We start from the raw sequence: 72089 nt of genomic DNA on the forward strand, positions 1-72089 counted from the left end.
TCTCCCGCTGATGTTCCTCTCCTGTTGCTATGACTTTGTTTCTCACTCACAGCAACACAATTCTTTTCAATGTCTCTTTCATGGGATGCTGCCGCATGGGATGCAGGTGCAGCTCCGTGTACCCTCGTCTTCCGCAGGCCGCAGTCTGTAGCTGGCTGGAACCCACTCCAACCAGCCTTTGCCAAACTCAGTCGGGACTCACTGATTATTTCCTTCTCCCTCCAGTCAGCTTCTGTCCAACTTCCTAACCAACCCACCAGTTTTACTTAAGTGCGAGGAGTGCCCTAATAGATAGAAGCATGGCTCCCCCTGGCGGACTGGAGTGTGAAGTGTGCTTTGTGGTTGTGATACCTGGACAGAAGATCTCCTTCATTGCCTTCAGACGTAACATCACTCCCCCTGGTGGAAGAATAACATTACTGCAATAACTAGGACTCTGGGGCGCTGCAATAACATCACCCCAGCGGACTCCTAAGCAGCGTTGGTCACCCTGACCGAATACCACAGGTGGCGTCACGAACATATCCCTTTAAAGACCTTTCCCTCCTTTTACACGGACATCCCACGGGCCACAGACTGGGTCAGCCAGCGTGACATCCCTCCTGAGAACCGAAGGACCCGGTACCAAGTACCCCACTGCCCGCGGGGGCGCTCCAACAACTTTGGCGTCACGAAAAGGATCTACTTAAGCCTGAAAAATTGGGTCATGTGTGCCTATAGACTGTGCCAGAATCGTGCTTGAACTGTGATTTATTGAAGGACTGTGTATTGCAAAAGACCTCCAAAATTCCAGCCAAAACCGCCGCCATTACTGCGCCACGAGGAGCGTAGGAGAAGAAGGGCGTGCCAACGTGGGAGACTACCAAATTGGCACCAAAAGTGACGACCGCCCCCTTCGACAGCTGCTACGAGATGAAGATGTGCCCAACAGCCAAGGAGGCCCATCCCCTTATCTGCAATGGCGGGAACAAGGAGAAGAAGGAGCCCTGCCCCAGAAAATGGAGGAGCAGCGTGCATGTGCGGCCGCAGATCCAGGAGCAGAGATGGCGACCAGCGGGTACCTGAACAATGACGAAGTGACCCAGGACCATCCCAGGCGACCGGAGGCAAACCCGAACTCGCCGCTGTTGGAGGATCCAGACTTCGTGGATCTGCAGGTGAAGGAGCCGAGACACCAGCTCCCAGATGCAGAGCCGACAGCAGTGAAGAAATGGAAGTCGGATCTGTGCAGGAAGATTGCACAGGAAGAATTGTGGTCTGGGCAGCAGCAGACTCCAGCGTCTTCATCAGCGGAGCGGACCGGCATCGGTGGAACCACATCAGACGCAGGTACAAAAGACGCCCCTGCCCCAGTGACCGATCCTGCTCCAGCGACTGATCCTGCTCCAGCGACCGCTCTCCCCCTAGCTGCAGATCCCACTTCAGTGACCATTCCTCGCCCGGACTGTGACCAAACACCAGCCGTCACTCCAGTTCCAGCGACTCCCCGCGCCACCGACGAGGCATCGTTCCCACGCGTAGCGACCAAGGGAATACCACTGGACATGAGCCCTGACGGGGTGATCTTTCGCTGGGATGCTCCGAGAGATGGGTTGAACAGGTCCTAGATTGCCGTCCTCACCTGGGAGGAGTATAAGCAGTGCTTGCTCTCGCACTGGAAGGATCGAAAGGAGCAGGTCGCTCCAGGTAAAACGCCGACCTACAAGACCAATCGCCATAAACCGCGTCCAGCTATGCAGGGGACCGTAATAGCCTTTCACCCGAAAAGGGGTTGGGGCTTCATACAGGAGCTGGGACTGAAAACGGAAGTCTTTGTTACCAGCTGTAACGTGGAAACTCATTTGCAGGACGGTCACCCTAACTGAAACTTGTGTCGAGGGGATAATGTGACCTATACCCGCCACTGGAGTGAGCATGGTTGGTACGCTAAGAACGTTAAACGATGTGCACCTGCAGTAGCGCCACCTGCTGCCAAAAATAAGACTGCCAGCACTACCATCTAGTCTCTGAACCAGCAGATCCTCAAACCAACACTACTACTACTGTGTGTATAATAACCTGCCATTGAACCTGCCGCAGTGGCTAATGCTAAAGCTGACATCCGTACTCAGACAGCTAATGACTTGACCACACCTGAGAGACGAACCAATGACGTTGATACAGCATCAGATGAGAAATCGGATACAAACCTTCCCAAGCCAGAAAGTGCTCGTTACGGACTGATGCCTTGCCAACTACTATAAAGGGAACCACATAAATCTGAAAGTGACTGTAAATATTTAACTGTTCAATCTTTTTGCTGCTGTTTTCCAAGTTTAAAAACCCGTCTAGGGTTATATCTTAAAGGAGTCCTCAGTTCAAAGAGGATTCCAAGTTCTAACCAGGGTTATTTCTACAAGGGGTCCCCTGTTAAAAGGATCCTATGTTTTGTTTTGCTTTACACAAGTTTATCATTGCCTTAAAGACTGTAGGATCATGGACAGTGAATGATTCCTGAACTGCTTGTAAATAGTTTGCATCTTCTTAAAGGTGCTTCCTACTGGTTTTACAAGAAGAGCCTTTTGAAGAGACTTTTCCTGATGACATCGTGAAAGTTCTTGCTATTTTTAGAGTTGATAATTGCTGGTACTTTGCACTACTTCGCTGAGTTAGTTAAATCCTTAAAGGGGATGTGAATTGTTGCACTTTGCCAGAATCAGTTTTGAGTATAATGATGTTTACATAGCCGATAGTATATAGTTGAGAATATAGAGAATAATAATTAATTGAAGGAAAAGATGCAGTGAGCCCATGGAGGTTGATAGTCCTGCATGTGAAGAATATCAATAAAGAAAAATGTTGATATACACTTTAAAGGTTTTAAGAGATAGTATACCTATACGGGTAATTGTGTTCCATAGTTAGTTAGGATACTGTTTTTGCTAGATTGTTCTATTCCAAAATGTATATACTGTATGTTTATTGTGCAATGTTCAAGTGTTCTCACCTCCCATAAAGGGAAGCAACAGTTTACATTAACTTGTTTTATAGCATTTCAAAAATTTGTATGTCTTTTTACTAATACATTGTTGTTTTCTTTTTCCAGTCCGAGAGTACTGGATTTAACAGGGGGGGAGGGCAGTGCCCCAGCGTGCTGGTCATTGCAGTAATATCATTTTCCTCTAGGGGGAAGTGATGTTACGTTTGAAGGCAATAAAGGAGATTTCTTTACCAGGTAACACATACATACAACACATTTCATACTCCAGTCCACTAGGGGGAGCTATGCTCCTATTTATTGGGGCACTTCACAATTAGATAAAACTGGTGGTCTGGATAGGAAGTTAGTCAGTTCCTGTCAGGCAGACAGAGAGGAAGGAGGAACATCGAGTAGTTGCTGACAGGGTTGGTCCCTGACAGGGGTGGGAGCCTGTCAGAGGCCTAGACGGAAGGTCACGGAGCTGCGCCTGCCCCACGTGCGGCAGTTTCCTAAGTAAGGACACAAACAGAGAACTGTATTGTAGAGAGGGTGAAGAAGTCATAGCAAAGGAGTGGATACCAGAAGGAGTTCTGCCCGGCACAGGCTGCCTCCTTCTGAGGCGCAGGTTCCTGGTAGCCGGAGCACCGAGGGGGCAACAGTCCTTTATGCCTTGCTCCAGAGACCGGCAGGACAGCTAATTGCACATTACTGATCCGCCCCACACCCAGGAGGCAAGGTGGCACCCACGAGAGGCTGGGGCATGATAGATTTCCTGTAAAAAGCCTTAAGCCACTGGTCACACGGGTTGTCCTATCTATAGGGGGACAGAGAGAGAGAGATATAACATCGATAACATCTACAACAGTTGTGAGGACCTTATGAGAGGCTCAGCAATAAGGTACTACAACACCAAGGTGCTAGAGGAAGGCTACTGATTTCCACCTGGATAAGGGGACTCTGGATGTGCCTCCATACCAGCTGGACTCTGCCTGCCCTGTGATCAGTGCTCTGGACTGTGGATGCTGAAGACTTCAGTAAAAAGGTAAAAAGACTGCAACCTTGTGTCTTCGTTCTTCACTGCGCCTCACACCATCCATCATCCTACACTCTGGGAAACCCTGGGGACACACTTCACCTGTGGGAAGGTATACCATCTAGCTGCCATAACATCACCCCAGCAGACCCCTAAGCAGCGTCGGTAACCCTGACCGAATACCACAGGTGGTGTCACGAACATATCCCTTTAAAGACCTTTCCCTCCTTTTACACGGACGTCCCACGAGCCACGGACCGGGTCAGCCACCGTGACATCCCCCCTGAGAACTGGAGGACCCGGTACCGAGTACCCCACTGCCAGTGGGGGTGCTCCAACAACACGCATGCGGATCCTAGGAAAGGAGTACGCAGGCCTACGCTGCACACAGATACGCTAATGTGAACCCGGCCTTACTGAGTAATCGGTGAGTATGTGGTGCACAAGTGGAGTTTTTTGCAAGGGTGGATAGTTGAACTGTGGAAGGTTCGAGGGGTGGAGCCTGGATGGCGTCTTAAGGGGGCCCAATAATTTTGACAGTTTGGGGCCATGAAATTCCTGGCGGCAGCCCTGTCTGCATAAATGAATCTGTGGTTCATTTCAAAGGGAGGCTCAAATTCTGACATGTGTGGGAATTGCTGCATCCACTGTTGGATAAAGGTCTACATAGATAACTACATAGATAACTTTTACACCATCATCCCACTTTTCAAAACCCTCTGTCAAAGATACACTTACATGCAGCACCGTGCAAAAAAAAATCAGAGAGGCCTCCCTAAGCCACTAATTGGGCAAGTACTGAGAAAAGGCGAAAACAGAACCCAATGCAGTGACAATATGCTGGTAGGCAAGTATAAGGACAAGAGGGATGTCCTTACCTTGACCACCATACATCATGACAACAGCTCCCTTGTCACTGTCCGAAGTATTACAACACGAGTCCCAAAGCCAGATTGTATCTTGGATTATAATAGGTAGATAAGGGGAGGGTGGTGTAGTTCTTTCCGCGGGTCTACGAAGGGAAAAACACCCAGATTGACTCCCTGCCCTGGGGTGAGTGGGAATAGTAAAATCACAAAAAAAAACCTTAAGTTTGGGGTCTAACATCTAGAGCTAGAGCCAAATATAGGAATTAGTCCTACTGGTAATTGTATTTCCAGGAGTCCATCATGACAGTACGAAAGAAGGTAGTCTTAAGGTACCTTCACACTCAGCAATGCTGCAGCGATACCGACAACGATGTCGATCGCTGCAGCGTCGCTGTTTGGTCGCTGGAGAGCTGTCACACAGACAGCTCTCCAGCGACCAACGATGCCGGTAACCAGGGTAAACATCGGGTTACTAAGCGCAGGGCCGCGTCTAGTAACACGATGTTTACCCTGGTTACCAGCGTAAAAGTAAAAAAAACAACCACTACATACTTACCTTCGGCTGTCTGTCCCCCGGCGCTGTGCTTTCCTGCACTGTGTAAGCGCAGCGGCCGGAAAGCAGAGCGGTGACGTCACCTCTGTGCTCTGCTTTCCGGCTGGCTGGCGCTCACAGTGCAGAGAAGCACAGCGGGGGACAGACAGCGGAAGGTAAGTATGTAGTGGTTGTTTTTTTTTACTTTTACGCTGGTAACCAGGGTAAACATCGGGTTACTAAGCGCGGCCCTGCGCTTAGTAACTTGATGTTTACCCTGGTTACCAGTGAAGACATCGCTGAATCGGCGTCACACACGCCGATTCAGCGATGTCTGCAGGAGGTCCAGCGACGAAACAAAGTGCTTCACCTACTGCAGCGACCAACGACAGCACAGCAGGGGCCTGATCGCTGCTGCCTGTCAAACTGAACGATATCGCTAGCCTGGACGCTGCAACGTCACGGATCGCTAGCGATATCGTTCAGTGTGAAGGTACCTTAACTCATTCTCTAGGGACAGGAAACACAAGAGGATAAAAGCACCATCCCCCCCTCCTTGCACCTCAACCTCAAGGATTTTACCAATCACCACACCAGGAAGGATGCATCACTGATCTTTTTACATCCAGTATGTGGAATAGTCTTTCTTTTTAGTTCTTCGGAAGCTGACAAAAAGAGGGCCGAATGATCTCCTGGTTCAAATTTAGCTTTGAGACTACCTTTCGTAGTAAAGAAGGATCAAGCCTAAATATTAGACGGTCCTCTATGATCTGTAGATAAGGATCCCTTTGTGACAATGCCTGGATTTGCCCTAACCGTTTTGCATAGGTGACTGCAACCAAGAATGCAGTTTTCATGGAGAGAAAGTTAATATTAGCTTCTTCCTGGGGTTTAAAGGGAGGTCTGCATAGCGTCACTACTAGCACTAGAGTTAAGTCACATGGTGGAACAGTTTTTCTGATTGTGGGCCTCAACCTAGTAGCTGCTCGAGAAAACCTCACAACCGAGGGGTGGTCTGCTAGAGGAACTCCAGAAAGGAGCAAAGGAAAGAGATCTGTACTTTTAGCGTGCTAGGCTTTAGTCCCTATCTGGAGAAACTCTAGGTTTTTAGGAATATCTGGACGGGATGGCTCTGTAACGGATTCCCCTACATATGAGCAGAATTTTTTCCATACTTTAGAATAGGTTGCTTTCTGCTTGCCTGCATAGTTGTCATTACCCTGTCCGATAGCCCTTTGGAGCTTAGGAGCTGCCTCTCAGGACCCAAAGAAATCATATACCAGAAAAGGTGTGAATAAACCAAAGTACAAAAGAAAATATGTTAAAACAAGTATTTTTATTGAAACTCATTAAAAATACTGCCATGAATGGTAAAAATTTATCAAAGTTAGCCACAAGATGTCGCCACCAGCAGTTTACTAGAAAAGTAAGATAGTTATATATGAGGTAAATATAAACTGCAACCCACACATGGAATGTGACAAAAAAGATAAGAGGTAATAAAAAGTGCAAATAAGGTAAGCATAAGTCATGTAATATGTCACAAAACAAAGGTGGTCAGATGCAAGGGGTGCATGTGGTTAAATATTTACCGGGAAAATACTGTGTCGCCAGGAGTCCCTATGTACGTTTCAGCATACGAGCCTTCTTCACTCCACCGGAAGGAGGCTCATATTCCAAAACATATGTAGGGAATCCTGGCGCCACAGTATAGTTACCTTATTTGCACTTTTTATTACCTATTATCATCTTTTTCTTTTTTTGTTGTCCCATTCCATGTGTGGGTTGCAGTTTATATTTATCTCATATATTACTATGTTACTTTTCTAGTTACTGCTGGTGGTGCCATCGTCTGGCTAACTTTGATATATTTTTACCATTCATGTTCATGGCACTATTTTTAATTGAGTTTCAATAAAAATACTTTTTTTTAACATATTTTCTTTTGTAATTTGGTTTATTTACACCTTTTCTTTTTTGTCCTTTACTTTTCACAGTGTTTTTTACTTCTATATTTCACATGATGCTTTATTTTGTCTCTCAGGATCCAAGCTGCCAGGCGTAGATAGCGGAACTCTTGATGCAAGAAGGGACTCTGGGACAGCAAGTCATATCTATTTGGAAGGGGAACTGGATCCTCCAGGGCCATGTGGTGTAACACCGGGAACCAACTTCTTTTTGGCCAGAATGGGGCCACCAGTATCACCGTGGCTTAATCTTCCTGGATCTTCCTCAGGACCCTTGGTATAAAGGGGAAAGAAGATCCTCTTCCTAACTTTGATATAGGGCATCCAACCTTTCTGGGTTGTCTCTTGGGTCTATGGAGAAAAACCTTGCTACTTTTGTATTCTTCCAGGTTGTGAACAGATCTATATGTGGAACCACTCAACTCTGGGTTAGCTGGTGGAACACTCCTGGATTCAGCTTCGATTCGAAGGACCACAGTTTTTCCCTGCTGACAAAAGTTTGTTACTCTGTTTTTGGAGCCCTTCAAGTGAACTGCCGAGATGGAAAGAATGCTTCTTTATGTCCACTAAAATATTTGCTCTGCTAAGGCCTGAAGGAGTTGGCCTCTTGGACCTCCTTTGTGATGCAGAAAGGAAACAGTCAAGACGTTGTCCGAAAAAATCTTCACATGATAATCTCTGACCACGTCTTGCCATTGTTGCAGTGTCTCCCATACAGCCTTTAAGTCTCTGTAATTGGACGATCTCCTTTGGTCTTCCAGAGACCATGTACCCTGCAGATACTGACCTTCCACTACTGCTCCCCAATCTTTCTGGCTTGCGTCAGTGGAAATACGGATGAAGGGAGAAGGGATCCAAAGGTACTTTATCCCCAAGTTTTTTCCTGGATGTCCACCATGACAGAGAATTTCTCCGGCTTGAAGAAATCTTCATTTTCCTGTCTAGGCCAGAAGGATGTATGTTCCAGACTGACAGGATTGTTCCTTGTAGCTGTCTTGAGTGGGCCTGACTCCACCATGTGCTTTGAAAGCAGGATGCAGTAGCTACAAGGGCGGGCAGAGGGTGCGGTCACCCCGGGCCCATTGCTCTAAGAGGCCCACCTGGAGCTTCTGCCACTGTTTATATATATATAGTTAAGCTCCACAGTAGTGCAGGGAGACATGATCTCCCTGCACTACCACTGTCTGTAGACCGGTGAAAGAGGGGAGACATAGGAGCATATGCTCCCGGGACAGAGAATTCCGGCACTGTACCTGAGCTGCCTCTGTCAAACTGCAGACATGCCTACATTACATGCTGTGTGGACTGTCTGCAGGAGAGACATCACAACGCAGGGCACCAGCTTCTTCCTGCCAGAGAGGAGCAGGACAGAGCATAGGATGGTGCTATAAGTAGGAGCTAAGGCTGCTGCCTGCACCCGGGGTGGACGTGTCTGCGGTGAAGAGGTGGACACTACCTGCTCCCAGGGCTGGTGGTGTCTGCAGTGAGGAGGGAGCAGGACACTGCTCCCCTTCTGACAAGTCCTGGATGGGTTATTTTCTGGAGTTTGATGTCTTGTATCTGAAGCACAATAGATTTATGGCAGCTGCTTGGACTTTTAATCAAATCGGTGACTCTGTCTGTTCAAATCGCCAGAGCATCACCCGATCTGTAAAAGACTTCAAAGCAGCTGCCATAAATCTCATTGTGCTTCAGATATCAACCTAGCTGCAGGACATGACAGATTACAATATGTCTCTTTCCCTGTTCATAATATGCAGTATATATATATATATATATATATTTATATATATATATATATATATATATATATACAGTTAGGTCCATATATATTGGGACAGAGACAACATTTTTCTAATTTTGGTTATAGACATTACCACAATGAATTTTAAACAAAACAACTCAGATGCAGTTGAAGTTCAGACTTTCAGCTTTTATTTGAGGGTATCCACATTAAAATTGGATGAAGGGTTTAGGAGTTTCAGCTCCTTAACATGTGCCACCCTGTTTTTAAAAGGACCAAAAGTAATTGGACAATTGACTCCAATGCTATTTCATGGACAGGTGTGGGCAATCCCTTCGTTATGTCATTCTCAATTAAGCACATAAAAGGCCTGGAGTTGATTTGACGTGTGGTGCTTGCATTTGGAAGGTTTTGCTGTGAAGTGAACATGCGGTCAAAGGAGCTCTCTATGCAGGTAGAAACAAGCCATCCCTAAGCTGAGAAAACAGAAAAAACCCATCCAAGAAATTGCTATAATATTAGGAGTGGCAAAATCTACAGTTTGGTACATCCTGAGAAAGAAAGAAAGCACTGGTGAACTCATCAATGCAAAAAGACCTGGGCGCCCACAGAAGACAACAGTGGTGGATGATCGCAGAATAATCTCCATGTTTAAGAGAAACCTCTTCACAACAGCCAACCAAGTGAACAACACTCTCCAGGAGGTAGGCGCATCAATATCCAAATCTACCATAAAGAGAAGACTGCATGAAAGTAAATACAGAAGGTTCACTGCACAGTGCAAGCCACTCATTAGCATCAAGAATAAAAAGGCTAGACTGGACTTTGATAAAAAACATCTAAAAAAGCCAGCACAGTTCTGGAAGAACATTCTTTGGACAGATGAAACAAAGCTCAACCTCTACCAGAATGATGGAAAGAGAAAAGTATGGCGAAGTCGTGGTACAGCTCATGATCCAAAGCATACCACATCATCTGTAAAACACGGCAGAGGCAGTGTGATGGCTTGGGCATGCATGACTGCCAGTGGCACTGGGTCACTAGTGTTTATTGATGATGTGACACAGGACAGAAGCAGCCGAATGAATTCTGAGGTATTCAGAGCCATACTGAGTGCTCAGATCCAGCCAAATGCAGCCAAACTGATTGTCCATCTGTAGTATGAAACGACGACCAATGACCCAAAACATAAAGCCAAAGCAACCCAGGAGTTTATTAAAGCAAAGAAGTGGAATATTATTGAATGGCCAAGTCAGTCACCTGATCTCAACCCAATTGAGCATGCATTTCACTTGTTAAAGACTAAACTTCAGACAGAGATGCCCACAAACAAACAGCAACTGAAAACTACCACAGTGAAGGCCTGGCAGAGCATCAAAAAGGAGGAAACACAGCATCTGGTGATGTCCGTGAGTTCAAGACTTCAGGCAGTCATTGCCAAAAAAGGGTTTTCAACCAAGTACTAAAAATGAACATTTTATTTAAAATTATTGAATCTGTCCAATTACTTTTGGTCCATTTAAAAACAGGGTGGTACATGTTAAAGAGCTGAAATTCCTAAACCCTTCATCCAATTTTAATGTGGATGCCCTCAAATGAAAGCTGAAAGTCTGAACTTCAACTGCATCTGAATTGTTTTGTTTAAAATTCATTGTGGCAATGTCTATAACCAAAATTAGAAAAATGTTGTCTCTGTCCAAAAATATATAGACCTAACTGTATATATATATATAAAAATAGAAAAAACGCAATAGCACTCACCAATCAGTGGCAATTCAAACGTCCTTTATTAGAACATGCAGCAAATCATCTTCACGGTTCAAGGGAGGGAGTGAAAGTAGGAGTGCGACAGGCAAGATGACAACGATCGTTTTGCGCTAATACCAAGCGCTTCCACTGGTCTGTGTCCAGGAGGAAGTGACGCCTAGATAAGCAGGTAAGAAACAACCAGCTCCTCCCACGCCACCTCCCCCCGGGAGGGGGATCCTCGGAAGATTTATCTGCAGGAACTTCAGTTACTGCTCCAGCCCCTTTAGGAGGAAGACACGGAGGGCCAAACGTAAACGCCGGCCCCGAGTGGCGGCGCAAAAGGAAGTTCGTCTCGTGGAGACAGGAACAGTATTAGAAACCCCTGTGGAGGATTATGTGATCAATCTGACATCCCGTAATTTGGACTCCGCTCAACTTTCCGTTTTGTCTAAAGGACTTAATTACTTTATACCTGAGGGTTTTGATTTTGTTTCCTTTCAGATTGATTTATTTAAGGCCACAAGGAAAATACAGTACATCTCTATAAGCATTTTTTGTCTAACTCTATGGAACCAAAAAGGTTAGAGGGTGAATGTCCCTGTGTAGTAGGACCATTAGGCTTTATGGCAAATGCTCAAGAAGACACGTTGGCAGATGTACATGATGAAGCTGCGTATTTATTGAGTCTTGCCAATGTGGAACATGAGGTAGCTATTTCTGGGCCTAGTACTAACACTCCGTTCATGGGCGGTACTTCCTCCTCATTTATGCCCCCGATTTCCCCTGGCAACATGATCGATCTCTTTGAAACATTAGTCTTAAAAGACATGGAAGCATTAGTATATAAGCAGGCTATTCCTAATCTCACTCAGAGCGAAACTAAAGCTTTAAAAGAGATGGCCAGCTGGACCGACGTGATTATACGCCCCGCCGATAGGGGGGTAAGACGGTCCTGTTGCCCAGGGAATCCTATTTGACAGAGGCTTACCGTCAATTGTCCGATACCACTGTCTATGTCTGGTTAAGTAGTGATCCCACTCAGAAATTTAAGGGGGAGTTATGTACTTTCCTCAGGAGGGCAGTGGAGAATGGTGTTATCTCTCAAAGGAAGGCTGAAAGGCTGCTTCCTAGTTTTCCAGTAAAACCTCACTGGTATTACCTTCTGAAGGTTCATAAATCCTCCACTGCTCCTCCTGGCAGACCTATTGTGTCGGGGGTGGGGTCTCTCACCGAGCCCCTATGCCAATATATTGACTGGTTGTTACGCCCCCTGCTTTTGACAGTGCCGTCCTATATCAAAGATACAAATTCGTTTCTCAGGCATGTACAGAGTTTTGAATGGCAGCCGGGGTTCTCCCTGGTGTCTATCGACGTGGTCAGTCTGTACACTCAGATCCCCCAGAAAATGGGTGTGGATACCATTGAACGTATCTTAAAATCTACAGATAAGAGTCAGGCATATATTAACTTCGTATGCGGAGGTTTGAATTTTATCCTAACCCACAATGCTTTCACTTTCCTGGACACCTGGTACAGACAGACCACCGGGACTGCCATGGGGACCCCGGCTGCATGTACTTTTGCTAATCTGTACATGGCCGTATTTGAAGAAAATTTCATCTACTCTATTAACAATATATTTTTGAAACATATTAAACTTCTTCTAAGATATGTCAATGATTTGTTCTTGGTATGGGACGACACTGAGGCGGAATTTGATTCTTTTGTCAGCTATCTTAATGGCAATAATACGATGGGGATGTCCTTCACCCATAGATTTGGGGGTCTCCATCTTGATTTCTTAGATGTTATGGTGGAGGTGGTAGATGATAGCATACACACTTCCATATTCCGGAAACCCACCGTGGTAAATTCTATTCTTCATTTTAATAGTTTTCATCCTTACCATACTAAGGGTTCTTTGCCATATAGCCAGCTGTTGAGAACACGGCGAGTAAATAACACGCAAGAAGGCTATGAACAGCAGTCTAAGGAGCTTTGTGGGAGGTTTCGTGACAGAGGTTACCCAGAGGAGCTATTGAGGTCCGCCGTAAAACGGGTTGAGATGTTATCACCGGATAGTAAGGGGAGGCGACCTGATGCTTCCGGACAACGATTTACTTTCTGCTTTCAATACGGCCCATTAGATAGGGAAATAAGAGCCTCTATTCGCACACATTGGCACGTACTGGAGAGAGATAGGGATCTTACAGGGAGGACCATAGGGGGCCCTTTAGTATCTAATAGACGAAGTGCACATATTAGAGATTCGCTAGTACATAATCGGATCACGAAGGAAAGATCTACATGGCTGGAACGTGCCGCACCTTTGGGTAACTACCGCTGTGGCCACTGTCGGTTCTGCCAGTTTCATATGCAGGGTCCAACGGTACATATTGGCCCCATTATGCATCACGTGCGGCACTTCATCTCATGCAAAACGCAGCATGTGGTTTATGTGGTCTTCTGTCCCTGCAGGAGGTTCTACATTGGTAAGACGATCCGCTGCCTATATGTACGCTTCCGTGAACATTTTAAATCTATTGAAACCGGGAAAGGTGTCCCGAGATTAATTGAGCATATAAGAGAAGAACACCAGGGTAACCCAGAGGTGTTCATGTTTGCGGGCCTTGAAAGAGTTAATCTACCGGCGCAGGGTGGTGATCTGCACAAAATCTTACTGAGGCAAGAAACTAAATGGATCATACGGACAAGAGCCACTGGCTCAGCAGGTCTTAAAGAGACACTGTCACCTGAATTTGGAGGGAACAATCTTCAGCCATGGAGGTGGGGTTTTTGGGTTTTTGATTCACCCTTTCCTTACCCGCTGGCTGCATGCTGGCTGCAATATTGGATTGAAGTTCATTCTCTGTCCTCCGTAGTACATGCCTGCACAAGGTAATCTTGCCTTGCGCAGGCGTGTACTATGGAGGACAGAGAATGAACTTCAATCCAATATTGCAGCCAGCATGCAGCCAGCGGGTAAGGAAAGGGTGAATCAAACACCCCAAAACCCCGCCTCCATGGCTGAAAATTGTTCCCTCCAAATTCAGGTGACAGTGTCCCTTTAATGATGGTGTTGACATGTCTGTTTTTTTATAGAACGCTAACGTTGTTTTTGCGTATATTTGCTGTTCTATATTGATCGTCATCCTAGATTGATCCCCATCTTGTACTCTTGTGGTTGTAAGTAATTATTCTGTTTTGTACAGGTTTATTCAGTAAGTATTTGTAAGCCGTATACATATTTCTCAGTCAGGTGAATTCAGGTGTGGATTCCTTTGTATGTCTTGGAATAGAGGACATAATTAGTATTCTGGATAGATTGGTCTATTATAATTGGCTACCGTTCTTATTCTATATTGCTGTGTGTAATAAGGTGCTCTAGCCGTTGTTGTTTTTAACTGTTTTGTTTTTTGTTATTTTACACTGTGCACTGTGGTTGTCTCGGGGGGAGGTGGCGTGGGAGGAGCTGGTTGTTTCTTACCTGCTTATCTAGGTGTCACTTCCTCCTGGACACAGACCCGTGGAAGCGCTTGGTATTAGCGCGAAACGATCGTCGTCGTCTTGCCTGTCGCACTCCTACTTTCACTCCCTCCCGTGAACCGTGAAGATGATTTGCTGCATGTTCTAATAAAGGACGTTTGAATTGCCACTAATTGGTGAGTGCTATTGCGTTTTTTCTATTTTTTTATTTACATGGACACTTTGTTTCACGCAAGCACCGCCTTTCACCTGATCGGACTACCTTTTGTTGGGAAACTCTCCACATTGAGTTTATAATCTCTGCAAAGTCGAGCTGTGCCGCTTACTTTTTTTCTTTTTCTGGTCTGGATATATATATATACAGTGGGGCAAAAAAGTATTTAGTCAGTCAGCAATAGTGCAAGTTCCACCACTTAAAAAGATGAGAGGCGTCTGTAATTTACATCATAGGTAGACCTCAACTATGGGAGACAAACTGAGAAAAAAAAATCCAGAAAATCACATTGTCTGTTTTTTAACATTTTATTTGCATATTATGGTGGAAAATAAGTATTTGGTCAGAAACAAAATTTCATCTCAATACTTTGTAATATATCCTTTGTTGGCAATGACAGAGGTCAAACGTTTTCTGTAAGTCTTCACAAGGTTGCCACACACTGTTGTTGGTATGTTGGCCCATTCCTCCATGCAGATCTCCTCTAGAGCAGTGATGTTTTTGGCTTTTCGCTTGGCAACAAGGACTTTCAACTCCCTCCAAAGGTTTTCTATAGGGTTGAGATCTGGAGACTGGCTAGGCCACTCCAGGACCTTGAAATGCTTCTTACGAAGCCACTCCTTCGTTGCCCTGGCGGTGTGCTTTGGATCATTGTCATGTTGAAAGACCCAGCCACGTTTCATCTTCAATGCCCTTGCTGATGGAAGGAGGTTTGCACTCAAAATCTCACGATACATGGCCCCATTCATTCTTTCATGTACCCGGATCAGTCGTCCTGGCCCCTTTGCAGATAAACAGCCCCAAAGCATGATGTTTCCACCACCATGCTTTACAGTAGGTATGGTGTTTGATGGATGCAACTCAGTATTCTTTTTCCTCCAAACACGACAAATTATGTTTCTACCAAACAGTTCCAGTTTGGTTTCATCAGACCATAGGACATTCTCCCAAAACTCCTCTGGATCATCCAAATGCTCTCTAGCAAACTTCAGACGGGCCCGGACATGTACTGGCTTAAGCAGTGGGACACGTCTGGCACTGCAGGATCTGAGTCCATGGTGGCATAGTGTGTTACTTATGGTAGGCCTTGTTACATTGGTCCCAGCTCTCTGCAGTTCATTCACTAGGTCCCCCCGCGTGGTTCTGGGATTTTTGCTCACCGTTCTTGTGATCATTCTGACCCCACGGGGTGGGATTTTGCGTGGAGCCCCAGATCGAGGGAGATTATCAGTGGTCTTGTATGTCTTCTATTTTCTAATTATTGCTCCCACTGTTGATTTCTTCACTCAAAGCTGGTTGGCTATTGCAGATTCAGTCTTCCCAGCCTGGTGCAGGGCTACAATTTTGTTTCTGGTGTCCTTTGACAGCTCTTTGGTCTTCACCATAGTGGAGTTTGGAGTCAGACTGTTTGAGGGTGTGCACAGGTGTCTTTTTATACTGATGATAAGTTTAAACAGGTGCCATTACTACAGGTAATGAGTGGAGGAAAGAGGAGATCCTTAAAGAAGAAGTTACAGGTCTGTGAGAGCCAGAAATCTTGATTGTTTGTTTCTGACCAAATACTTATTTTCCACCATAATATGAAAAAAAAATGATAAAAAAACAGACAATGTGATTTTCTGGATTTTTTTTTCTCAGTTTGTCTCCCATAGTTGAGGTCTACCTATGATGTAAATTACAGACGCCTCTCATCTTTTTAAGTGGTGGAACTTGCACTATTGCTGACTGACTAAATACTTTTTTGCCCCACTGTATATGTATGCATATATACAGTACAGACCAAAGTTTGGACATACCTTCTCATTTAAAGATTTTTTTGTATTTTCATGACTATGAAAATTGTACATTCACACTGAAGGCATCAAAACTATGAATTAACACATGTGGAATTATTACCTTAACAAAAAAAGTATGAAGCAACAGAAAAGATGTCTTATATTCTAGGTTCTTCAAAGTAGCCACCTTTTGCTTTGATGACTGCTTTGCACACTCTTGGCATTCTGTTGATGAGCTTCAAGAGGTAGTCACCGGAAACAGTTTTCACTTCACAGCTGTGCCCTGTCAGGTTTAGTAAGTGGGATTTCTTGCCCTATAAATGGAGTTGAGACCATCAGTTGTGTTGTGCAGAAGTCTGGTGGATACACAGCTGATAGTACTACTGAATAGACTGTTAGAATTTGTATTATGGCAAGAAAAAAGCAGCTAAGTAAAGAAAAACGAGTGGCCATCGTTACTTTAAAAAATGAAGGTCAGTCAGTTCGAAAAATTGGGAAAACTTTGAAAGTGTCCCCAAGCGCAGTGGCAAAAACCATCAAGCGCTACAAAGAAACTGGCTCACACGAGGACCGCCCCAGGAAAGGAAGACCAAGAGTCACCTCTGCTTCTGAGGATAAGTTTATCCGAGTCACCAGCCTCAGAAATCGCAGGATAACAGCAGCTCAGATTAGAGACCAGGTCAATGCCACACAGAGTTCTAGCAGCAGACACATCTCTACAAGAACTGTTAAGAGGAGACAGCAGGTCTTCATGGTAAAATAGCTGCTAGGAAACCACTGCTAAGGACAGGCAACAAGCAGAAGAGACTTGTTTGGGCTAAAGAACACAAGGAATGGAAATTAGACCAGTGGAAATCAGTGCTTTGGTCTGATGAGTCCAAATTTGAGATATTTGGTCTTTGTGCGATGCAGAAAAGGTGAATGCCAAGAGTGTGCAAAGCAGTCAAAGCAAAAAGTGGCTACTTTGAAGAACCTAAAATATAAGACATAATTTCAGTTGTTTCATACTTTTTTGTTAAGTATATAATTCCACATGTGTTAATCCATAGTTTTGATGCCTTCACTGTGAATGTACAATTTTCATAGTCATGAAAATACAGAAAAATCTTTAAATGAGAAAGTGTGTCTAAATTTTTGGTCTGTACTGTGTGTATATATATATATATATATATATATACATATATGCAGATGGAATGTAGCGTATGTTAAAGAAGCACTCCCATCCAAGTTTTTATCCCCTCAATATATTGTAGTCATATTATATAGCACTGTGTGCTTACAATTGCTCATTTTGCCTTCCTACCCAGTTAATTCTTCTCTTTTCCATTCGGTTTAAGACATCACATGACTAAAAGGAATCTGTCACACACACCCCCCCCCGATGTATATGACCTCTTAATATGGGCATACAGGTAATAGAACTGTTAAACTAGTCCTACGTGTATGCCTAATAATAATGATCTTGTTGTGGAGTTGGTTCAGGAGTTGACAAGGGGAATGCTTTCTGCAGGGACAAGAGACTTCCCGTTTCTACACAGAGCAGAGAAAAGAGAATAATTAGCTGGGTAGAAGGGGAAAATGAGCAATTGTAAGTACACAGTGTTAAATATCATGATGGTTGCAATATATTAAAAGGCTAAAAACTTTAATGGGAGGAGTGATTCTTTAATATATTCACCTAGCACTGCTTTCTCTGGTGGTGTCCAGCGCCATTCTTCTTTGCTTCTCACTGATGTCACTGCAAACTGTTTCTGAAGTGACTTTTACAAAGTAAGTCTAATGAGGGTCCATGGGCTTACATTGTGAAAAACTTCTGGCTTATACCAAAAAGCAGAGAAGAATGGCACTATACATCAGAGAGCACAGCAGTAGGAAATTGTATTATATGCACATATACACACATTTAAAGGGAACCTGTCACCCCGAAAATCGCGGGTGAGGTAAGCCCACCGGCATCAGGGGCTTATCTGCAGCATTCTGTAATGCTGTAGATAAGCCCCCGATGTTACCTGAAAAAGGAGAAAAAGACGTTAGATTATACTCACCCAGGGGCGGTTCCGCTGCTGGTCAGGTCGGATGGGCGTCTCCGGTCCGCTGCGGCGCCTCCCATCTTCATTACAAGACGTCCTCTTCTGATCTTCAGCCACGGCTCCGGCGCAGGCGTACTTTGCTCTGCCCTGTTGAGGGCAGGCAAAGTACTGCAGTGCGCAGGCGCCAGGCCTCTGACCTTTCTGGCGCCTGCACACTGCAGTACTATCCTCTGCCCTCAAGAGGGCAGAGCAAAGTACGCCTGCGCCAGAGCCGTGGCTGAAGATCAGAAGAGGACGTCTTGTAATGAAGATGGGAGGCGCCGCATCGGACCGGAGACGCCTATCCGACCTGACCAGCAGCGGGACCGCCCCTGGGTGAGTATAATAAAACGTCTTTTTCTCCTCTTTAAGGTAACATCGGGGGCTTATCTACAGCATTACAGAATGCTGCAGATAAGCCCCTGATGCCGGTGGGCTTACCTCACCCGCGATTTTCGGGGTGACAGGTTCCCTTTAATATATAAAAATAAAGTGGCAGTGCTTCTTTAGTTTGACTCTTCCATTCTTGAACATCATAATTGAATGAAAACATGAATCCATTATTCCAGAAGATTCTTAAATAGTTACCGTCATTTAGCAACCTTTACATACTACAGAGCCAGTCTAACAACCTAAGTAATATTTAATGACAATTCCTTTAAGAGAAAAATATCCTTCTTTCTCCACTTATGACATACACTTCTCCCTGCCCTGCGCTTCCTAGAAAAAAAAAATGCTAGAAATTCAATTTTGATCAAAACAAGATGGAATGCCAACTCAATTAGGCATCAAATTAGAGTGGCCTATTGAAAGCCAAGTCATATAAAACTACAGGTAATCTTTAAGGACAACGTCTATTCATTTTTTGTCAAAAGGCATGTCCGTACACTGCTAAAATGGAATGGACTGTGTCAGTATGTGTAGGTGCATACTCCTGTCAACACCCAGTCGTTAATTTATTGAAAAAAGTTATAAAAGGAGTAACAGAAGAAAAACACAATGAAGAATTGTAATCGCATATGCTTCAAAATTGTTAGATCGTGAATGTAGGTGGATAATGATAAGAATAGTAATAGGTTCTTTTCACTTACAGTCTTAAAGGGAACGTGTCACCCCGTTTTTTCAGATTGAGATATAAATACTGTTAAATAGGGCCTGCGCTGTGCGTTACTATAGTGTATGTAGTGTACCCCGATTCCCCACCTATGCTGCGCAATACATTACCAAAGTCGCCGTTTTCGCCTGTCAATCAGGCTGGTCAGGTCAGGTGGGCATGGTGACATCGCTCTTTTCTTCCCCAGCTTTCCGTTGGTTGCGTAGTGGTGTGCGCATGTCGCAGTGACGAATCCACTGTGCGCACGTGAAGAAGCAGCGCGCGATCTGTGCTATTACCCCCTGTCATCGGTGGGGGCGGCCATCTTCCTGGGGCCGCGCGTGCGCAGATGGAGTGCTCTGCTGCACGGGGCTTCAGGAAAATGGCCGCGGGATGCTGCGCGTGCGCAGAAGAGATCACGGTGGCCATTTTCCTGAAGCCCCGTGCAGCAGAGCACTCCATCTGCGCACGCGCGGCCCCAGGAAGATGGCCGCCCCCACCGATGACAGGGGGTAATAGCGCAGATCGCGCGCTGCTTCTTCACGTGCGCACAGTGGAATCGTCACTGCGACATGCGCACACCACTACGCCACCAACGGAAAGCTGGGGAAGAAAAGAGCGATGTCACCACGCCCACCTGACCAGACCAGCCTGATTGACAGGCGAAAACGGCGACTTTGGTAATGTATTGCGCAGCATAGGTGGGGAATCGGGGTACACTACATACACTATAGTAACGCACAGCGCAGGCCCTATTTAACAGTATTTTTATCTCAATCTGAAAAAACGGGGTGACAGGTTCCCTTTAAGTCTTACACCATAAAAACCCAAAATGTTATACAATGCAAAATGTTACAAAAAGTAATATTTTGGACTAGCTACACAAGAGGAGTAAAATAAAGAGTAATGCTACAATAACCTGTAAATGCTTTATTCAAAGATGCTGAGCAGAAGATTAATGAGCTTGTAAAATCTACTCTGAATTGTAGTCATCATGTTTAATCTTTAGTTTTGAAGAGATACTGAACTTTTAATACAAACCATTTGGCATAAACCAGTTGCAATTTAAAAAAATAAAGAAAATAAAGTCTTTTTTTTTTTCTTTCAAACACTCTCTTATATCTGAGCTAGTGCTGTGGGAAAAGTTTTTGAACAACCTGATCAACTTTAGGTACCAAGGACCTATTGTACCTCAAAATTATGTCATCTTTGATCCAGTCTTTCTTTAGAATCGCCTTGTTTCGTTTTTTCTTACAGTGAAATAGAATAGCAAGTCGTCTTGAAACGTTTGTAGAATTCCCTCTAGTCTTTGCAACGGAGTGGATTAATGTCTGAATTACATTTCGTGGATTAATAATCATTTTCCGTGGCTTGATGGACAGGTTGTCACTATGTTCTCTATAAGAATGTTGAAGAATATTATCTCCAGGGATATTATTCCAAAGGTTGAATTCAGATGCTTGAACTTTTAATGGAAAAGCATGATTTTCAAAACGAAAGACACTTGTATATGGATACTGCTTTTGGAGATTCCTCATTAAAGTTGGCCAGTCCCAATATTTTACTGGAATGATAATCTCATCAATGTCGTTTAGAAGAACATATTCACTTTTAAACATATTTCTGTACATGCAGTCATTTAAAGATGCAATTTGTCCATAGTAGCCAATTTCACTGTCGAGTCCTTTATCATATTTCCATTTTGTGGAGGTTTTCAGATATTTGTCTATTGGCCAGGGTATGACATCTACGACACCTTCTTGAGTGTAATATTTCAAAACTTTTTCCACATTGTCACCACAGCTCGTGTTATAGATGGTGACTCTAGAAGCTCCAAGTAATTTATACATTTCAATAGTTTGGATCACTTGCAAAACGTTATCAAACTTCCCATAAAAGGCAGAAATACAAACAGTAAAATTGGCAGAAAATGACCCTATTGGATCTTTTGAGATCTTAAACATTGGAATTTGGCTTATGTCTTTTGTGCGGTTTGAATAAACAGAGATGTAGTTATAATCACAATCAGGTGGAATTTTACAAAGTAGATTTACTGTCTCAAAAGGGAATCCAAAGCCGTCCCGAACAATATCAATTTCTGCCATAAGATGTACATAGCTAAATTGCTTACAATAAAACACACAGAAGATGTGCTTCACTGTGTGATGGACTATGGCAAGTATTCTTATTAAATTGGATTCCCTGGGATCATAGTATGGAGCGATAATGAAGGTTTTGTTATCCTGTAATGGTATTAAGGGTCCGATGGCAATGTTGGGAACATAACGCTTTTTAGAATCCTTGGGTTGTAGAAGATAGAAGAGCAAGATGAAAATGAGCACCAATAAATTGCATGCAATGAACTTCTGTTTTAATGAGCAGGACATCTTTTCATCATGAGCAGACTGTAAAAAAACAAATGCAAATACATGAAAAATGCAAAAAAGAAAGAAAAAGGTATATTAAAATGGACAAGAGCAACAAAAAAAAAGAAAAACGTAGATCAAGCAACGAGGATATTTCTATTAGCCTCTTTCTGTCCCTTAAGGTTGTTCCCTTTTAGTTATTGTTCAGTCCCAGCTGAAGTTTGTTAAAAAGTAAACCACGGTATTCTCATCTTCCTGGGGTCACCGTCGAGTCTCTGCCGCTGCTCCTGATGTCTGCAGCTCTGACTTCATATCAACAGCACAGCAGACAATCGCTGAGTTCAGAAACTCTTCCAGTGTAAACAGAACGCCACAGTCATAGATCATGGTTTGGTGCTGTGCTGTTGACATGACGTCATCGCAATATCCAATGCCAGACATCAAGATCAGTGGTGGAGACTTGACATTGGACCAGATAAGGTGATTACAAGGCCAATGATTTAAATACACGTTCCTACATGTGAGGTTTCCATCTATCTCCACCCTTCTCTGGCTGGATCAAGCCAGAGCTGTCAATCAAAAGAGAGGAGTGGAGATTGAGGAAAACAAGCATATGGGAAGATATATATGAATGTTTTGCCCGCTATGAAGCACTGAGTGCCTGTACTTGGCTTTCCACAGTCAGTCATTCTGTGCTGACAGAGTCTCTTTAATCTTTAAGATGCTGTAATGAATAGACTGCAGTATCTTATCAGTTTGGCAAAGGAAGTCTTTGTTAGCTTGCTGAGATGCTAAAGGTACCGTTTCACTTAACGATTTACCAACGATCACGACCAGCGATACGACCTGGCCGTGATCGTTGGTAAGTTGTTGTGTGGTCACTGGAGAGCTGTCACACAGACAGCTCTCCAGCGACCAATGATGCCGAAGTCCCCGGGTAACCAGAGTAAACATCGGGTTACTAAGCGCAGGGCCACGCTTAGTAACCCGATGTTTACCCTGGTTACCATTGTAAAAGTAAAAAAAAAAAATACTACATACTCACATTCCTGTCGCGTCCCCCAGCATCAGCTTCCCTGCACTGTGTAAGCGCTGGCCGGAAAGCAGAGCGGTGACGTCACCGCTGTGCTCTGCTTTACGGCTGGCCGGCGCTGACACTGGGGGACGCAGGGAAGCTGACGCTGAGGGACGCAACAGGAATGTAAGTATGTAGTGTTTTTTTTTACTTTTACAATGGTAACCAGGGTAAACATTGGGTTACTAAGCGCGGCCCTGCACTTAGTAACCCGATGTTTACCCTGGTTACCAGTGAAGACATCACTGAATCGGCGTCACACATGCCGATTCAGCGATGTCAGCGGGTGATCCAGCGATGAAACAAAGTCCTGATCATTCCCCAGCGACCAACGATCTCCCAGCAGGGGCCTGATCGTTGGTCGCTGTCACGCATAACGATTTTGTTAACGATATCGTTGCTACGTCACAAAAAGCAACGATATCATTAACAATATCGTTATGTGTGACGGTACCTTTAATCAAGACTAATAATGACCAAAGGCAAGGCCTGTTTTTAGAACACTGATGTACATGATCCCCTTGGGTTACTAATAAATCTATGAAAGGTGTTAAAGTGTTGCTGTTCTTTCAACCAAAACAAGAGTAAAAACATGGTTCTCTTACCCTATCCTCCACAAAAAGTTAAAAAAGGAACTGTCTCAGCACTATAGTACAGAGAATTCCATGTCCTTGCTTCACAGCATGCATACTACCCATTTCCAAGAGTGCATCCTAATTGACAAGCACGCTGTAAATCGCACCAACCCGAAGAATAAAGTTGTCTAATAACTTATCCTGCACGAGAAACTGGATAAAAGAAAAAAAAAGAAAAAATTCTTGACCTACTATTGATTTGTTCATTCTGCCTCCCAAAGATCACAGTAAGGCTCGGAGCACATTTATCCTGTGCTCTACACTGAGCGCTTGCATCGGGGTTTCCATGTAAATCTCTGAAATACATGATTCAGACAGAAGTAACTGTGCTGCCTCAATATAGTGACTGGACCAGTTGGGTATGTCATCTGAATCCCGTCATTCAGAGATTCAAATGGAAACCCCGATGTTAGTGGTCAGAGTAGAGAACAGGCTAACTGTGATCCCCAAACTTTATTTGAAATAGTCCAAACAGAAGCTTCAACTCAATCCACAAAAAAGCAAGTCCCCACTCAAGTCCATCATCTGTTAATAGAAATACAGGGGGCTTCCACGTTACTGGTAGCAAAAAAAAAAAGGGTTCTGGAAAAGCACTACCCAATGTTATAAAATTCTGTGACATACCTGTGGTGTGAATTTGAAAACTGCACCCCTAGATGAATTCATTAAGAGGTGTTGTTTGTAAAAGGATGTTGTTTATTGGGAGGTGGAGGGTTCTCTGCTGTTCTGGCACCTCAAGGTCTTTGCCAATGTGACATGGTACCCTCAAACCATTCCAGCAAAATCTGAACTCCAATATGGCGCTTCTGAGCTTTGCACTGTGCCTCAAAATTAGTTTTTGACGACATACAGTGGGGAGAAAAAGTATTTAGTCAGCCACCAATTGTGCAAGTTCTCCCACTTAAAAAGATGAGAGAGGCCGGTAACTGGCACCACAACTATGAAAGTCAAAATGAGAAAACAAATCCAGAAAATCACCTTGTCTGATTTGGCAAGATTTATTTTGCAAATTATGGTAGAAAATAAGTATTTGATCCTTAACAAAAGTTCATCTCAATATTTTGTTATATATTCTTTGTTGGCAAGGACAGTGGTCAAATGTTTTCTGTAAGTCTTCACGAGGTTGGCACACACTGTTGGTGGTATCTTGGCCCATTCCTGCATGCACATCTCCTCTAGAGCAGTGATGTTTTGGGCCTGTCGCTGGGAAACACGGAATTTCAACTCCCTCCAAAGATTTTCTATGCGGTTGAGATCTTGAGACTGGCTAGGCCACTCCAGAACCTTCATATGCTTCTTACAAAGCCACTCCTTCATTGCCCTAGCAGTGTGCTTGGGATCAAAGACACATCCACATTTCATCTTCAATGCCTTTGCTGACAGAAGGGGGTTTGCACTCAAAATCTCAGGATACATGGCACCATTCATTGTTTCATGTACATGGATCAGTCGTCCTAGTCTCTTTGCAGAGAAACAGCCCCAAAGCATGATGTTGCCACCCCCATGCTTCTCAGTAGGTATGGTGTTCTTTGGATGCAACGCACCATTCTGTCTCCTCCAAACATGACGAGCTTTATTTCCACCAAAAAGTTCTACTTTGGTTTTAACAGACCATATGACATTCTCCCAATACTCTTCTGGATAATCCAAAGGCTCTATAGCAAACTTCAGATGGACCCGGACATGTACTAGCTTAAGCATGGGGACACATCTGGCAATGCAGGATCTGAGTCCCTGGCAGTGCAGTGTGTTACTGATGGTAGCCTTTGTTACGGTGGTCCCAGCTCTATGCAGGTGGTCATTCACTAGGTCCCCCCATGTGGTTCTGGGATTTTTGCTGACTCTTCTTGTGATCATTTTGACCCAACGGGTGAGATCTTGCGTGGAGCCCCAGATGGTCTTCCATTTTTCTTATTATTGCTCCCACAGTTGATTTCATCACACCAAGCTGCTTGCCTATTGCAGATTCAGTCTTCCCAGCCTGGTTCAGGGCTACAATTTTGTTTCTGATGTCCTTCCACAGCTCATTGGTCTTCATCATAGTGGAGTTTGGAGTGTGACTGAGGTTGTGGACAGGTGTCTTTTATACTGATAACAAGTTCAAACAAATGCCATTACTACAGTAATGAGTGGAGGACAGAGGAGGCTCTTAATGAAAAAGTTACAGGTCTGTGAGAGCCAGAAATATTGCATGTTTTTTAGGTGACCAAATACTTATTTTCCACCATATTTTGCAAAATAAATCTTGCCAAATCAGACAAGGTGATTTTCTGGATTTGTTATATCATTTTGACTCTCATAGTTGTGGTCTACCTGTGATGTCAATTACAGGCCTCTCTCATCTTTTTAAGTGAGAGAACTTGCACAATTGGTGGCTGACTAAGTAGGGAAAAAAAGTATTGTCAGTGTACTCAAGAGAAATTGCACAACAAATTTTGAGTCTATTTTCTTTTGCTAGCCTTGTGAAAATGAAAACAAATTGCTGCTAAAACAACATTTTTGTGGGAAAAAATATTTTTGTCATTTTAACAGTTTAACACTGTAAAATTCTATGAAACACCTGTGGGTTAAGCTGCTCACCACATCTAAAATTCCTTGGTTGGTCTAGTTTCCAAAATGGGTCACTTGTGGGGTGTTTTCACTGTTTAGGCAAGTCAGTAAAACGTTACTCCTTCCTTTCTGAGCCTTGTCGTGTGCCCAAACAGTTTTCCCCCCACATACGGTCCATTTTGTCCTGTATCACTGGTTAAAGAGCTTGTCCACTACTGGGACAACCCCTTTTTAAACTAAATGTTCGGCCAAGATAAAAAAAAAATCAAGCCTACACTCACCTCCCCTGCTGACTTTAGCACTCGTACTCCCCGAGGTTGTGATGTGGTGTTGTGACACATGACGCTGGCACCCAATCAGCTCTGGCGTTACTGTCTCTGTCTTACTGAAGATGCATAGGAAGCCAGGGCTGCATCTGCTCCTGGACTGTTGCTTGCTCATTTATTTTCACAGCTCTAACTACGGTATAAATATTAAAAACGTCTGTGAACATGTGGAGGTTCAAAGTGCTCACCACACATGTAGATACAATCCTTGAGGGGTCTAGTTTCCAAAATGCGGTCACTTGTGAGGGGTGGGGTTTACACTGTTTAGGCACATCAGGGGCTCTGAAAATGCTGCAAGGCAACAGCCATCTATTCCAAATAATTTTGCGCTCTAAAATTCAAATGGCCCTCCTTCCCTTCTGAGCCCTGCCGTGTGCTCAAACAATGGTTTCCCAAAACATATGGGGTATCACCGTACTCCTGACAAATTGCATGGTCCATTTTCTTCTGTTAACCTTGTAAAAATGCTAAATTTGGGGCTAAAAACATTTTTGTGGGAAAAGTAAGCTTTTTCCTTCTACAGTGCTTCAATTTCTGTAAAGCACCTGAAGGCTTAATAAACTTCTCGAATGAGGTTTTGAGCACATTGAGGGGTGCAATTTTTAAAATAGTGTCACTTTTGGAAATGTTTTACATATAAGCCCCCCAAAGTCACTTCAATGGGAGAGGTCTTTTTTTGTCCTTTCTCATTCTCGGGTCCTCTACCAGAAGACTGGGAGTTTGAGGGTTCTGTGCAGGATCTTAGTTGTTCCCAGCTTTGTGCTTTTCTGGATAGAGAGTTCAGATGTTGCTCCTGGGATCTGTTGTAGCCATTCTTCCAACTTAGGAGTCACTGCTCCAAGTTCTCCTATCACCACTGGAATCAATGTTGCCTTCACCTTCCACATCTCCAATTCTCCTTTGAGGCCCTGGTATTTCTCCAGCTTATTCCTTCTTTCTGATGTTGCTGTCACTTGGCACTGCCAAACCTATTATCATTGCTGTCTTCTGATCCTTGTCTACAATCACAATGTCTGGTTAGTTAGCCAACACCTGCTTATCCATATGTAATTTGAACTCTCACAGGATTTTAGCCCTTTCATTCTCGACCACTTTTTCTGGGGTCTCCCAACTGGTCTTAGGGGAATGTAGCCCATACGCTGTGCAGATGTTCCTGCATACAATTCTCGCTACTTGGTTGTGGCGTTTGGTATACGCTGTTCCTGCTTGCATTTTGCACCCTACCACTATGTGTTGGACTGTTTCTGAGGTTTCTTTGCATAGTCTGCATCTTGGGTCTTGTCTTGTGTGGTAGATTTTGACTTCTATAGATCTTGAATAGCCAAGAATTTCCATGATTGCTGAGGCAGTAGCATAGATTAGTTTATTAGTTTGAGTTATGGTATTCGTTGGAATGGGTGCATGTCCTCCATTAGCCGTTGATGTCTGGTATTGATTGTAGTTAGCTTATCTAAGATCTTCTGTTTCAGATCAGCTGCAGTGCTCTCTAGCTGCAGGATTGGATCAGGATCTCCAGGGGGTTGCACATGTTGTTCTTCCAGGTCTTCATGTGGGTTAGATCTGCAGTGCAGTTGATCTATCTCAAGTTGTGATAATAGCTTTCTCTTTATGACATTGAAACATTGGGTGACTATGTTTCTCAGTCAGTGGACATGCAGGTCTTGTATCCACCCAGAGTTTCCTCATATGTGTAAGGAGGTGGCGGGGAACCTCAGCTGCCTCCTCTCTCCTTCACACTGGGCCCATGCGGCACCTTAATGGTTCCCTCAAGTTTTATGTGTAATGTTTCTTGTGTAATGTTTTATATGTAATGTTTAATGTACTGTGAATATTATGTGACTACATGTGTATAAAGTTGGTTCAGGGACAGAAGGAGTTAAAAGGGGGCTGGCCACCAGGCTTACAGGAGAAGGATTTCCTGTTTTTAGAGCAGAGCCCTGGCAGGCTTGCCCGAGGCAGGACGTGCTCCACTGCCAGGAGCAGAGGGTACCCCGGTCGAGGGGGACACTAGCTAACATGGACTGTCGGGCAGGGTGGATGGGTCCTGGTGTTAAGGACCGACCCCAAAATGACTACTATGGTTCTTGGCCTGGATGGGAACTGTGGAGACCATGCCGTCTCACAAAGCGGCAGGGACAGAGGAGGAAGCATTGCATTGTTATAGTAAAGTGTTCCCATTGGAACAGAACTGTTGCCTGTGGTGTTTTCCAGCGAGCTCATCCCTAGTGGCTGGAGTACAGGTATGATGGAGGTAACTGGCCGTGCCATAGGACTAGGACCTCATTTGTCTGTTTGTGTGGAAGTGGCTCGGGTGCTCACTGACTGTCTTAGTAAACTCTGCCATGACTGCCACCCCATGCCACCTTGTTACACTTAGCATAGTTGGCAGGATCAAATCAAGAAGCCCTGCAGCTACAGAACTAGTGGAGAAGAGCCCTGAGACTTGTGGACTGATGACAGTCATGAAAGAGTTAAAGATGGCGGCTGATAGTGACTTTAAGATGGCGCCAACTGCTGACAAGGAAACAGCGGTCAGTGGCGCAAAATGGAGAGTGGTGCCGCCTTTCTTGGGCATCATGGAAGGAAATTGGTACCAATAGGAAGAAGGCCACATCCCACTGTGAGTAATGCCCTCCCGAAATGGGTTTGGGCAAAGAAGAAGCTCCAGCCTCCCCAACAAAGTGTGAGGAAATGGGTGGAGCAGCCAGAAGTAACTCCAGCCATCAACGAGTGGAGCCCAGTAGGATGAGTCAGCGTATCAGGGGACAGGATGCCATTGCCGGACAATATGCAAAGACAGAGCATGTCCTTCCGCGGTGGCATCGGACGCCAGGACAGGAAGCGATCTGTGGCCAGTGCAGAGACGGGCCTGTGCTTGGAGGCCTGGTGGTTCCCGGCTCCCACGAGAAGGACATCACTGGATGCAGCAGCAGTGAGAAGGAAACCAACATCTGATGAGACGGCAACTCCAGCCTCTACCCCCTCATCTCCTCCGGCCTTTCCATCTTGGCTGACTGTCACTTCCTCTTCCGGCGCATGTCTGGAGGAGCCCAGGGGTGTGGTCTCTCGAGGAGGTCTGGTGGATTCGGGCAGTCATTCAGGAGAAGAAGCGACAAGAGCACTGCATAGTGAAGGAGTTGCAGCACAACGGCTGGGAGCTATGGCTGGATGGGTGACCAGCGGTGTTGTCCGGCACTTTGACTCCATGGCTGGTTATGGATTTATCCTGTAGACTAGCAGTGGAGAAAAAGTTTACTTGAACTCTGGATCCATTGCTAATAGGGGTCCCCTTCAACTGTGGGACCGTGTCACATTTGTGAAGGACCAAAAACCCAGAGGGGCATTTGTGGTGGCTGTGAAAATGTCCTCCAGTTTGGGGGAAGGATGACCAGGGAGGTCTAGAGTTGTGAGCGGCCATCTGCAACGGTCCCAGCTCCTGCAGCGAGACAGAAGGAAGCGGCGCCTGGACAGAGAGTGGCAGCCTCAGGTGTATCACCAGAGCCGGAAGCTCTGCGAGCCATGGGGCCACCGCTGGAGGGGGCACACAGTAGGAGAAGCAGTGGAGACTCCTTCACCCATACATACATTGCAGTGCAAGGTTCAAATGCGGCCCACTATTCTAACCAACGGCCGTGTATTGACTAATGTGGCCCCTTTAAGAAAGTTGTACCGGTTGCACAGTAGAAAGAATGTGAGTGAAGAGGCTGTTCCATTTTTCTTGAGGGCAAAGAGCCCTATTTTGCACCTGAACTAGGTGTCAGTGGTGACCATCACGGTCACAGTTGAAAGACTTTGTTTTCCCCTCCTCCAAGTCTATTTGCACACGGTTGCGCATCCCCTGCTAGATTACGGGGCTGGAAACCTATGAGGGTTGATTGATATAAATTGTGCTTGTAGCTGCTATAAGGGCTGAACTATTTTAACCTTGAACTTTACCCATTTTTAACCCTGAACTATCCCCTGTTAAAAGCAGTGCACCAAAGTGTCAATGGGCCCGTAATCTAGAAAAAGTAGGGAGGGGGAGAAGCTGAATATGAGGACCCGAGGGGCGAGCCGGATCAGGACTCTGTGGCCATCAGGCCAGTATGTTTGAATGGGTCCCAGGAGCCAAGGGACCAGGGTCAGTCGAACCCACCTTAAGGGGAGCTGGAACTCTTTTGTTTCTAAAGGTTTTACCTCCACCGAGGTCATGTTGGACTCATCGGCAGCGGGTTTAATAAACTGTGTTAGGTTTACAGGAGCTATTATGGTCAGGCATGACCATATTTTAGGAGGGTGGAGTGTAAGGAGGTGACGGGGAACTTCAGTTGCCTCCTCTCTCTCTCCTTCACACTGGGCCCATGCGGCACCTCAATTGTTCCCTCAAGTTTTATGTGTAATGTTTTATGTATTATGTTTTATGTGTAATGTATGGTGAATGTTATGTGGCTACATGTTTATAAAGTTGGTTCAGGGACAGAAGGAGGTAAAAAGGGGGTCGGTCCACCAGGCTTAAAGGAGAAGAATTTCCTGTTCTTAGAGCAGAGCTCGGGCAGGCTTGCCCAAGGCAGGACGTGCTCCACTGCCAGGAGCAGAGGGTGCCCTGTTTGAGGGGGGACACTAGCTAACACGGACTGTCGGGCAGTGTGGACGGGTCCTGATGTTGAGGACCGACCCCAAAAGGACTTTTATGGTTCCTGGCCTGGATAGAAACTGTGGAGACTGTGCCATCTCACAAAGCTGCAGGGACAGTGCAGGAAGCATTGCATTGTTATAGTTAAGTTTTCCCACTGGAAGAGAACTGTGGTGCTCATCCCCAGTGGCTGGAGTACACATATGATGGAGGTACCTGACCATACCACAGGACTAGGACCTCAATTGTCTGTTTGTGTGCAAGGGGCCGGGGTGCTCACTGACTGTGTCTTAGTAAATTCGGCCATGACTACCACCCCTTGCCAACTTGTTCCATATGCTTCATATATCCTCTCTCATTTGGCCTGCTGTTATAGTATCATTTAATCAGATCTAGGTTCTCTTGCCTTGTTCATGTATGGTTTGCTCCAGTAGCCCATTTATCATGAGATTGTCCTGGTTCCTCTGCATCTGATGTGGATATTATTAATCTGGGAGACGTCCAAGCCAGCATGACTCTCTTTGTTCATGACACTTATGTTTATTGAGATAGGCACTATAGTGTTAGTAGTCTTGCCCAACGGTCACTACTGGTATATTATTTCCAACAGGGCCAAGCTAGGATTTGAACCCCCAGTCCCCCACGTTGGTGGTTGTGCACTTTAACCACTACACTATAACAGCCTTTGTATATAATTTTCTTAATTTATTTTTCCACATGGCAGAGCCATGATTTGAACCCCAGGCTCCCATGTCATAGGCTGTGCACGCACTTAACCATTGCACAGGTATATTATATATATATATATATATATATATATATATAATATATATAAAGGTGAATATGTGTATGTGTGTATGTGTGTGTGCGTGTATGTCTGGGATTGGCATCTGCACCGTCGCAGCTACAGCCACAAAATTTTGCACAGTCACACGTCTGGATCCCGAGAGCGTCATAGGCTATGTTGTGAGGTGAAATTTTAACCCCGCGCGTTCCAATTCACCAATCAATTTTGCCCCTATCTACATAATGGGGAAAAAGTGAAAGGAAAAGTGTTGAAGGCGTCGCAGCTACAGCCACAAAATTTTGCACAGTCACACGTCTGGACCCTGAGAGCGTCATAGGCTATGTTGTGAGGTGAAATTTTAACCTCGCGCTTTCCAATTCACCAAACAATTTTGCCCCTATCTACATAATGGGGAAAAGTGAAAGGAAAAGTGTTGGAGGCAAATTGACAGCTGCCAGCTGTGAACAAGGGGGACTTAAAGAATGAGAGCGATGGCGCCAAAGAGTATATACCGTACAGTTGTTAAGGTGGGGCCCCGACATGGGATACTCACCACACACGGGGATATGAACACACACACAAAATGCGCCACACACTACCACATGCTTGAACACATATTACCCTCAGCACACATTTCACCACACATACACCAACCTCGCCACATAAAAGTCAAAACACAAAAGTCACCGCTCAAAACTCGCCACGCGCAAAACTCGCCACATGCAGAAACTAGGCTCACGCAAAACTCGCCATACGTGCAAAACTCACCTCATGGAAAACTCACCACACGCAAAACTTGCACACGTGCAAAAATTGCAACACATGCAAAAGTTGCCTCACACAAAACTTGCACATTCTCAAAAGGCACCACACATAAAACTCGCCACGTGCAAAACTTGCCATGCGCAAAACTTGCTGCACACAACTTGCTACACTAACCTGTGACATGCAACTCGACACACAAAAAGTTGCTACACGCATGTTGCCGCACAAAACTCATCTCACAAAAGTCGCTACATGCATGTCGCCACACGCAACTCAACACACACAACTTGACAAACGAAACTCGCCCTAAAACACACACAAGTCTGGTATTATCCTTCAAAAATAAAAATCTGATTAATAAGCAAACAAACTACAAGAGCAACAAATGTACCATATAGGAAATACGACAGCTGTCAGTCACATGACCTGTCTATTATGTGTATGTGTGAGCTAATATATACTGCTAGGGGGAGGGCTTCCTGTTGGCTCTGGATTTATCAGGCTGCCAATTTAGCTTACAAATACTGAGGTAAAAATACTGAGCAAATAACATGTGAACGAGGTCTAATACAGGAGGAGATGTGTTGTGAGTTCTGTTTTTGGGCTCCCTCTGGTGGTTACTGATGGTACTGGGTGACTTGTCTTTCCTGGGTTTCTGGGTTCCACCTGTTCCATCAGCATATGGGAGTTTCCTATTTAACCTGGCTTTGCTGGCATTTCCTCGCCGGTTATCAATGTATCCAGTGTGTCTTGTTTCCTCTGCTCCCTGCTCCTAGAACTTTCTGGACAAGCTAAGTTTGGATTTTCCTGTTTTGTGTTTTGCTTAATTTGGTTTTTAGTCCAGCCTGCAGATATGTGATTCTCTGCTGCTGGTTGCTCTAGTGGGCTGAAATTGCTTTTCATGTACCATGAGTTGGCACATGAGTTCAAGTAATTTCAGGATGGTTTTTTGAAGGGTTTTTCGCTGACCGCGCAGTTCACTTTTGTATCCTCTGCTATCTAGCTTTAGCGGGCCTCATTTTGCTGAAACTGTTTTCATACTACGTATGTGCTTTCCTCTCATTTCACCGTCATTATATGTGGGGGCTGCTATTTGCTGTGGGGTATTTCTCTGGAGGCAAGAGAGGTCTGTGTTTCTTCTGATAGGGGAAGTTAGATCTTCGGCTGGAGCAAGACGTCTAGGATCATCGTAGGCACGTTCCCCGGCTACTTTTATTTGTGTGTTAGGTTTAGGGTCGCGGTCAGCTCAGGTTCCATCGCCCTAGAGCTTGTTTGTATCTGTGCTTGTCATTTTTGTGATCCCCTGCCATTGGGATCATGACAGTATAACCGGCCCACAAAGTGTTAATTGTATTGGCTGAAGTAGGAGGATAAGTAGTCTGAGGAAGTTTTTTTTTTTTTTTTTTTTTCTTCCCCTTTCCCTCAGAGTTTGCTGCCTAGCCTTATTGCAGCCTGGCTACTTCCTCCTCCTCTTAATCTTTGAATGGCTCTGATCTCAGCTGTTTATCATGGACGTCCAGAGTTTGGCTTCCAGCCTGAATAATCTTGCCGCTAAGGTTCAAGATATACAGGATTTTGTTGTACATGCTCCTATGTCTGAACCTAGAATTCCTGTCCCAGAGTTTTTTTCTGGAGATAGATCTCGTTTTCTGAATTTTAGGAACAATTGCAAGTTGTTTCTTTCTTTGAAATCTCGCTCCTCTGGAGACCCTGCTCAGCAAGTCAAGATAATTATATCTTTCCTGCGGGGTGACCCTCAGGATTGGGCATTTGCATTGGCACCAGGGGACCCTGCGTTGCTTAATGCGGATGCGTTTTTTCTGGCATTGGGTTTGCTCTATGAGGAACCTAACCAAGAGATTCAGGCTGAAAAAGCTTTGTTGGCCCTCTCTCAGGGGCAAGATGAAGCAGAAATTTATTGTCAAAAATTTCGGAAGTGGTCGGTACTTACTCAGTGGAATGAGTGCGCTCTGGCTGCAAAGTTTAGAGATGGCCTTTCTGAGGCCATTAAAGATGTTATGGTGGGGTTCCCTGCGCCTGCTGGTCTGAATGAGTCTATGACTATGGCTGTTCAGATTGATCGGCGTTTACGGGAGCGCAAACCTGTGCATCATTTGGCGGTGTCGTCTGAACCGTCACCTGAAATAATGCAATGTGATAGAATTCAGTCCAGAAGTGAACGGCAAAAGTATAGGCGGAAAAAAGGGTTGTGCTTTTATTGTGGTGATTCAGCTCATGTTATATCAGCATGCTCTAAACGCACAAAAAAGGTTGATAAGTCTGTTGCCATTAGTACTTTACAGTCTAAGTTCATTCTGTCTGTGACTCTGATTTGTTCATTATCATCCATTTCCGTCGATGCCTATGTGGATTCAGGCGCTGCCCTGAGTCTTATGGATTGGTCATTTGCCAATCGCTGTGGGTTTAGTTTGGAGCCTCTGGAAGTCCCTATTCCTTTGAAGGGAATTGACTCTACACCTTTGGCTATGAATAAACCTCAGTACTGGACACAAGTGACCATGCGTATGACTCCCGTTCATCAGGAGGTGATTCGCTTCCTGGTACTGTATAATTTGCATGATGTTCTAGTACTTGGTCTGCCATGGTTACAAACTCATAATCCAGTCCTTGACTGGAAATCAATGTCTGTGTTAAGCTGGGGTTGTCAGGGGGTTCATGATGATGCACCTCCGATTTCTATCGCTTCATCTACTCCTTCTGAGATTCCTGTGTTTTTGTCTGACTATCGGGATGTTTTTGAGGAGCCTAAGCTCAGTTCGCTTCCTCCTCACAGGGATTGCGATTGTGCTATAAATTTAATTCCAGGCAGTAAATTTCCTAAAGGTCGTTTGTTCAATCTGTCAGTGCCAGAGCATACTGCTATGCGGGATTATGTTAAGGAGTCCTTGGAAAAGGGACATATCCGTCCATCTTCGTCTCCTTTGGGAGCAGGTTTTTTTTTCGTGGCCAAAAAAGATGGTTCCTTGAGGCCTTGTATAGATTATCGTCTTTTGAATAAGATTACCGTAAAATATCAGTATCCTTTGCCATTGTTGACTGATTTGTTTGCTCGCATTAAGGGGGCTAAATGGTTCACTAAGATTGATTTTCGGGGTGCGTATAATCTTATACGAATAAAGCAAGGTGATGAGTGGAAAACCGCATTTAATACGCCTGAGGGCCATTTTGAGTATTTGGTAATGCCTTTTGGACTTTCTAATGCTCCTTCAGTCTTCCAGTCCTTTATGCACGATATTTTCCGTGAATATCTGGATAAATTTATGATTGTGTATTTGGATGATATTTTGGTTTTTTCTGATGACTGGGAGTCTCATGTTCAGCAGGTCAGGAAGGTGTTTCAGGTCCTGCGGGCCAATTCCTTGTTTGTAAAAGGCTCAAAGTGTCTCTTTGGAGTCCAGAAGATTTCTTTCTTGGGGTATATTTTTTCCCCTTCTACTATTGAGATGGATCCCGTCAAGGTTCAGGCTATTTGTGACTGGACGCAGCCTACATCTCTTAAGAGTCTACAGAAGTTCTTGGGTTTTGCTAATTTCTATCGTCGTTTTATAACTAATTTTTCTAGTGTTGTTAAGCCTTTGACGGATTTGACTAGGAAGGGTGCTGATGTTGTTAATTGGTCTCCTGCGGCTGTGGAGGCCTTTCAGGAACTTAAGCGCCGGTTTTCTTCTGCTCCTGTGTTGCGTCAGCCAGATGTTTCGCTCCCTTTTCAGGTTGAGGTTGATGCTTCCGAGATTGGAGCGGGGGCGGTTTTGTCACAGAGAAGCTCCGATGGCTCAGTGATGAAGCCATGCGCGTTTTTTTCTAGAAAGTTTTCGCCGGCTGAGCGGAATTATGATGTTGGTAATCGGGAACTTTTGGCCATGAAGTGGGCATTTGAGGAGTGGCGTCATTGGCTAGAGGGTGCTAGACATCGTGTGGTGGTCTTGACTGATCACAAAAATTTGATTTACCTTGAGTCTGCCAGGCGTCTGAATCCTAGACAGGCTCGTTGGTCACTGTTTTTCTCTCGTTTCAATTTTGTGGTTTCATACCTGCCAGGTTCAAAGAATGTGAAGGCGGATGCTCTTTCTAGGAGTTTTGTGCCTGACTCCCTTGGAGATTCTGAGCCCTCTGGTATCCTTAGGGATGGGGTGATTTTGTCTGCTGTCTCCCCAGACTTGCGACGTGCTTTGCAGGAGTTTCAGGTGGGTAAACCTGATCGTTGTCCGCCTGAGAGACTGTTTGTTCCGGATAATTGGACCAGTAGAGTCATCTCCGAGGTCCATTCTTCTGCGTTGGCAGGTCATCCTGGAATATTTGGTACTAGAGACTTGGTGGCCAGGTCTTTTTGGTGGCCTTCCTTGTCGAGGGATGTGCGTTCTTTTGTGCAGTCTTGTGAGGTTTGCGCTCGGGCTAAGCCTTGCTGTTCTCGGGCCAATGGATTGTTGTCACCTTTGCCTATCCCGAAGAGGCCTTGGACGCACATTTCCATGGACTTTATTTCGGATCTCCCTGTCTCTCAAAAAATGTCCGTCATCTGGGTTGTGTGTGATCGCTTTTCTAAAATGGTTCATCTGGTACCCTTGCCTAAGTTGCCTTCCTCCTCTGAGTTGGTCCCTCTGTTTTTTCAGAATGTGGTTCGTTTGCATGGGATTCCTGAGAACATCGTTTCTGACAGGGGATCCCAGTTTGTGTCTAGATTTTGGCGGACGTTCTGTGCTAAGATGGGCATTGATTTGTCCTTTTCGTCTGCATTCCATCCTCAGACGAATGGCCAGACTGAACGAACTAATCAGACCTTGGAAACTTATTTAAGGTGTTTTGTTTCTGCTGATCAGGATGACTGGGTTACCTTTTTGCCGCTGGCCAAGTTTGCCCTTAATAATCGGGCTAGTTCTGCTACCTTGGTTTCTCCTTTCTTTTGTAATTCGGGGTTTCATCCTCGTTTTTCCTCTGGTCAGGTGGAACCTTCTGATTGTCCTGGAGTGGACATGGTGGTAGATAGGTTGCATCGGATTTGGAGTCATGTGGTGGACAATTTGAAGTTGTCCCAGGAGAAGGCTCAGCAGTTTGCTAATCGCCGTCGCCGCGTGGGTCCTCGACTTCTTGTTGGTGACTTGGTGTGGTTGTCTTCTCGTTTTGTTCCTATGAAGGTCTCTTCTCCTAAGTTCAAGCCTCGGTTCATCGGTCCCTATAGGATCTTGGAAATTCTTAACCCTGTGTCATTTCGTTTGGATCTCCCGGCATCGTTTGCTATTCATAATGTGTTCCATCGGTCGTTGTTGCGGAAGTATGAGGTACCTGTTGTTCCTTCGCTTGAGCCTCCTGCTCCAGTGCTGGTGGAGGGAGAATTGGAGTATGTTGTGGAGAAGATCTTGGATTCTCGTGTTTCCAGACGGAAACTCCAGTATTTGGTCAAGTGGAAGGGTTATGGTCAGGAGGATAATTCTTGGGTGGTTGCCTCGGATGTTCATGCTGATGATTTGGTTCGCGCTTTTCATAGGGCTCATCCTGGTCGCCCTGGTGGTTCTCGTGAGGGTTCGGTGACCCCTCCTCAAGGGGGGGGTACTGTTGTGAGTTCTGTTTTTGGGCTCCCTCTGGTGGTTACTGATGGTACTGGGTGACTTGTCTTTCCTGGGTTTCTGGGTTCCACCTGTTCCATCAGCATATGGGAGTTTCCTATTTAACCTGGCTTTGCTGGCATTTCCTCGCCGGTTATCAATGTATCCAGTGTGTCTTGTTTCCTCTGCTCCCTGCTCCTAGAACTTTCTGGACAAGCTAAGTTTGGATTTTCCTGTTTTGTGTTTTGCTTAATTTGGTTTTTAGTCCAGCCTGCAGATATGTGATTCTCTGCTGCTGGTTGCTCTAGTGGGCTGAAATTGCTTTTCATGTACCATGAGTTGGCACATGAGTTCAAGTAATTTCAGGATGGTTTTTTGAAGGGTTTTTCGCTGACCGCGCAGTTCACTTTTGTATCCTCTGCTATCTAGCTTTAGCGGGCCTCATTTTGCTGAAACTGTTTTCATACTACGTATGTGCTTTCCTCTCATTTCACCGTCATTATATGTGGGGGGCTGCTATTTGCTGTGGGGTATTTCTCTGGAGGCAAGAGAGGTCTGTGTTTCTTCTGATAGGGGAAGTTAGATCTTCGGCTGGAGCGAGACGTCTAGGATCATCGTAGGCACGTTCCCCGGCTACTTTTATTTGTGTGTTAGGTTTAGGGTCGCGGTCAGCTCAGGTTCCATCGCCCTAGAGCTTGTTTGTATCTGTGCTTGTCATTTTTGTGATCCCCTGCCATTGGGATCATGACAGAGATGACACACATATACTATATACAGGGCAGATGACACACAGGTATATACTATATAGAGGAGGAGATGACATACAGGTACATACTATATACAGGAGGAGATGACATACAGGTATATACTATATACAGGAGGAGATGACACACAGGTATATACTATATACAGGAGCAGATGACCTACAGGTATATACTATATATAGAAGGAGATGACATACAGGTGTATACTAGGAATTAGGAAGATGGCAGATGAAGGCCAGGAGAGGTATGTCAGTGACTGGAAGAATGATATCATCAGCTCACAGAAACTGACCATGTACCGGAGCCTACAGAGAGACTACAGACTGGCCCCATATCTGGAGAAACTCCCGGACCCCAGAGACCGCCAGATCCTGAGCCGATATAGACTCAGTGCCCACAGTCTGGCCATCGAATGTGGCCGACACAGGCAGAGCTACAAGCCCAGGGAGGAAAGACTGTGCCAACACTGTGATCAGGAGGCCATAGAGGACGAAACCCACTTCCTGCTACACTGCTCCAAATACTCAGCAGTGAGGGAGACTCACTTCAGGAGACTCTCACATCTCTTCCCAGACTTCATCACCAAGAAGGAGGAAGAGAAAACCTATATCTTGCTGGGAGAAGAAGAGAGAGCGGTGGAGATAGCAGCGCGGTATGTGAGCGAATGTCATAGACTACGAGAAAGAGAACTATGATGCCATGGACTATAGCCCCCAACCTGGACCTGCCCCATCCACCTCCCCTATGCCATGGACTATAGCCCCCACCCTGGATCTGCCCCATCCATCTCCCCTATGCCATGGACTATAGCCCCCACCCTGGATCTGCCCCATCCACCTCCCCCCACAGCTCCTACCCAACATCCCCTCAGTCCCTATCCCTATTGCCTCTATACACTTGCTTTGGCAAAACTGATGTGTATTTGGTCCTGCCAATAAAGCTTCTTTGAATCTTGAATCTTGAATCTATATACAGTGGGGCAAAAAAGTATTTAGTCAGTCAGCAATAGTGCAAGTTCCACCACTTAAAAAGATGAGAGGCGTCTGTAATTTACATCATAGGTAGACCTCAACTATGGGAGACAAACTGAGAAAAAAAAATCCAGAAAATCACATTGTCTGTTTTTTTAACATTTTATTTGCATATTATGGTGGAAAATAAGTATTTGGTCAGAAACAAAATTTCATCTCAATACTTTGTAATATATCCTTTGTTGGCAATGACAGAGGTCAAACGTTTTCTGTAAGTCTTCACAAGGTTGCCACACACTGTTGTTGGTATGTTGGCCCATTCCTCCATGCAGATCTCCTCTAGAGCAGTGATGTTTTTGGCTTTTCGCTTGGCAACACGGACTTTCAACTCCCTACAAAGGTTTTTTATAGGGTTGAGATCTGGAGACTGGCTAGGCCACTCCAGGACCTTGAAATGCTTCTTACGAAGCCACTCCTTCGTTGCCCTGGCGGTGTGCTTTGGATCATTGTCATGTTGAAAGACCCAGCCACGTTTCATCTTCAATGCCCTTGCTGATGGAAGGAGGTTTGCACTCAAAATCTCACGATACATGGCCCCATTCATTCTTTCATGTACCCGGATCAGTCGTCCTGGCCCCTTTGCAGAGAAACAGCCCCAAAGCATGATGTTTCCACCACCATGCTTTACAGTAGGTATGGTGTTTGATGGATGCAACTCAGTATTCTTTTTCCTCCAAACACGACAAGTTGTGTTTCTACCAAACAGTTCCAGTTTGGTTTCATCAGACCATAGGACATTCTCCCAAAACTCCTCTGGATCATCCAAATGCTCTCTAGCAAACTTCAGACGGGCCCGGACATGTACTGGCTTAAGCAGTGGGACACGTCTGGCACTGCAGGATCTGAGTCCATGGTGGCATAGTGTGTTACTTATGGTAGGCCTTGTTACATTGGTCCCAGCTCTCTGCAGTTCATTCACTAGGTCCCCCCGCGTGGTTCTGGGATTTTTGCTCTCCGTTCTTGTGATCATTCTGACCCCACGGGGTGGGATTTTGCGTGGAGCCCCAGATCGAGGGAGATTATCAGTGGTCTTGTATGTCTTCCATTTTCTAATTATTGCTCCCACTGTTGATTTCTTCACTCCAAGCTGGTTGGCTATTGCAGATTCAGTCTTCCCAGCCTGGTGCAGGGCTACAATTTTGTTTCTGGTGTCCTTTGACAGCTCTTTGGTCTTCACCATAGTGGAGTTTGGAGTCAGACTGTTTGAGGGTGTGCACAGGTGTCTTTTTATACTGATAACAAGTTTAAACAGGTGCCATTACTACAGGTAATGAGTGGAGGAAAGAGGAGACTCTTAAAGAAGAAGTTACAGGTCTGTGAGAGCCAGAAATCTTGATTGTTTGTTTCTGACCAAATACTTATTTTCCACCATAATATGCAAATAAATTGTTAAAAAAACAGGCAATGTGATTTTCTGGATTTTTTTTTCTCAGTTTGTCTCCCATAGTTGAGGTCTACCTATGATGTAAATTATAGACGCCTCTCATCTTTTTAAGTGGTGGAACTTGCACTATTGCTGACTGACTAAATACTTTTTTGCCCCACTGTAAGAGGAGATGACATACAGGTGTATACTATATACAGGAGGAGATGACATACAGGTATATACTATATATAGAAGGAGATGACATACAGGTATATACTATATATAGGAGGAGATGACATACAGGCATATACTATATACAGGGGAGATGACACACAGTAGGTATATACTATATACAGGGGAGATGACATACAGGTGTATATTATATATAAGGGAGATGACAAACATGTATATACTGAGGTGAAAATGAGAGGTGTGAAGTGAAAATGAAAAGGTGTGAGTGCAAAATGAGAGGAGTGAGGGAAAATAGTGGAGTGATCGGAAAATGACAGATGTGAGGTCAAAATGACAAGTGTTAGGGGGAATGAGAGGAGTGAGGGAGAAAATGAGAGGTGTGAGGGAGATAATGAGAGATGTGAGGGGGAAAATGAAAGATGTGATTGGGAAAATGAGAGGCGTGATGGGAAAATAAGAGAACTTGCACTATTGCTGACTGACTAAATACTTTTTTGCCCCACTGTATATATAAAACTTCTTTCTCACCCCCAATGGGGGTGGTCTTTGTTGTCCTTTCTCATTCTCGGGTCCTCTACCAGAGACCTGGGAGTTTGATGGTTATTTAATATTTTGAGCAGTGTATACAGTGGGGCAAAAAAGTATTTAGTCAGTCAGCAATAGTGCAAGTTCCACCACTTAGAAAGATGAGAGGCATCTGTAATTTACATCATAGGTAGACCTCAACTATGGGAGACAAACTGAGAAAAAAAAATCCAGAAAATCACATTGTCTGTTTTTTTAACATTTTATTTGCATATTATGGTGGAAAATAAGTATTTGGTCAGAAACAAAATTTCATCTCAATACTTTGTAATATATCCTTTGTTGGCAATGACAGAGGTCAAACGTTTTCTGTAAGTCTTCACAAGGTTGCCACACACTGTTGTTGGTATGTTGGCCCATTCCTCCATGCAGATCTCCTCTAGAGCAGTGATGTTTTTGGCTTTTCGCTTGGCAACACGGACTTTCAACTCTCTCCAAAGGTTTTCTATAAGGTTGAGATCTGGAGACTGGCTAGGCCACTCCAGGACCTTGAAATGCTTCTTACGAAGCCACTCCTTCGTTGCCCTGGCGGTGTGCTTTGGATCATTGTCATGTTGAAAGATCCAGCCACGTTTCATGTTCAATGCCCTTGCTGATGGAAGGAGGTTTGCACTCAAAATCTCACGATACATGGCCCCATTCATTCTTTCATGTACCCGGATCAGTCGTCCTGGCCCCTTTGCAGAGAAACAGCCCCAAAGCATGATGTTTCCACCACCATGCTTTACAGTAGGTATGGTGTTTGATGGATGCAACTCAGTATTCTTTTTCCTCCAAACACCACAAGTTGTGTTTCTACCAAACAGTTCCAGTTTGGTTTCATCAGACCATAGGACATTCTCTCAAAACTCCTCTGGATCATCCAAATGCTCTCTAGCAAACTTCAGACGGGCCCGGACATGTACTGGCTTAAGCAGTGGGACACGTCTGGCACTGCAGGATCTGAGTCCATGGTGGCGTAGTGTGTTACATATGGTAGGCCTTGTTACATTGGTCCCAGCTCTCTGCAGTTCATTCACTAGGTCCCCATCCCCCCCCCCCCCCCCCGTGGTTCTGGGATTTTTGCTCACCGTTCTTGTGATCATTCTGACCCCATGGGGTGGGATTTTGCGTGGAGCCCCAGATCGAGGGAGATTATCAGTGGTCTTGTATGTCTTCCATTTTCTAATTATTGCTCCCACTGTTAATTTCTTCACTCCAAGCTGTTTGGCTATTGCAGATTCAGTCTTCCCAGCCTGGTGCAGAGCTACAATTTTGTTTCTGGTGTCCTTTGACAGCTCTTTGGTCTTCACCATAGTGGAGTTTGGAGTCAGACTGTTTGAGGGTGTGCACAGGTGTCTTTTTATACTGATAACAAGTTTAAACAGGTGCCATTACTACAGGTAATGAGTGGAGGAAAGAGGAGACTCTTAAAGAAGACGTTACAGGTCTGTGAGAGACAGAAATCTTGATCGTTTGTTTCTGACCAAATACTTATTTTCCACCATAATATGCAAAAAAATGATAAAAAAAACAGACAAAGTGATTTTCTGGATTTTTTTTTCTCAGTTTGTCTCCCATAGTTGAGGTCTACCTATGATGTAAATTACAGACGCCTCTCATCTTTTTAAGTGGTGGAACTTGCACTATTGCTGACTGACTAAATACTTTTTTGCCTCACTGTATATATATACAGTACAGACCAAAAGTTTGGACACACCTTCTCATTTAAAGATTTTTCTGTATTTTCATGACTATGAAGATTGTACATTCACACTGAAGGCATCAAAACTATGAATTAACACATGTGGAATTATGTACTTATCAAAACAGTGTGCAACAACTGAAGATATGTCTTATATTCTATGTTCTTCAAAGTTGCTACCTTTTGCTTTGATGACTGCTTTGCACACTCGCCGGGAAAGGTCAGAGAGGCCCGCCACCTGCACACTGCAGTACTTTGCTCTGCCCTCAACAGGGCAGACAAATTACACCTGCGCCGGAGCCGCAGCGTGAATACAAGAAGAGGACATCATCCTATGAAGACGGGAGGCCTCGAACCGGACCGCGACGCCCATCGAATCGGACCTCCCCCCAGGTGAGTATAATATAACCTCTTTTTCCTCATCTTTCAGGTTACATCAGGGGCTTATCTACAGCATTACAGAATGCTGCAGATAAGCCCCTTGACCGGTGGGCTTAGCTCACCTTTGAATTTGGGGGTGACAGTTCCCTTTAAGTATATAATTCCACATGTGTTTATTCATAGTTTTGATGCCTTCAGATTTCTTTGCATTTTCATGACTATGAAAATTGTACATTCACACTGAGGGCATCAAAACTATGAATTAACACATGTGGAATTATATACTTAACAAAAAAGTGTGAAACAACTGAAAATATGTCTTATATTCTAGGTTCTTCAAAGTTGCTACCTTTTGCTTTGATGACTGCTTTGCACACTCTTGGCATTCTCTTGATGAGCTTCAAGAAGTAGTCACCAGGAATGGTCTTCCAACAAGCCCCAAATGTAACCTAAAAGATGAGAAAAAGAGGTTAGATTATACTCACCCAGGGGTGGTCCCGCTGCGATCCGGTCCGATGGGCGTCGCGGTCCGGGACCTCCCATCTTCTTATGATGACTTCCACTTTTTGTCTTCACGCTTCGGCTCCGGTGCAGGCGTACTTTGTCTGCCCTGTTGAGGGCAGAGCAAAGTACTGCAGTGCGCAGGCGCCGGGAAAGGTCAGAGAGGCCCGCCACCTGCACACTGCAGTACTTTGCTCTGCCCTCAACAGGGCAGACAAATTACACCTGCGCCGGAGCCGCAGCGTGAATACAAGAAGAGGACATCATCCTATGAAGACGGGAGGCCTCGAACCGGACCGCGACGCCCATCGAATCGGACCTCCCCCCAGGTGAGTATAATATAACCTCTTTTTCCTCATCTTTCAGGTTACATCAGGGGCTTATCTACAGCATTACAGAATGCTGCAGATAAGCCCCTTGACCGGTGGGCTTAGCTCACCTTTGAATTTGGGGGTGACAGTTCCCTTTAAGTATATAATTCCACATGTGTTTATTCATAGTTTTGATGCCTTCAGATTTCTTTGCATTTTCATGACTATGAAAATTGTACATTCACACTGAGGGCATCAAAACTATGAATTAACACATGTGGAATTATATACTTAACAAAAAAGTGTGAAACAACTGAAAATATGTCTTATATTCTAGGTTCTTCAAAGTTGCTACCTTTTGCTTTGATGACTGCTTTGCACACTCTTGGCATTCTCTTGATGAGCTTCAAGAGGTAGCCATTGGGAATGGTTTTCACCTCAAAAGTGTGCCCAGTCAGGTTTAATAAGTGGGATTACTTGCCTTATAAATGGGGTTGGGATTATCAGTTGTGTTGTGCAGAAGTCTGGTGGATACACAGCTGATAGTCCTACTGAATAGACTGTTAGAATTTGTATTATGGCAAGAAAAAAGTAGCTAAGTAAAGAAAACGAGTGGCCATCACTACTTTAAGAAATGAAGGTCAGTCAGTCCGAAAAATTGGGAAAACTTTGAAATTGTCCCCAAGTGCAGTGGCAAAAACCATCAAGCGCCACAAAGAAATTGGGTCACATGAGGACCGCCCCAGGAAAGGAAGACAAAGAGTCACCTCTGCTTCTGAGGATAAGTTTATCCATGTCAGCAGCCTCAGAAATCACAGGTTAACAGCAGCTCAGATTAGAGACCAGGTCAATGACACACAGAGTTCTAGCAGCAGACACATCTCTACAACAACTGTTAAGAGGAAACTTTGTGCAGCAGGCCTTCATGGTAAAATAGCTGCTAGGAAACCACTGCTAAGGACAGGCAACAAGCAGAAGAGACTTGTTTGGGCTAAAGAACAAAAGGAATGGACGTTAGACCAGTGGAAATCTGTGCTTTGGTCTGATGAGTCCAAATTTGAGATCTTTGGTTCCAACCACCTTGCCTTTGTGTGATGCAGAAAAAGTGAACAGATGGACTCTACATGCTTGGTTCCCACCGTAAAGCATGGAGGAGGAGGAGCTGTGATGGTGTGGGAGTGCTTTTCTGGTGACACTATTGGGGATTTATTCAAAATTGAAGGCATACAGAAAGGGCATGGCTACCAAAGCATCTTGCAACGGCATGCAATTCCATCCGGTTTGCGTTTAGTTGGACCATCATTTATTTTTCAACAGGACAATGACCCCAAACACACCTCCAGGCTGTGTAAGGGCTATTTGACCAAGAAGGAGAGTGATGGGGTGCTACGCCAGATGACCTGGCCTGCACAGTCACCAAACCTGAACCCAATCGAGATGGATTGGGGTAAGCTGGACCGCAGAGTGAAGGCAAAAGGGCCAACAAGTGCTAAGCATCTCTGGGAACTCCTTCAAGATTGTTGGAAGACCATTCTCGGTGACTACCTCTTTAATCGCATCAAGAGAATGCCAAGAGTGTGCAAAGCAGTCATCAAAGAAAAAGTTGGCTACTTTGAAGAACCTAGAATATAAGACATATTTTAATAATAATAATAATAATAATAATTTTTATTTATATAGTGCCAACAAATTCCGCAGCACTTTACAATTAAGCGGGGACATGTACAGACAATAAATTCAGTACAAGTTAAGACAATTTAAACAGTGACATTAGGGGTGAGGTCCTTGCTCGCAAGTTTACACTCTACAAGGAAATGGGGGACACAATAGGTGAAAAGTGCTTGTTATTTCAGGTCTGGCAATTATAATAAATAGGGATTTTCATATAAAGCTGCATGATCCGGTCATCAGCCCGTGTGTTTAAGTGCAATAGTCAAGTATCAAGTGCAGTTATGTGTATGGAGGGTGTGGAGACAGATGAATAGTAGGGTGCAGATTCACATGCAGATAGTATTTGGAAGGAGGGAACAGGACAAAGTTAGTTTACTGAGTAGTTGATTTGGTAGGCTTGTTTGAAGAGATGGGTTTTTAAAGCGCGCTTGAATAGGTCGGGGCTAGGTATCAGTCTGATCGTCTGGGGAAGTGCATTCCAGAGAGCTGGTGCAGCACGAGAGAAGTCTTGAAGACGGAGGTGCGAGGTTCGGATTACGGGGGATGTTAGTCTTAGGTCATTTGTAGAATGGAGGGCACGTGTAAGGCGATAGACGGAGATGAGAGAGGAGATATAAGGCGATGCAGAACTGAGGAGAGCTTTGAGTTTCACACTTTTTTGTTAAAGGGAACTTCTCACCCCCAAAATCGAAGGTGAGCTAAGCCCACAGGCATCAGGGGCTTATCTACAGCATTCTGTAATGCTGTAGATAAGCCCAAAATGTAACCTAAAAGATGAGAAAAAGAGGTTAGATTATACTCACCCAGGGGTGGTCCCGCTGCGATCCGGTCCGATGGGCGTCGTGGTCCGGTCCGGGACCTCCCATCTTCTTATGATGACTTCCTCTTCTTGTCTTCACGCTTCAGCTCCGGTGCAGGCGTACTTTGTCTGCCCTGTTGAGGGCAGAGCAAAGTACTGCAGTGCGCAGGCGCCAGGAAAGGTCAGAGAGGCCCGGCACCTGCACACTGCAGTACTTTGCTCTGCCCTCAACAGGGCAGACAAATTACACCTGCGCCGGAGCCGCAGCGTGAATACAAGAAGAGGACATCATCCTATGAAGACGGGAGGCCTCGAACCGGACCGCGACGCCCATCGAATCGGACCCCCCCAGGTGAGTATAATCTAACCTCTTTTTCCTCATCTTTCAGGTTACATCGGGGGCTTATCTACATCTAAAGATAATGAAACCTGTGTGTTTATTTATTTCATTAAAATACTTTATTCTTAATGTGTGTGGGTTGTTTTTATCCTTTTCAGACTAGAGGCTTAATAATGGATAGACGTCTTATTGACACCTCTCCATTATTAACCAGGCTTAATGTCCCCTTACAATTGCAACGTGACATTAACCCCTTATTACCCATTTGCCAATGCCACAGGGCAGTGGGAAGAGAGAGGCTAAGTGCCGGATAGGCGCATCTTACAGATTGCTTTTTCTGGGGTGGCTGGGGGCGATGTTTTTAGCTGGGGGGGCAATAACTATGGTCCCTCTCTAGGCTATTAATATCTGCCCTCAGTCTCTGGCTTTCCCTCTCTGGCAGAGAAAATTGGGCGGGAGCCAACAACAGTTTTTTCCGTGAATTAACCATTTAATTTAACACCTAGGGCTCCCAAATTTTGCACACACACTACTAACATTATTAGGGAGGGATATTTGAAAATATAGCAGATATGCCATGGTTTACTGTATGTAAACCATGTCTCTTATCCTGTCGGGTTCAGTAATGATTTATCAAAAGCCGACAATTGAATTACTGGCTTTTCTGCTATCTAGCTCTGTATGAAATATACTGGAAATATATATGTATATGTGTCTCACTGACATATACATATATATATATATATATATATATATACATATATATATATGCATATATATATATATATATATATATATATATATATATATATATATATATATATATATATATATATATATATATATATATATACACATATATACACACAGTCATGGCCAAAAATATTGACACCCCTGCAATTCTGTCAGATAATACTCATTTTCTTCCTGAAAATGATTGCAAACACAAATTATTTGGTATTATTATCTTCATTTAATTTGTCTTAAATGAAGAAACACAAAAGAGAATGAAGCAAAAAGCAAAACATTGATCATTTCACACAAAACTCCAAAAATGGGCCAGACAAAAGTATTGGCACCCTCAGCCTAATACTTGGTTGCCAATACATGAGGAGATGAATGAATGCAGCACTCACCCGTAGTCTTCAATGATAATATAGTCCTTTATTGACCGTGGCTCGACATTCCCAGCTAGGAACAAGGCAGGTTACAACATGAGGAGGGAGCGGTGTGGGAGGGTGCAGAGACGAGACAGACGACGGCCGTTTCGCGAACAATCGCTTCAACGGGTCCAGTTGATCCATGTGCATCCTCGCATTGCACATGGATCACTGTTCATGATACATTTGTGCGATTCTTGTCCATGGAAAACGGACCGATTTTTTATACGTTGTGTGTGACTCCAGCCTTAGTGACACCATTTTCAGTTACATAAAGTTTTTTGATCTCTTTCAAACCAGCAATTCAGGGTTTGATTTTTTTGTTTTATGCCGTTCCGCATGTCATAAACTTGATAAAAACTGCTTTATTCTTCATGTCACTACAATTACAGCAACACCACATTCGTATCATTTGTGTTTGTTTGGGCGCTCTTACACAAACTATTTTATCGAAAAAAATATTTTTGCATTTCTTTATCCCACGAGCTATAACTTTTGTATTTTTCTGCGGATTAAACTGTTTGGTGGCTTGTTTTTTTGCGATACAATTTTTATTTAGATTTGTCTTTTTGATCTTGTTTTATTCTATATTTTGTTTGGTGGTATGATAAAGCATAGTTTTTTGTTTGTTTTTTTACAATTTTCACTGAAGGGATTAAGTAGTGTGTTGGGTCGTTGTGGACATGAGATATCAAACGTGTACTTTTTTTTATTATACTTATTTTATTGATGCAATATTTCTTTATTATTGTGATTTTTAAAACAAATATTTTTACAATTTTGTTTAACTTTTTTTTTATTTAAACTTCTTCCGTTTGGGCCAGTCTCACACGTACAGATAATTCCGGTACCGGAGAAAATGGTACCGGAATTATCCGTATCCATGTGTGCACGTAGGCCATCCATGTGGGATCCGTGTGATGTCCGTGTGTCCGTTTTTAGGGTCCTTGTGCTGTCCGTTGGCTGTCAGTGTGCTGTCCGTGTGCTGTCCGTGTGCTGCACGTGTTTCCGTGTATTGAAACAAGTTTTTCAATTTTAACCCTATGACAGGAAAAACGCACATGGACAGCACACGGATGGCACACGGACAGCATCCGTGTGAGGTATGTGTTTACACAGCCCCATTGACTTTAATGGGTCCGTGTGATCCGTGCGCTCCCACAAACACTAACATGTCTCCGTGTTTTGCAAACAGACACACGGTCCGTGAAAACATGCTGACATCTGCAGAGACACTTTTATTTTAATGTGTGTACATGTGTCAGTGTCTCCGGTACGTGAGGAAACTGTCACCACACGTACCGGAGCCACTGACATGAGAAACCGGCCTTATGAGACTTTCACTTTCAGCAGTCTGATCTCTGGTATAAAGCATTGCAACGCTTTATACATGTCAGTTTTTGCATGGGCAAGCTTGCTAGACCATGCACTGGTGACCTGGATGTTGTCATGATGGGTCACCATGACAATGATCAGACCCTCTAAATAACATTTCAGGGGTACCGATCGGAGGGGAGAAGGAGCCCTCCTCCCTCTCACTGTGTCCTAAATCCTGTGATCGATATTGATTTCAGCATTTAGGGGTTTAAACTGCCAGGCACCTCTTGCAACAGTGAGAGCCGGGTTTTAGCTATGATGTTCATCTCAACTTAACACCTGGAGGCAATCTTCCGTGCACAGCTCCTATGTGCGGGCGATCGCCTTGACGTATACATACACCTCATCGGTCTGGAAGCACTGCAAATGTCGGGAAGGGGTTAACTTGAGTTACTAAAACATGCTTCACTCCTCTGATATAACAATGAAGAGAATCTTATTTATTTTATTTGTGTATGGCCACCTTTCCACATCATCAACTCCTTTCTGGAGTGTTAGGGCTCATACCCATCTGCGTTTAAATCGGAGTAGTGCAATCCAATAAAATAAAAAAAGGCACATGGACCATCTGTATGCTGTCCGATTTTTACAGATAATTACCATTCTGTAGAATAGAACACAGTAAATGCTCCTGTATATGATTGTAGAATAATAGTTGCAGCAATAAAACGCATTGCTTACGCGTAGCATCCATTGTTGTGAATTCTGTGGCAGAGCTCCCTCCTGTGGTCACAAGTGGTACTTCGGCTGATTCTCTCTGTGAGCTTCCGTTGGTGGAGGAAAGTGGTACTGCGGCTTCTGAGTTTCCTTCCTGAGGTGATGTGGTGAAGTCGTTAGGTGCTGCTCTATTTAACTCCACCTAGTGCTTTGATCCTGGCCTCCAGTCAATGTTCTAGTATTGGACTTGTTTCCTCCTGGATCGTTCCTGTGGCCTGCTGCTCTGCATAGCTAAGTTCTGCTTTGCTATTTTGTTTGCTGTTTTTTTCTGTCCAGCTTGTCTATTTGTTTTTTACTGCTTGCTGGAAGCTCTGGGACGCAGAGGGTGTACCTCCGTGCCGTTAGTTCGGTACGGAGGGTCTTTTTGCTCCCTTTGCGTGGTTTTTGTAGGGTTTTGTGTTGACCGCAAAGTTACCTTTCCTATCCTCGCTCTGTTCAGAAAGTCGGGCCTCACTTTGCTAAATCTATTTCATCTCTACGTTTGTCTTTTCATCTTAACTCACAGTCATTATATGTGGGGGCTGCCTTTTCCTTTGGGGTATTTCTCTGAGGCAAGGTAGGCTTATTTTCTATCTTCAGGCTAGCTAGTTTCTTAGGCTGTGCCAAGTTGCATAGGGATTGCGGTCAGCAGAGTTCCCACATCTCAGAGCTCGTTCTATGTTTTTGGGTTATTGTCAGGTCACTGTATGTGCTCTGACCTCTATGTCCATTGTGGTACTGAATTATCTTATCATAACAGTACTGGAGGCCCAAAGTACTAATGATTCTCAATAGAGGGAAAAAAGAAGTTCTGAGACCATTTTTTTTTCTCTGCACTGTGTTTTGCCTTTTTTTTCCCCTATACATTTGGGTGGTTCAGGACACAGGTGTAGCGATGGACATTAAAGGTCTGTCTTCATGTGTGGATCAGCTCACGGCAAGAGTACAAAATATTCAAGACTTTGTGGTTCAGAATTCTATGTTAGAACCGAGAATTCCTATTCCTGATTTGTTTTTTGGAGATAGAACTAAATTTCTGAGTTTCAAAAATAATTGTAAACTATTTCTGGCTTTGAAACCTCGCTCCTCTGGTGACCCAGTTCAACAAGTTAGGATCATTATTTCTATTTTACGTGGCGACCCTCAGGACTGGGCATTTTCTCTTGCGTCAGGAGATCCTGCATTAAGTAATATCGATGCGTTTTTCCTGGCGCTCGGATTGCTGTACGATGAACCTAATTCAGTGGATCAGACAGAGAAAAACTTGCTGGCTCTGTGTCAGGGTCAGGATGAGATAGAGGTATATTGTCAGAAATTTAGAAAGTGGTCCGTACTCACTCAATGGAATGAAGGTGCGCTCGCAGCTATTTTCAGAAAAGGTCTCTCTGAAGCCCTTAAGGATGTCATGGTGGGATTTCCTATGCCTGCTGGTCTGAATGAGTCTATGTCTTTGGCCATTCAGATCGGTCGACGCTTGCGTGAGCGTAAATCTGTGCACCATTTGGCGGTATTACCTGAGCTTAAACCTGAGCCTGTGCAGTGCGATAGGACTTTGACCAGAGTTGAACGGCAAGAACACAGACGTCTGAATGGGCTGTGTTTCTACTGTGGTGATTCCACTCATGCTATCTCTGATTGTCCTAAGCGCACTAAGCGGTTCGCTAGGTCTGCCACCATTGGTATGGTACAGTCAAAATTTCATCTGTCCGTTACCTTGATCTGCTCTTTGTCATCGTATTCTGTCATGGCATTTGTGGATTCAGGTGCTGCCCTGAATTTGATGGACTTGGAGTATGCTAGGCGTTGTGGGTTTTTCTTGGAGCCCTTGCAGTGTCCTATTCCATTGAGAGGAATTGATGCTACGCCTTTGGCCAAGAATAAGCCTCAGTACTGGACCCAGCTGACCATGTGCATGGCTCCTGCGCACCAGGAGGATATTCGCTTTCTGGTGTTGCATAATCTGCATGATGTGGTCGAGTTGGGGTTGCCATGGCTACAAGTCCATAATCCAGTATTAGATTGGAAATCCATGTCTGTGTCCAGCTGGGGTTGTCAGGGGGTACATGGTGATGTCCCATTTCTGACTATTTCGTCATCCACCCCTTCTTAGGTTCCAGAGTTCTTGTCTGATTACCGGGATGTATTTGATGAGCCCAAGTCCGATACCCTACCTCCGCATAGGGATTGTGATTGTGCTATCGATTTGATTCCTGGTAGTAAATTCCCAAAAGGTCGACTGTTTAATTTATCTGTGCCTGAGCACGCCGCTATGCGGAGTTATGTGAAGGAGTCCTTGGAGAAGGGGCATATTCGCCCGTCATCGTCGCCATTAGGAACAGGGTTCTTTTTTGTAGCCAAGAAGGATGGTTCACTGAGACCTTGTATAGATTACCGCCTTCTAAATAAGATCACGGTTAAATTTCAGTACCCTTGCCGTTGTTGTCTGATTTGTTTGCTCAGATTAAGGGGGCTAGTTGGTTCACCAAGATAGATCTTCGTGGTGCGTATAATCTTGTGCGTATTAAGCGAGGCAATGAATGGAAAACTGCATTTAATACGCCCGAGGGCCATTTTGAGTATCTAGTGATGCCATTCGGACTTGCCAATGCTCCATCAGTGTTTCAGTCCTTTATGCATGACATCTTCCGAGAGTACCTGGATAAATTCCTGATTGTGTACTTGGATGACATTTTGATCTTCTCGGATGATTGGGAGTCTCATGTGAAGCAGGTCAGAACGGTTTTTCAGGTCCTGCGTGCTAATTCTTTGTTTGTGAAGGGATCAAAGTGTCTCTTTGGTGTTCAGAAGGTTTCATTTTTGGGGTTCATCTTTTCCCATTCTACTATCGAGATGGACCCTGTTAAGGTCCAAGCCATCCATGATTGGACTCAGCCGACATCTCTGAAAGTCTGCAAAAGTTCCTGGGCTTTGGTAATTTTTATCGTCGCTTCATCTGCAATTTTTCTAGTATTGCTAAACCATTGACCGATTTGACCAAGAAGGGTGCTGATGTGGTCAATTGGTCTTCTGCTGCTGTGGAAGCTTTTCAAGAGTTGAAGCGTCGTTTTTCTTCTGCCCCTGTGTTGTGTCAACCAGATGTTTCTCTTCCGTTCCAGGTCGAGGTTGATGCTTCTGAGATTGGAGCAGGGGCTGTTTTGTCACAGAGAGGTTCTGATTGCTCGGTGATGAAACCATGCGCCTTCTTTTCCAGGAAGTTTTCGCCTGCTGAGCGAAATTATGATGTGGGCAATCGAGAGTTGCTGGCCATGAAGTGGGCATTCGAGGAGTGGCGTCATTGGCTTGAAGGAGCTAAGCATCGCGTGGTGGTCTTGACTGATCATAAGAACTTGACTTATCTCGAGTCTGCCAAGCGGTTGAATCCTAGACAGGCTCGTTGGTCGCTGTTTTTTGCCCATTTTGACTTTGTGATTTCGTACCTTCCGGGCTCTAAAAATGTGAAGGCGGATGCTCTGTCTAGGAGTTTTGTGCCCGACTCTCCGGGTTTATCTGAGCCGGCGGGTATCCTCAAAGAGGGAGTAATTGTGTCTGCCATCTCCCCTGATTTGTGGCGAGTGCTGCAAAAATTTCAGGCTAATAAACCTGATCGTTGCCCAGCGGAGAAACTGTTTGTCCCTGATAGGTGGACGAATAAAGTTATCTCTGAGGTTCATTGTTCGGTGTTGGCCGGTCATCCTGGAATCTTTGGTACCAGAGAGTTAGTGGCTAGATCCTTTTGGTGGCCATCTCTGTCGCGGGATGTGCGTTCTTTTGTGCAGTCCTGTGGGATTTGTGCTCGGGCTAAGCCCTGCTGTTCTCGTGCCAGTGGGTTGCTTTTGCCCTTGCCGGTCCCGAAGAGGCCTTGGACACATATCTCTATGGATTTTATTTCAGATCTTCCCGTCTCTCAAAAGATGTCAGTCATTTGGGTGGTCTGTGATCGCTTCTCTAAGATGGTCCATTTGGTACCCTTGTCTAAATTACCTTCCTCCTCTGATTTGGTGCCATTGTTCTTCCATCATGTGTTTCGTTTACATGGCATTCCAGAGAATATTGTTTCTGACAGAGGTTCCCAGTTTGTTTCGAGGTTTTGGCAAGCCTTTTGTGGTAGGATGGGCATTGACTTGTCTTTTTCCTCGGCTTTCCATCCTCAGACTAATGGCCACACCGAACGAACCAACCAGACCTTGGAAACATATCTGAGATGCTTGGTTTCTGCTGATCAGGATGACTGGGTGTCCTTTTTGCCTTTGGCTGAGTTCGCCTTTAATAATTGGGCCAGCTCGGCTACCTTGGTTTCGCCGTTTTTCTGCAACTCTGGGTTCCATCCTCGTTTCTCTTCAGGGCAGGTTGAGTCTTCGGACTGTCCTGGTGTGGATACTGTGGTGGACAGGTTGCAGCAGATTTGGACTCATGTAGTGGACAATTTGACCTTGTCCCAGGAGAAGGCTCAACGTTTCGCTAATCGCAGATGCTGTGTGGGTCCCCGACTTCGTGTTGGGGATTTGGTTTGGTTATCTTCTCGTCATATTCCTATGAAGGTTTCCTCTCCTAAGTTTAAACCTCGTTTCATTGGTCCGTATAGGATTTCTGAGGTTCTTAATCCTGTGTCTTTTCGTCTGACCCTTCCAGATTCTTTTTCCATACATAACGTATTCCATAGGTCATTGTTGCGGAGATACGTGGCACCTATGGTTCCATCTGTTGATCCTCCTGCCCCGGTTTTGGTGGAGGGGGAGTTGGAGTATATTGTGGAGAAGATTTTGGATTCTCGTGTTTCAAGACGGAAACTCCAGTATCTGGTTAAGTGGAAGGGTTATGCTCAGGAAGATAATTCCTGGGTCTTTGCCTCTGATGTCCATGCTCCCGATCTTGTTCGTGCCTTTCATATGGCTCATCCTGGTCATCCTGGGGGCTCTGGTGAGGGTTCGGTGACCCCTCCTCAAGGGGGGGGTACTGTTGTGAATTCTGTGGCAGAGCTCCCTCCTGTGGTCACAAGTGGTACTTCGGCTGATTCTCTCTGTGAGCTTACGTTGGTGGAGGAAAGTGGTACTGCGGCTTCTGAGTTTCCTTCCTCAGGTGATGTGGTGAAGTCGTTAGGTGCTGCTCTATTTAACTCCACCTAGTGCTTTGATCCTGGCCTCCAGTCAATGTTCTAGTATTGGACCTGTTTCCTCCTGGATCGTTCCTGTGGCCTGCTGCTCTGCATAGCTAAGTTCTGCTTTGCTATTTTGTTTGCTGTTTTTTTCTGTCCAGCTTGTCTATTTGTTTTTTACTGCTTGCTGGAAGCTCTGGGACGCAGAGGGTGTACCTCCGTGCCGTTAGTTTGGTACGGAGGGTCTTTTTGCCCCCTTTGCGTGGTTTTTGTAGGGTTTTGTGTTGACCGCAAAGTTACCTTTCCTATCCTCGCTCTGTTCAGAAAGTCGGGCCTCACTTTGCTAAATCTATTTAATCTCTACGTTTGTCTTTTCATCTTAACTCACAGTCATTATATGTGGGGGCTGCCTTTTCCTTTGGGGTATTTCTCTGAGGCAAGGTAGGCTTATTTTCTATCTTCAGGCTAGCTAGTTTCTTAGGCTGTGCCGAGTTGCATAGGGAGCGTTAGGCGCAATCCATGGCTGCCTCTAGTGTGTTTGGAGAGGATTAGGGATTGCGGTCAGCAGAGTTCCCACGTCTCAGAGCTCGTTCTATGTTTTTGGGTTATTGTCATGTCACTGTATGTGCTCTGACCTCTATGTCCTTTGTGGTACTGAATTATCTTATCATAACAATCCATATGACATGCAAGAAAAATCGAATCGTACTCGCATGAATCTCGTCCTACTTTTCTGGATCAACGTTGAGCGGTTTTATTCACGCTGATGAGTTTGACCCCTTACACAGTGGTCATGAGACTCCTATTCTGTTAATATTTGGGTGGTTCAGAGAGGGGTACAGAGTCAACTATAGGTAATTATCTACCTTGGCTTTATAAATCATCTTATCTCTGGCAAGGAATTTACGTGGCAGAAGCCAGCAGAGATAGACAATGTTTGTGACGAAATTGTTGGGGTCACAAAGAATATCAAGGGCTGCATGTAGCCCCAGAATGTACGTTGCGCAACACTGTTTTAAACAGATAATGAAAACAACTGAATTGCCGTTTTTATTAATCAAGCCTCAGAAAACAAAACAAAAACAACATTAAAAATAGCTATGATTATCCAATTATAGATTGAATTAAGTGTTTTAAGAATGAATATGTACTCCAAAATGGTGCTAAGGCACATAGTGCCGTCAATGTACAAATTAAAAAGTTTTGGCTCTCATAATAGAGCAACAAAAATGGTATCACCGCAATTATAACAACCTGGAAAATAAAGTTGACATGTCAACTATAAAACACTGCAAATGATGCAACCCCCCCTCCCCTAGAATTGCTGTTTTTCGGATCCTTGTTAGAAGTAAGCTTAAAATTCATCAATTAGCTGTATGTACCCCAAGATGGTGTCTAAGTAAATGTATATTAATGTAAAGAGGTGGATTATAGTGTGAACGCACAGTGATAAATAAAAAAAACACATTAGAAATACTCACCGGAGTCTAAAGTGTGATTCTTCTGGTTGTTTTGCCACTCCGTGACTTGGTATTTACAAAGTCATTAGAATTAGTAGTAGAAAGGCAATCTTGAAAAGTTATTTGTAAAATATTAAAATCTTCCCAGAGCAAGAAAAGCTAAATAGCAAGTAAAAGTGCAAAAATATCCACGTCTTATATCCATGGAATGTAAAAATTATTTTAAAAAAAGGTCCACGTTCACGATCTAGAAGGGTTGAGGAAAAACAAGAGGCATCATTTTTCTCAGTTTTTAACTCGTTTCTGAATTGTCTTAGTGTGAATTGAATAGGTAAGGAGTGGGCTGCTGAATATTACCCCAGTGTAATCATTGACATTTATAGCAGGCTGTAAAAATTGCACTTCACTCAAACCTATGGTCACTTGTGCTGAATGATCTTCACTCCTTTAACTACACATTAGGTGAATGCATAATAATCAGAAAATGTATTTTTAATGTTGCTTTTCATAAGCTATATTTTTTCATTGAAGAATTTGTATGTTGGCTTGTTTTTTTCCGGTGAGTTGCATTTCAGCCAAAATGGCACCATTTTGGAGCACATACGTCTTATATAGGTAAGAATATAAACAATAAAATTCTAATAATTCTGCCATTTTTTTTAACAATGAGAAAAAAAATGTCCCTGGACCATAATCACAGCAAAAAAGAAATATAAAAATATTACTTACAAAATTATGAAGTCATGACCTCCAAATAAAAATAGAAAATTTTATTGCAAAAATATATATAAGATTAGAAAAGAACAACCAGTGTAATTAATGTATAGACACAATAAAAAAAACAAGCAAGGTTCACAATGAAGGCTCAAAAAGATGAATACACCAACTGGACAAGAAAATACAGTAAGTATCCGGTATATGCATAGGTAGTAAAAGGAAAATTATTAACAAATATTTTACTATCTTCTTTATATATAAACTAGTCTCAATCTATGAGAATAAGAAGTATTCCTGTGCAGTACAAGGTACAGTAGAAGGCACAAAAAGAGCACCCACAATATAGTATAATACACTATAATAATGGTGTATGCCTCACAACCTCAGCATGCTTTTTGGGTGGGGTTGTGAGGCATACATCATTATTATTTATAACGAACTCCTGGATATTTTACACTGCTCATAGCCATGTTCCATGTGTACAGGAGGTGCTTTACACACATGTTCTACTTTGTATACTATCCTATATGTCGATTGATTTTTGTGCCCTCTATCTTTCTCATGTAGCGAGTGCTGGCGTCAGTAAGTTTACAGCAGTTCATAGCCTATGAACTCCAGTCACCTAACTGGCATGCTGAGCAGTTGCAATACTCAGGTCACGATATGAATTCAGCAGGAAAAAAATCAGAACGTATCGTTCCTGATCACGTCTGACCACTTTTAACTAACAACCCAGCATAGCCAGCCACTAGACTCTAAAACTTAACATTTAATATGTATAACTCTAAAATTATATGTACTTTAAAAACAGTTTGGTGCTCATGTTTAACCGTGCACTAGACAAGAAAAATGGCATGATCTCACCCAATTGCTGTCTCTCTTCTTGTTATAGATTCTTGTGCTTGTTGAGAGCACGGCGTGGGACGGAGACCAATAAACCTTTTCCGATGGGGGGGAGAAAAAATAGGTAGAGGGGGAAGGGTTTGAAGCTATCTTCCCTGTCGTGCCCCGTGTATAAGACTCCCGCCCTGACAAGGGCAGTCCCCAAGTTTGAGCCTACTTAGTGAAGCCCTTTAGTTAGTATAACCACCCTGGATAATGTGTCCTCTTTCTCTTCCCAAAGCATTTCCCTCCCCGTTACGGGGGTTCATCAGGGGAATAAAATGTCCAGGTTAAATGTCCAGGTTAATGGAGGTATTCTGCAGTGGCAGACATAACCTCATTCAGCGGCGTCCTCCATGTGAGGATAAGGCAGTCCCTCTCTTGTCCAATCTGGTTATCATTAAATAAGGGAGGGGGAGGCACCTAGATTCCAATCTGTCATCACTTCCTTTCAATTTGTGTCAATCATACACTTAGTTCAAATGTTTCAAAACCTATCAAAAAGATCTAGTATTGTGTTCAGAATCGTTTATCTGGTACTTTAAGCGATCTATAAATACTCTTTAATTGGTTTCAAGGCCCTTTTTACCATTGAGCGTCCCTCAATAACACCTCTGTGCAATGGTGCATCTGCGCATGTTCCCTTAAGCCAGCGGCTCCTTGATCCTATCCTGGATCTCCCAATCTATTGTATTATCTTTGCGCTCTTTGGGGGACTTGGCACATGTTCCCATTGTACTTTATCTGTCACCAATGTCCCCCGTTTCTCTATATGCGCCTAGATATACACCTCCGTGTATTAGAGCCACCGCGCATGCGTACTCTAGCCTATTCGGCTTCTCTATCACCTGACCTCAGGTCCTGGTCGGTGTTTTCTAAATGCGCTTTCCGGCGCATGCGCCCCTGAATTGATCAGCTGGTTTATGAGCGCAGTTCCTAGTTCGTCTTCTGCGCCGGCCATCTCTTGCGCCTGCGTCTTAATTAGATGCATCCTTTACTCTGTGACATTAGGACTCCTCAACAGGGAGAAAGGTACATAATTAGGCATCTATATGCGCTCTACATAGTACTTACTACGCTCTTAGTTATTAAAATAAACTGAGTCCCTACACTAGAGACACAGTAAAAGTCTCGGTATTCTGATTTCCCTCCTTTTACATGCGATATCATTTTATAGTCATTTCTATATCATATTCATGTACCTCCCTTGTCCCAAGTATACATATATACATGATCCTTTCACCTTGTAGCGTGGCTGTTCACACATTATCTACTAATGCCCCACATTAATGTACACTAGTGTTATGGTGAAATATACCCTTATAAGCTGCCAAATTGCAGCCAGGGTTTACTTTTAATGGTTAATCATTTAACCTCTTTTAAAGGTCATTTACCATGACTCAGTGGACATTCCCCCCCCCCCCCCCCACACCAAGACCCTTAATCTTATTTAGACGCTTATATGTTTATTGAGGATGGAGGAATTAAAGAAAACAACTGAAATTCAGCTGTTCATTAAGCCCCGAGGGCCATTGGGTATCCAGTCAATAAATCCACCGACATTCTCTTTGCAAGATTATTTTGTCGTAATTTCCACCTCTTATTGGCGGTTTCACTCGGTCTATACCCATAAAGTTAACCATTTTGCTGTCACCATCATGACAGCTGTTCACATGTTTCGCTAATGGTGTATCCCTGTTATTTCTTATGTCCCCCAAATGCTCCCCCACCCTCCGTCTAAATTCTCTAATTGTTTTTCCCACATATGATTTACCGCAATTGCATGAGGCCTTATAAATTACCCCTGTTGTCTTACAGTTGATGAATTGTTCAATTGTAAATTTCTCTTTTCTGATGTCATTCTCAAAGTCCTTCCCTGGCCGTATGTGGTTACAAGCCACACATAGTCCACATTTGTAGCAACCCTTTGGTTTTTCTGGTAGCCATGTTGCCCCTCCTTCTGGTTTACTCAGATGACTGTGCACCAGTCTATCCTTAAGCGAACGACCCTTCTCATACGTGATTTGGGGTGTCGTTCCTATTACCTTAGCCAGTTGTTGGTCCATTAGGAGAACATTCCAGTGTCTTTTTAAGACCTCTCGCACCGCTGATGCCCCATTATCGAAAGTGGTAATAAAGCGAATGATATTCTGGTTCTCTTCACCTCTAATCTTAGTTTTTAGTAGATTCTCTCTTGGTTGTGCTTGTGCATATTGGAAAGATTCCCTTAATATCCTATCCGGGTATCCCCTTCTCTGAAACCTCTCTCTCAAGTCATTTGCCCAGTATTGGAAGTCATTTGTCTCTGAGCAATTCCGTTTCATCCTCAGATATTGCCCTTTTGGGATTCCCTTTTTCTGAGCTATGGGATGGTGACTATCCCATCTTAGGAGGGAATTTGTTGATGTGGGTTTATGGAAAGTCGAGGTTGTTAGTACCCCCTTCTCTATTACCTTGCTGATACGGATGTCCAGAAATGGTAATTCGTATGTTTCAATTACCGACGTAAACCGTAAACCAATTTGGTTGGTATTTAGAACTGCCACAAATGATGCAAAACTCTCCCTGGTGCCACTCCACAAAATAAAAACATCATCTATAAACCTCACCCAGAGATCTATAAATCTGGTAAGGTCACCCAAGGCTTCTGAGAAGACCATCGTGTCCTCCCACCAGCCCAGGAACAAATTAGCGTAACTTGGCGCAGATGGATTGCACATCGCTGTGCCCCTGAGCTGGTGGTAGGTCTTCCCATCAAATGTGAAGAAATTATTCTTTAGAGAGAATTCAAGGAGTTCCAAAACAAACTGGCTATGTCCCTCAAACTGACATCCTCTGGACCCCAAAAAATAGCCAGCACTCAATCGGTATAGTCCACGGTGCTAGTGAACGGGATGTTTAATCCCATATGTCATAAAGTCAGAAAAATCACTGCACTCGTATGATTTTCAGATGCATAAATTGAAGAGTTTATTTAAATTGAAGAGGATAAGATACTAGGCGAATTGACGTTTCGGCCAACTCGTGGCCTTGTTCACAAAACCGCTGTAACAAGCAGAGAAACAAAACAACATTTACAAACAGGTAAATATATACATATATACAAATATACAGAAGGGAGCAAAGAATCCATATCAAAATCGATGAGCTGCCAATGGACATATTATGTAACGACCAAAACGGAACGTATTCTACAAAACTGGAATATACAGAAAAAGGTGGACCGTACAAAAAGAGGAAAAAAGACCATAATATTTGCAAAAACCGGTACTGGAGGAAGAACATACCCTGTTGAAATTCTGTTGCATATGAAGAAGGATCCTTTACTTTGTGTTGAGTTATATACAATGGTATGGCGATATACCTAAAGAGAACAATATAGCATGAGATAGCAGCTAAGGTTTCATATCCCCAGGTAGCGGGCCAACCAAGACCTTAATTGTGTTTATCTAGTGGTACAGACCAAGCGTCCCTTTAATAGTATCTACATGGTGTAAGCACCCTGTATAGTGCCCATGTTGCAAGTACAAATCAAAATACTGACCCAGCTGGAACACTAGACAACGTATGTCCATGCAAAAGAGCCGTATCTGCGGCTGGAACAGATCCTGTGTCTGGAATATATATGCATATATGAGTATGAGGCATAAATCTTATGTAGTAACGGGATTGTGAAATATGAAGACATTGTAATACCTGTCCTGTGGATACAGTGGGCAAAATTATAGATCAGGTACTGGTCGTCCCGTATATTCTGATATGTCCTCAAGGTTACATAGAAATATGGTGCTGTGGGCAGAACAGAGTGGAGGATACATGTTGGATCAAACCTTGTGCGGGAAATAGTCAGTGGGACAGATATGTATATGGCATAGCTACACTAGATACCTGTGTTAAGTAGGTAAGCAGGCGACCCAATGGGTTCATAAAGGAGACCCCCCTTGAGGGTCTTTTATTTTTATTATTTCATTAATTTCACCCATAATTTCAATTAACCAATAGCCAATATATTATTCCCTTCCTTCGTACCATTATCCCATTTTTTCCTTTTCATTTCTTTTTATTTCCGTTATTTCATTTCTTTTCTTTTATTTCCCTTTTTCTTATTTTCTTATTTATTTCTTTTCGTTTGGACTCCTACCATTATAAATGTCATTTCATTGTATCTTTTGTGGTTATATACATTATAGTGTTATGCTTCCCAGTACTTATGTAGAGTGTTCCTAGATGTGCACCTCTAGGATGGTCTGTTATTGTCTAACCCTCCTTTCCCCGTTCCTTTAGACATGACTCAAACAGACATGATACCATTCCTTCCTAGGCACACTTACAGGCACCCCTTGACATTTTAGCTATAACATCCATGGCCATAGAGACATTTAGGTGCTGGATCTCTATCTCCAGTTCATTACATTCTATGTAGCGCGGTGTGCGCAGGCGTCGGACTGACTGAAATATGGGGCCACATAGCATTACACACAGGCGCTGCCCTTCCGACCACCACGCACGAGCGCTCTGCCCGACATGTTGTGCGCAGGCGCCACACTAGAGTCCCTCACATGCGGACGCAGGCGCTGTACATAGGCGCCTGACATGGGGCTTTGTGCGCAAGCGCCAAGCTACACTCCTCAGCAGGAGAATGGGTAGCTCCTGCGCAGGCGCCGGCGTCCCCTGGTACTTCCGGTCACATGACTGGCCGGGGATCTGGATTTAACGCCGGACATCATGCACTTCATTGAGTGGTTCCATTGCCTAGACACAGGATTGTGTCGGCCTCCCCCACTACGCCACCAACGCTTACGCCTTGCCTGCACTACTGAAACGTGAGACTACGGAGTCACCATCAGATAAGTGTCTTGTCACTATGAGAATTCTCTATAGCATGTATTATCCTCTCCCCCTACAGGGACGACATTGCTTTATCCACTGGCAGCATACCATATCCTCAAGGGGGGTCTCCTTTATGAACCCATTGGGTCGCCTGCTTACCTACTTAACACAGGTATCTAGTGTAGCTATGCCATATACATATCTGTCCCACTGACTATTTCCTGCACAAGGTTTGATCCAACATGTATCCTCCACTCTGTTCTGCCCACAGCACCATATTTCTATGTAACCTTGAAGACATATCAGAATATACGGGACTAGGGTTGAGCGAAACGGGTCGTTCATTTTCAAAAGTCGCCGACTTTTGGCAAAGTCGGGTTTCATGAAACCCGATCCGACCCCTGTGCGGGGTCGGCCATGCGGTACGCGACTTTCGCGCCAAAGTCGCGTTTCAATGACGCGAAAAGCGCCATTTCTCAGCCAATGAAGGTAAACGCAGAGTGTGGGCAGCGTGATGACATAGGTCCTGGTCCCCACCATCTTAGAGAAGGGCATTGCAGTGATTGGCTTGCTGTCTGCGGCGTCACAGGGGCTATAAAGGGGCGTTCCCGCCGACCGCCATGTTACTGCTGCTGATCTGAGCTTAGGGAGAGGTTGCTGCCGCTTCGTCAGAAGCAGGGATAGCGTTAGGCAGGGTCCATTAACCACCAAACCGCTTGTGCTGTAGCGATTTCCACTGTCCAACACCACCTTCGGTGTGCAGGGACAGTGGAAGCTACATTTTTTTTTTTTTTCCTCAGCGCTGTAGCTCATTGGGCTGCCCTAGAAGGCTCCCTGATAGCTGCATTGCTGTGTGTACGCCGCTGTGCAAACCAACTGCTTTTTTCAAAGCACAAATCCTCTTGTTCCTTCCTTTCTGCACAGCTATCTTGTTTGTTTGTCCACACTTTTTATTTAATTTGTGCATCAGTCCACTCCTTATTGCTGCCTGCCATACCTGGCTGAGATTACTGCAGGGAGATAGTAATTGGAGGACAGTTCCTTTTTTTTTTTTTTTTTTTTTTTTTTTTGTGGGAGATTAAGATTGGCATTTCTGCTAGAGTGCCATCCCTGTCTGTGCCATCTCTCACTCAGTGGGCCATAGAAAGCCTATTTATTTTTTTGCTTGATTTGGGTTCTAAAATCTACCCGAAAAAATCACTACATCAATCAGTGGGAGATTAATATTGGCCTTTGGGCTTGTGTGCCAGTCCTAAGCGTGCCATCTCTCTCTCTCAGATAGTGGGCCATAGAAAGCCTATTTATTTTTTTTATTGGGTTTATAAATTTTCCCTGAAAAAAAAAAAAAAAAAGTGGGAGATTAATATTGGCCTCTGGGCTTGTGTGCCAGTCCTGAGCGTGCCATCTCTCTCACAAATAGTGGGCCATAGAAAGCCTATTTATTTATTTTTTTTGGTTTTATAAATTCTCCCTGAAAAAAAAAAGGGAGATTAATATTGGCCTTTGGGCTTGTGTGCCAGTCCTAAGCGTGCCATCTCTCTCTCTCAGATAGTGGGCCATAGAAAGCCTATTTATTTTTTTTATTGGGTTTATAAATTTTCCCTGGAAAAAAAAAGAAAAAAGTGGGAGATTAATATTGGCCTCTGGGCTTGTGTGCCAGTCCTGAGCGTGCCATCTCTCTCACAAATAGTGGGCCATAAAAAGCCTATTTATTTATTTTTTTTTGGTTTTATAAATTCTCCCTGAAAAAAAAAAGGGAGATTAATATTGGCCTCTGGGCTTGTGTGCCAGTCCTGAGCGTGCCATCTCTCTCACAAATAGTGGGCCATAGAAAGCCTATTTATTTTTTTGGTTGATTTGGGTTCTAAATTCTACCTGAAAAAATCAATCAGTGGGAGATAAATATTGGCTTGTGTGCCACTCCTGACTCCTGTGTGCGTCATCTCTCACTCAGTGGGCCATAGAAAGCCTATTTTTTGTTTTATTTGTTTTCTAAATTCTCCCTGAAAAAATCGTTTTATTTTATTTGGTTTCTAAATTCTTCCTGAAAAAATCATTTTTTTTTATTATTTTTTTTTCTTCTAAAGTCTCCCTGAAAAAAAAAGAAAAAATCAAATCAGTGGGAGATTAATATTGCCCTTTCTGCTTGTGTGCCAGTCTTGACTTCTGGGTGTGCCATCTCTCTCTCTCTCTCCAATTGTGGGCCATAGAAAGCCTATTATTTTTTTTGCTTGATTTGGGTTCCAAAATCTACCTGAAAAAATCACTAAATCAATCATTGGGAGAACAATATTGGCCTCTGGGCTTGTGTGCCACTCCTGACTCCTGTGTGCGTCATCTCTCACTCAGTGGGCCATAGAAAGCCTATTTTTTGCTTTATTTGTTTTCTAAATTCTCCCTGAAAAAAATCATTTTATTTTATTTGGTTTCTAAATTCTTCCGGAAAAAATCATTTTTTTTAATTATTTTTTTTTTCTAAAGTCTCCCTGAAAAAAAAAAAAAAAAAAAATCAGTGGGAGATTAATATTGCCCTTTCTGCTTGTGTGCCAGTCTTGACGCCTGGGTGTGCCATCTCTCTCTCTCTCTCCAATTGTGGGCCATAGAAAGCCTATTATTTTTTTTGCTTGATTTGGGTTCCAAAATCTACCTGAAAAAATCACTAAATCAGTCAGTGGGAGATAAATATTGGCCTCTGGGCTTGTGTGCCACTCCTGACTCCTGTGTGTGTCATCTCTCACTCAGTTGGCCATAGAAAGCCTATTTTTTGTTTTATTTGTTTTCTAAATTCTTCCTGAAAAAATCGTTTTATTTTATTTGGTTTCTAAATTCTTCCTGAAAAAATCATTTTTTTTTATTATTTTTTTTTTCTAAAGTCTCCCTGAAAAAAAAAAAATCAAATCAGTGGGAGATTAATATTGCCCTTTCTGCTTGTGTGCCAGTCTTGACTCCTGGGTGTGCCATCTCTCTCTCTCTCTCTCCAATTGTGGGCCATAGAAAGCCTATAATTTTTTTAGCTTGATTTGGGTTCCAAAATCTACCTGAAAAAACCACTACATCAATCATTGGGAGAACAATATTGGCCTCTGGGCTTGTGTGCCACTCCTGACTCCTGTGTGCGTCATCTCTCACTCAGTGGGCCATAGAAAGCCTATTTTTTGCTTTATTTGTTTTCTAAATTCTCCCTGAAAAAATCATTTTATTTTATTTGGTTTCTAAATTCTTCCGGAAAAAAACATTTTTTTTTATTTTTTTTTTTTTCTAAAGTCTCCCTGAAAAAAAAAAAAAAAAAAATCAGTGGGAGATTAATATTGCCCTTTCTGCTTGTGTGCCAGTCTTGACTCCTGGGTGTGCCATCTCTCTCTCTCTCTCCAATTGTGGGCCATAGAAAGCCTATTATTTTTTTTGCTTGATTTGGGTTCCAAAATCTACCTGAAAAAATCACTAAATCAATCAGTGGGAGATAAATATTGGCCTCTGGGCTTGTGTGCCACTCCTGACTCCTGTGTGCGTCATCTCTCACTCAGTGGGCCATAGAAAGCCTATTTTTTGTTTTATTTGTTTTCTAAATTCTCCCTGAAAAAATCGTTTTATTTTATTTGGTTTCTAAATTCTTCCTGAAAAAATCATTTTTTTTTATTATTTTTTTTTTCTAAAGTCTCCCTGAAAAAAAAAAAAAAATCAAATCAGTGGGAGATTAATATTGCCCTTTCTGCTTGTGTGCCAGTCTTGACTCCTGGGTGTGCCATCTCTCTCTCTCTCTCTCTCCAATTGTGGGCCATAGAACGCCTATTATTTTTTTAGCTTGATTTGGGTTCCAAAATCTACCTGAAAAAATCACTACATCAATCATTGGGAGAACAATATTGGCCTCTGGGCTTGTGTGCCACTCCTGACTCCTGTGTGCGTCATCTCTCACTCAGTGGGCCATAGAAAGCCTATTTTTTGTTTTATTTGTTTTCTAAATTCTCCCTGAAGAAATCGTTTTATTTTATTTGGTTTCTAAATTCTTCCTTAAAAAATCATTTTATTCTATTATTTTTTTTTCTAAAGTCTCCCTGAAAAACAAACAAACAAAACAAATCAGTGGGAGATTAATATTTACATTTGTGCTTCAGTGACAGTCCTGCGTGTGTGGCATCTCTCTCATTTGTTGCCACCAAAAACAGAGTGTGTAACATTGTGCCTGATTTTCCTTGCGGTCTCACCCACCTGTAAAGGGGTAGCTAAATCATACTGAAGTTATAGCTCACCGTGTAAGTTGTGTGACAGCAACAAATACCGTTAGTTTGTTTACGTTTTTAAAACAATGAGGAAGTCTGGTGGAAGAGGTCGTGGCCGGGGGCGTTCATTGTCAGCTGGTAATGAGGGTAGTGGTAGTGGTGGAGCATCAGGTGGTCGTGGGAAAAAAAATATTGCACCTAAGTCTGGAGCTGTGGAGCCAGGTTCGTCGTCTGGCTACACAAGGCCTCGAACGCTCCCTTTTCTGGGAGTAGGAAAACCGCTTTTAAAGCCGGAGCAGCAAGAGCAAGTTTTGGCTTATCTTGCTGACTCAGCCTCTAGCTCTTTTGCCTCCTCTCGTGAAACTGGTAAATGTAAAAGCAGCGCGTTGTTAGTGGATGTTCACGGTTAGGGACAAGTCGCTTCCTTGTCCTCTTCAGCAAAAACAACAACAGAGAAGAATGCAGCAGGCGACACAATGGGTTACTCCATGGAGCTCTTTACACATACTGTCCCTGGCTTAGAAAGTGAAGCAGTTAACAGTCCATGCCCATTACAAGTTGAATCTGACATGGAGTGCACTGATGCACAGCCACAGCCAGACTACTTTGCTGGTCCTTTGACTCAGACCACAACATTGCCCTCGCAGGGTAATGATCAAGAATCAGACCCTGATGAGACTATGTTGCCCCATCACGAACGCTATACCACCGACCGACACGGTGACACAGACGAAGTTGCACACGAGCTACAAGAAGAGGTAATAGATGACCCAGTTCTTGACCCCGATTGGCAGCCATTGGGGGAACAGGGTGCAGGCGGCAGCAGTTCTGAAGCGGAGGAGGAGGGGCCGCAGCAGGCATCAACATCGCAACAGGTTCCATCTGCCGGGCCCGTATCTTGCCCAAAACGCGTGGCAAAGCCAAAACCTGTTGGAGGACATCCGGTTAAAGCTCAGTCTGCAATGCCTGAAAAGGTATCCGATGCTAGAAAGAGTGCAGTCTGGCATTTTTTTAAACAACATCCAATTGATCAGCGCAAAGTCATCTGTCAAAAATGTTCAACTACCTTAAGCAGAGGGCAGAATCTGAAAAGTCTCAATACAAGTTGCATGCATAGACATTTAACCACCATGCATTTGCAAGCTTGGACTAACTACCAAACGTCCCTTAAGGTTGTAGCACCCTCGGCCAATGAAGCTAGTCATCAACGCAACATCCCTTCCAGCAGTGTAGGGCCACCATTTTCCGCACCACCTGCAGTATCTGTGCAGGTTTCTTTGCCAGGCCAAAGCAGTCAGGGTCAGGGAATCACCAGTTTCGTAGTAGGAAACACTGCATCTAGGGCACCGGCGGCAACAATACCATCTCCCACCGTCTCTCAGTCTGCCATGTCCACCGGCACCCCCGCTAGTTCCACGATCTCCAGCTCTCCAGTCCAGCTCACCCTGCATGAGACTATGGTTAGAAAAAGGAAGTACTTAGCCTCGCATCCGCGTACACAGGCTTTGAACGCCCACATAGCTAGACTAATCTCGTTAGAGATGATGCCCTACCGGTTAGTTGAAAGCGAAGCTTTCAAAGCCCTGATGGACTACGCTGTACCACGCTACGAGCTACCCAGTCGACACTTTTTTTCCAGAAAAGCCATCCCAGCCCTCCACCAGCATGTTAAAGAGCGCATCGTCCATGCACTCAGGCAATCTGTGAGCACAAAGGTGCACCTGACAACAGATGCATGGACCAGTAGACATGGCCAGGGACGTTACGTGTCCATCACGGCACACTGGGTGAATGTTGTGGATGCAGGGTCCACAGGGGACAGCAATTTTGGGACAGTTCTGCCTAGCCCACGGTCTAGGAAACAGTTGGCTGTAGCCGTTCGCACCCCCTCCTCCTCCTCCTCGTCCTCCTGCAGAAGCGAGAGCTCGTCTACAGACCGCAGTCGCACAACCACTCCATCCGCAGCTGCTACTGTTGCACACCAGGTCTCCCATTATGGGGCAGCTACTGGCAAACGTCAGCAGGCTGTATTGGCTATGAAGTGTTTGGGCGACAACAGACACACCGCGGAAGTTCTGTCCGAGTTCTTGCAGAAAGAAACGCAGTCGTGGCTGGGCACTGTAGATCTTGAGGCAGGCAAGGTAGTGAGTGATAACGGAAGGAATTTCATGGCTGCCATCTCCCTTTCCCAACTGAAACACATTCCTTGCCTGGCTCACACCTGCTCCTCAAAGTGCGTGGACTTTGCTCACATATCCGCCGTTCGCCCGTACACTCCAGCCGTATGCAGACCTATCAGCGTTCTTTGAACCTTCCCCAGCATCGCCTAATCATAGACGTTGCAACAAGGTGGAACTCAACACTGCACATGCTTCAGAGACTGTGCGAACAGAGGCGGGCTGTTATGTTTTTGTGGGAGGATACACATACACGGGCAGGCAGTAGGATGGCAGACATGGAGTTGTGAGGTGTGCAGTGGTCGAAGATTCAAGACATGTGTCAAGTCCTTCAGTGTTTTGAGGAATGCACATGGCTGGTTAGTGCAGACAACGCCATAATAAGCATGAGCATCCCCCTAATGCGTCTGCTGATGCAAAGTTTGACGCACATAAAGGATCAGGCGTCTGCAGCTGAGGAAGAGGAAAGCCTTGATGACAGTCAGCCATTGTCTGGCCAGGGCAGTGTACAGGACGAGGTAGCGGGCGAAGAGGAGGAGGAGGACGAGGAGGATGATGGGGATGATTATATTTTTAATGAGGAAGCTTTTCTGGGGCCACTGGAAATTGTTGGCGCGGCAAGGCCGGGTTCTGGTTTTTGGAGGGACACAAGTGACGTGGATTTGCCTGAAACTGCCCCTCAACCAATCACAACCGCAGATTTGAGAACTGGAACTTTGGACCACATGGCGGATTATGCCTTACGTATCCTCAAAAGGGACACACGCATTACTAAAATGATGAACGATGACGATTACTGGTTGGCCTGCCTCCTTGATCCTCGCTATAAAGGCAAATTGCAAAACATAATGCCACATGAGAACTTGGAAATAATATTAGCAACCAAACAATCAACTCTTGTTGACCGTTTGCTTCTGGCATTCCCTGCACACAGCGCCCGTGATCGTTCTCACACGAGCTGCAGGGGCCAGCAGACCAGAGGTGTTAGAGGGGCAGAAATCAGAAGTGGCGTTGGCCAGAGGGGTTTTCTGACCAGGTTGTGGAGTGATTTTGCTATGACCGCAGACAGGACAGGTACTGCAGCATCAGTTCAAAGTGACAGGAGACAACATTTGTCCAGTATGGTTACAAACTATTTTTCATCCCTTATCGACGTTCTCCCTCAACCGTCATTCCCATTTGATTACTGGGCATCCAAATTAGACACCTGGCCAGAATTGGCAGAATATGCATTGCAGGAGCTTGCTTGCCCGGCAGCTAGTGTCCTATCAGAAAGAGTATTCAGTGCTGCAGGTTCAATACTAACAGAAAAAAGGACTCGTCTGGCTACCCAAAATGTAGATGATCTAACCTTCATTAAAATGAACCACAACTGGATTTCGAAATCTTTTGCCCCACCTTGCCCGGCTGACATCTAGCTTTCCTATGAAAAGGTCTTGCCTGTGGACTATTATGAATGACTTTTCCAATATCGTAATTTGCTGCACCTGATTGTCCAGCATATGACATGTTTACACCTCCCTAAATGGCCAAACTCCCCACACGGGGCCGTGGTATCGCCACTTGGCGCCAGCACCCGTGAGAGTGCTGTTTTTTTTCTGAAGAGGTGGGTGTGCCCGCTTTTGGTCGACGGCACTGCCACTGGGTCCCTCATAGTACAATAAAGTGTCTCTGGCGGTGGTGGTG

The 72089-nt window shown here is 44.2% G+C and overlaps 1 protein-coding gene across 2 annotated transcripts; it reads right to left on the reverse strand.

Annotated features, from left to right (window-relative positions):
• Positions 1 to 20290: 20290 nt before the first annotated feature.
• Positions 20291 to 57880, reverse strand: LOC138657898 (beta-1,4-galactosyltransferase galt-1-like). Of its 2 annotated transcripts, XM_069745506.1 has the most exons (3): positions 57599 to 57880; positions 44520 to 44619; positions 20291 to 21895 (listed from the first exon to the last, which is right to left on the reverse strand). In XM_069745506.1, exon 3 carries the CDS (start codon positions 21875 to 21877, stop codon positions 20618 to 20620), a length of 1260 nt encoding a protein of 419 aa, XP_069601607.1. In that variant the 5' UTR covers positions 21878 to 21895; positions 44520 to 44619; positions 57599 to 57880; the 3' UTR covers positions 20291 to 20617. The 2 variants fall into 2 exon arrangements, with proteins under 2 accessions (XP_069601607.1, XP_069601606.1); XM_069745505.1 differs by lacking the exon at positions 44520 to 44619.
• Positions 57881 to 72089: the final 14209 nt, after the last annotated feature.

This window comes from Ranitomeya imitator, chromosome 1 (assembly GCF_032444005.1).
Source record: "Ranitomeya imitator isolate aRanImi1 chromosome 1, aRanImi1.pri, whole genome shotgun sequence".
Taxonomy (NCBI): Eukaryota; Metazoa; Chordata; class Amphibia; order Anura; family Dendrobatidae; genus Ranitomeya; species Ranitomeya imitator.

Bases quoted from the DNA above. Each gene is read 5' to 3' on its own strand.
- LOC138657898 (XM_069745505.1), bottom strand. From the start codon at position 21,877: ATGTCCTGCTCATTAAAACAGAAGTTCATTGCATGCAATTTATTGGTG.